General features: G+C 37.8%; 3 protein-coding genes across 4 annotated transcripts; 1 reads left to right on the plus strand and 2 right to left on the minus strand.

Annotated features, from left to right (window-relative positions):
- The first annotated feature begins 2729 nt into the window (after positions 1–2729).
- On the plus strand, positions 2730–13607 carry LOC109788865 (cyclic nucleotide-gated ion channel 17). Its single transcript, XM_020347701.3, has 7 exons — positions 2730–2938; positions 3170–3680; positions 4058–4270; positions 4440–4741; positions 10712–10823; positions 11433–11669; positions 12410–13607. Exons 1-7 carry the CDS (start codon positions 2910–2912, stop codon positions 13124–13126), a joined length of 2121 nt encoding a protein of 706 aa, XP_020203290.1. The 5' UTR covers positions 2730–2909; the 3' UTR covers positions 13127–13607.
- Positions 13608–13711: 104 nt separating this feature from the next.
- Positions 13712–18139, minus strand: SCY1 (SECY homolog 1). 2 transcript variants are annotated; one of them, XM_020347703.3, is made up of 8 exons: positions 17851–18139; positions 16979–17133; positions 16507–16892; positions 15963–16262; positions 15795–15884; positions 15537–15660; positions 14765–14928; positions 13712–14108 (listed from the first exon to the last, which is right to left on the minus strand). In XM_020347703.3, the coding sequence occupies exons 1-8, from the start codon at positions 18006–18008 to the stop codon at positions 13884–13886; spliced, it is 1602 nt and encodes a 533-aa protein (XP_020203292.1). In that variant the 5' UTR covers positions 18009–18139; the 3' UTR covers positions 13712–13883. The 2 variants fall into 2 exon arrangements, with proteins under 2 accessions (XP_020203292.1, XP_020203291.1); XM_020347702.3 differs by having other exon boundaries at positions 16979–17136; positions 17851–18137.
- A 27656-nt stretch (positions 18140–45795) lies between these two features.
- On the minus strand, positions 45796–46179 carry LOC145958612 (uncharacterized). The gene has a single exon (XM_083076114.1). The coding sequence runs from the start codon at positions 46177–46179 to the stop codon at positions 45796–45798; it is 384 nt and encodes a 127-aa protein (XP_082932240.1).
- Positions 46180–72089: the final 25910 nt, after the last annotated feature.

Below are 72089 nucleotides of genomic sequence, written 5' to 3' on the forward strand. Positions count from 1 at the left end.
ATCAAAGATTGGATTCCTCATGAAATTTTCAAGAGTATTATACATCACCCTCCTCCTATAAACAGTGCGGGATTAGATGTAATTTGTTAGGGTCCGGCTTCGGATGGTGTTTTTTCAATAAATTCGGCCTATGCAGTTGTGTCTCCAATCAACATGCCTACTCGACCATCGATTTTTCGAGCTATCTGGAAGTGATAAGGCCTAGAACGGATCAGGAGCTTCCTTTGGTGTGTTGCGCATGAAGGACTTTTCACAAATAAAACTAGGGCTGCTCGCGGATTTACTACCACGTTAACTTGCCCTTTAGCATGCAAGGTGTGGAGACCACTCTCCAAGTATTACGAGACTACAGTCTTTCTCGTGAAGTTCGAAAGAGGATTCTTGTAGGCGATTTAATTATGTAACCTACTGGAGGCAACATACAATCCTAGATGTTGCACCATCTCACAAGGTGAAGTACGTGGCCCTCTATATTTGTTGTGATGTTGGATTCTATTTGGCATAGAAGGAATTCTTTTCTAGCCATTCTCCTTTTGGCTTAGAAAATGAACCAATATACAACCCTCTCTCTAGTTCTTGGATTTGTCCTCCTGGGGTTTTTATTAATGTAAATTGTGACGCTGTAGTGTCCAATGGTAGAGAGAGTTCATGTGGAGGTGTGATCCGAAACTCTAAAGGTGGATTTATTGTTGATTTTACTAGAAGAATGGGTAGTTGCTCATTTATCCAATCAGAATTATGGGCCATTTTGCAAGGACTTCAGCTTATTGTGGATCGTCAACTAAGCATGCAAGTCATACTTGAATCAAACTCTTTAGAAGCAATTAATTTGTTGAAAGATGGATGTGCTAGGAATCATCCTTATGTTGATATAATTAAGCAAATTTTCCAATTATTCAATGTTTTTTCGAGTTTTTCAATTTCGCATATTTTTAGAAAGAGGAGGGTTATAATTACACCAGTGTAATTTTTACTAAGTATTACACCACTCAATAAATTTATATTAATTGTGTATTTTGTAAATCCAACCGTTAGATTGAAAGTTCATATCACTTTATACGTGTATATCAAATTTTGTTAAAATTGAACAACAACTTGAAGGTAATCAAAGTGTTCATATTTTAGTGTATTTTGAAATGAATATATTACGTCAATTTTGTTTTATAAAAATGAAGTATCAAATCATCTTAGATTAATATTAAATTTTGTATGTATGATCTAAGAGACATGAACTTTCAATCTAACGGTTAGATTTACAAAATTCACATTTAATATAAAGTTATTGAGCGGTGTAATACTTAGTAAAAGTTACACCGGTGTAATTATAACCCTTCTCTTTTAGAAAAGCCAATTCAGGGGCTGATTTGTTAGCCAAACATAGAGTTGTGTCAGGGGAGAATTTTATTGTTTATGACTTTCCCCCCTGTTTTCTCTTTTCCTTATGAGTTAATCACCTATACACTACTAGTGTAAAATTTGTTTATACTCACAACCAATTATATCTTTTAATTGTGCCATGTCACTGTTAAAAGTAAATGTGTTTATAGTGACATGACACAATTAAAAGATATAATTAGTTGTCAGTGTAAATTTTTTTTACACTGGCAGTATACAGTTGATTAACTCTTTCCTTATTAACCACTGATATAGTGGGGGTAATTTAAGTTTTGTCTTCTTTTTGGGCTTTTTAAGCCCCAAATATATATATATATATATATATATATATATATATATATATATATATATATATATAGGAGGGTTCAAACGATACCGGTGTAACTTTTACTAAGTGATACGCCGCTTAATAATTTTATATTAAATGTGAATTTTGAAAATCCAACTGTTAGATTGAAAGTTCATATCTCTTAGATCATATATGTCAAATTTTGTTAAAATTAAACAACAACTTAAAGGTAATCAAAGTGTTCATATTTTAGTATATTTTGAAATGTATATATTACGTCAATTTTGTTTTATGAGAATAAAGTATCAAATCATCTTAGATTAATATAAAATTTGATATATATGATCTAAGAAATATGAACTTTTCAATCTAATGGTTGTATTTTCAAAATTCACATTTAATATAAAGTTATTGAGCGGTGTAACACTTAGTAAAAGCTACATCGGTGTCGTTTGAATCCTCTTCATATATATATATATATATATATATATATATATATATATATATATATATATATATATATATATATATATATATATATATATATATATACACACTCAAATGAAAAATTGGTTGCTAAGAAACCGATTTTTCAAGAGATTTCAACAATTTGCAAATTTTTTTGAGTGATAAATTGGTTGGTGGTGAACCAACTTTATCATACACAATAAATTGATACATGTAGATAAATAAAATGAAAGATATGTTATTTAGGCAAATAAAAAATAAAAGCAATATATTATAAAAAAAAGTCATATTTCATTTGTCATGTATGATTTTTTTTTTTTTAAGAGAGTTGATAATAAATTACTTTTGAAATGTTATAAAAGAATACATATGAAATAGTAACAATTTTTTTTTCAAGATTAAAATTGAAAAAACAATGAATTAGAGAGACAAAAATTATATTTAAGAAAAAAAAATAATAAATATGCCCTCTTCGTGTATAGTTGGGGATAAACGCTGATTTCATGTTTCAACCAAATTCAGTGGAATGGGCCCACCACCAGGTTGGAGTATGAATATGATATTAGTGGCAACGACGACGTTTATCGTTGGTATTATTGATACGGACGTTAAAGCTCAAGTCAACAACTGTTGACTAATTTTCGTTTGTGGTCTGAGTTTGCGGTTTCAGTGAAAGATCCCGTTTCTGTTGGACCTCTGATTCTGATTCCATGTTAGGGTTTTAAAGGATCCATCCAATTCCAGCTTCCTCTTTCCCATGGAATTGAAAAAGGGAAAGCTTGTAAGGTATCTTTCTTCATTCATTATCACTCGTTCCAGCTTCAAGCTTCAAGCTTCCTCCATGAACTCCTTTATAATGCATGAATTTTCATTTCATTTGGTTTTTTCCCGGCACTATTCAAACTCGTTCATTTACTGTGTATGATTTTTTTGAACATTTTTTTTTTTCTGTTTGGAATTTGTTTTCATTTGGGAAAGTAGTGATGTATGTTCTAAGAATTTGACATTATGTTATAGGTTCTACTCGGATGGCAAAAAGCGTAAAGAATCACTGTGGGGAGCAACTGAGCCTAGCAATTTGGTACCATCAGGGAAAAAGAGAATTGCTGAAACATTTAGAATTGGAGGGTCCAAGGTATTCCCGGAGGACCACGAGCCGTGGCGTAAGAGAATACTTGACCCGGGTAGCGAGATTGTGTTGAAATGGAACCGGGTCTTCATAGTTTCATGCTTGGTGGCTCTTTTTGTTGATCCATTGTACTTTTATTTGCCTAGTGTGGTTGAAAATACAGGGTCTTCATGTGTGAGGACGGACCTAACATTGCGGATTGTTGTGACCTTTCTTCGCACTATTGCCGACGTTTTTTATCTGTTGCACCTCATAATTAAGTTCAGGACGGCATATGTGGCACCAAGCTCGCGGGTATTTGGCAGGGGTGAACTTGTCATGGACCCAAAGAAGATTGCAAGGAGATATGTCAGATCTGATTTCTTCATTGATTTTATTGCCACACTCCCTCTACCTCAGGTTTGTTCTTCTTGTGTGGCAAAATGGAGATATAAAGTTTATTGAGGAAAATATATAGCAGAAAATAATCCTCGGGAAAAATGTACAAGTTTCTCTAGTCACCGTAAATTTATAATTTTGTGATATTATACATTGATGTAATAGATAAAGCTATTTATGTTGGTTTTAGTCCCATATCCATCCGGGACTGACATCCATGACTATGATCATGAATCATAATTTTGTGCACGTCACTGAAAGGCTTATCATTTGATCTTCCATCAGTTGACCACTAGTAGGTGGCCCACAAAATGTAATAGCTTATCATTTAGAAGGCCTTTTGCCTGTGGAGGTTAGACATATAGATAATAGCTGATTGAACTTTTTTTTTTTTTCAGATGGTCATCTGGTTTATTATACCAGCAACAAGAAGCCCTCAAACCGATCACAAGAATAATGCACTTGCATTGATTGTTTTGCTCCAATATATTCCTAGATTATATTTGATTTTTCCATTAAGTTCTCAAATAATCAAAGCAACAGGTGTGGTTACGAAGACTGCTTGGGCAGGAGCTGCATATAATTTGCTGTTGTACATGTTAGCTAGCCATGTATGTAGTTTCAATTGGTTTTATGTTTCCATTCTTTAATTATGTGTAACACTCTCTCTCACACACACAAACATACCAACATTGTCTGTACTCCTTGAAGTTTGAGACTTGTTGGGGCTAAGTCTAATTTTCTTCTATAAGAATATATGTTTCTATTTTGTTGTTGCAGGTTTTAGGGGCAGCTTGGTATCTTCTTTCTGTGGACCGATACACTACTTGTTGGAAATCCTTTTGCAAAAAGGAAAGTAATCCTGAAAATTGCTTCATTTACCTAGACTGCAGTTCTTTGAATATTGAGCCGCGCAAGATATGGGCAAATGGTACAAGTGTGTTTAACAGCTGTGATCCCAGTAATGATGATATCAATTTCAAGTATGGAATATTTGAAAATGCAGTAAAGAAACATGTTGTGTCTTCAAACTTCATTCCAAAATACCTTTATTGTTTATGGTGGGGATTGCAGCAATTAAGGTATGATTTGGTATTTCCACGAGTACTGCAAATTAATTTTATAAGTGAAGCATTTAATTAGTTCATGTTTTGTTGAATTTGTCCACTTTCTGATTTAATTCATCTTAACAAGATAATGCTGACTGCAATGCATTCTTTAAAATTATAATGCTTAAAATGGAGGAAAAGAGACTGTAGATACTCCGAATAATATGAAATTATATTCATATGAGATTTGATAGATGTGTTGTATAATACAAATCTCTAAACAACTGTTTATAGTAATAGGTAATCAGGTACCTCTATGATATGGTTCTAGGCTGAATTGGTAAATGATATATATAATGGTGGATGAAGGGGTCCAGATACTGGATCAGCACCTAAAAGTGCATACAATTTGGAAAGTGTATTCTACAAGGAATAAGAATGGCCTTGGAATGATTGAATTAGCTGAAATTGCAGGTGGTTAGAAATTAGGGGAAATGGCATATGTGAGTAAAGGGATTTAGGAGTCTGTGAGTGTGGGAATGGGAGAGATGAACATTGTGGTTTTTTAGGCATATAGCTCGGTGTACAATATTTTTCTGAGTTACTCAGGCTCTGGTCTTTCTTTTGTCACAGTAAAAGCTCATTGAGCTCCCTTTCAAATCTAATAGACTCTTTAAACCTGAATTCTAGTCACACTACTAGTACAAATCAAGTCTTATGTATTAATATATTAAGGCCTTTTTAGCTTAACAGCTACTTTAAAGTTAAGCTCAAAGTAAGAGCTTTGAAAGTAAAGTAGCTGTTTGGAAGTTCTCCTTCAGGTTAAAAGCTCTTTCAAAGCTAAAGGTTACTTGGTAAATTTTTTTAAGAACTTCAATTTTATTTAAAAATACTCGCCAATGATGTCAAATTATATTTTAACTGAACAGTTTAGATCCCTTCTTTTTAGTCCCTATGGTTGTCTTATCCTCTTGTCTAACAATAACACTCCTCAAGAACAACCTTGTCCTCAAGGTTGAACTCAGGGAACTAGTCTCTCATGGTCGAGGCATCTTCCCATGTTGCTTCTTCATGAGGTTTGGTTTGCCACTGCACCAAGATCTGCTGCATTTGGGCTCCATACTTTGTTGTAATGCGGTGCTTTAGGACTCTCTCAGACTGACAACAAGCTGAACTGCCCTGAAGATATGCAGGTATCTCTGCTTTAATTGCATGATCCCCTACGACCTTAAGTTGGGATACATGGAAAACAGGGTGGATTATGGCGTTCTCTGGTAACTGCAATTGGAAAGTCACAACTCTTATTTGCTTAATAACAAAATATGGACCATAGTACCTAGCTGATAGCTTGGGGCGGAGAAGGTGGGGTCCTTGTCACTAACAATTGATGTTGTAGTTGAAAGAGAGGATTCTATTAATTTGTTTCACAATAATTACATTCTTCTCTTACCCTATTATAGAGATACATATGAAAATAAACAAAAATAAAGGAAATAAGGGAAGATTATAAAATAATATCAAATCTCCTAAGATACTTTTATTTACAATACTTCCTCTCAAGTTGGAAAATGAATATCAATCATTCCCAACTTGCTTATCAACTCTTGAAATCTACTATTAAGAAGTCCCTTAGTAAGTACATCTACCACTTGGAGTTCTGTAGTGATGTGAGCTGTAACAATAATACCACTGTCCAACTTTTCTTTGATGAAGTGTCTATCTATCTCAATATGCTTGGTCTTGTCATGTTGAACTGGATTGTGAGCAATGTTGATGGCTAACTTGTCACAAAACAACTTCATAGGTGGCTCTATTTTAATTCTAAGGTCATCAAGAATAATCTTCATCCATAGCCCTTCACATATTCCCTGTGCCAAGTCTTTGAATTCAGCTTATGCACTAGTTCGAGCAATTGCATTTGATTTCTTACTTGTCCAAGTCACCAAATTCGCCCCCCCACCCCCAAGAACATGCAGTATCTAGAAGTAGATCTCCTATCTATTATTGACCTTGCATAATCTGCATTAGTATAAATCTCCATAGACATGGTGTCTCTTCTTCTAAATAATAATCCCTCCCTAGAATCGACTTCAAGTACTTAAGGATCATGTCAACTACCTGCATATGCCTTTCTTGAGGGTCATGCATTAACTAACTAACTACACTCACAACATAAGCAATGTCTGGGCTAGTGTGTGATAGGTAAATTAGCTTTCCTCCAATTTCTAGTATTGAGACTTTTCTATCGGAAGACTTTTTTCACTTCCAACAAGCTGATCTCTTCCCTTATGACATTTAGAATTTTTAATGATTGGAGCAACCCTGAGGGAGAAGCCTGGTATTTGGTGCGCTGACATGTGTGACAAGCTACTGCAAAATTTGTTACTGGGTCTGTCATTCCAGACCAGAGAAGTGACTGTGTCATTCTGCAATATGTTCTATAAATGCTAGAGTGTCACCCCATAGGGTAGGAGTGGAATTCTTGTTGAAGTTTTGTAGGTTGAAGAGGTTGCCTACACGGCTACACCATCCTTCCTTTATAATGCAGTCTGCCATTTTCCAAAGTGTAGTGAGGGTGATTGGGTGAGAGTTAGGATCCAACTTCAGTTCTTCCATTATTTTGGCTAATATGGGTTCAACCCTTACTTCTTCATCTATGACAAAGATATCTTGCCAAAATGGTTTGGAAATCACTTATATTTCCTTTTCCTGTTATATTCTTGAGAGTGCATCAGCCACCGTATTTGAGGCCCCTACTTTATACACAAAATCAAACTCATAAGCCAATAGTTTGGCCAACCAATTCTGTTGGTTGAGTTGTAATCCCCTGTTTTAGTAGGTGCCTTATACTCTTATGGTATGTACATAAATAGTGAATTTATGCTAGGGGTGTAAGTGGGTTATGTTGGGCCGGATTTGGATGAATCTGTTACCCGACCTGATTAAATTAGGGATTGTGCATTTTTTTCTTGAAATCTAACCCAACCCAATCAAATGGGTTGGATTGGGTTGGGTCAACATAATTAAATTTATTTATTTTTGTCAATATTAAGATTTTTCATAATAAATGCAAATCATTTGATATTTTGTTGCAAATGTAATGTTTTCAACATATAAAAAAAAATAATGATACAAACTAAATTTCAAAATAAATTTGTTGATTTGCTATATTATTATCAACTCAAACATTAATATAAAATAAATATATTGTGTTGTTATAATGCTATCAACCCGAAAACACAAAACTTGGAACTGAGCAAGAGTGAAAGAGAGTATTGTCTTAAGCAAGTGATCATCCAAACATTAACTTATTATTATTATTATTATTATTATTATTATTATTATTATTTATTTTTATTATATATGACCGAGTCAGGTCAAGGGTTAAAAAACACATAATCCGTTACACTAATAAAATTTGATCCAAACTCATTGGATCGGTTTTGGTTAGTTCGGATTCGCGAGTTACCTATATTTGCTTACACTCCTAATTTCTACCCCAAAAGGTAAGGTCTCTGGTGTTGGATGACAAGCACTAATGCCATTAATTCCTTCTCATAAACAAACTTGGTGAGGGATGTATCAACTAAAGCCTTGCTGAAGAACACTATTGGCCTTCTATTCTGAGCCAACACTTCTCCTATATGTTTTCCTGACGCATCACATTCAATAGGAAAGGATCGAGTAATATTGGGCATGGCCAGTACTGGTGCAGAGGTGACTGCTTCCTGAAGTTGCCTAAACGCCTCTATACTGTCCTCCTTCCATTCAAAATTTGCCTTAAATAGATTAATTTAAGGACGAGCTATTTTCCCATCATTGCATATGAAGCACCTATACTATCTTGTGAAGCCCATAAAACCCCTCAAACCCTAGACAGATTTAGGAAGGGGCCATTGTAGTATGGCCTCAACCTTTTGAGGGTCATGGATACCCCATTTTAGAAATGATGTGTCTTAGGTAGCCTATCTCAGTTTTTCCAAAGCAACTCTTCTTCTTATGGCAAAGAAATCATGCTGCCTTAGAGTCTCCAACACCTGCCTCACATGATCCAAGTGCTCCTCCCAAGTCCTATTATTTACCAATGTCACCAAAAAAACACGACAACATGCCTTCTCAGAAAAGGCTTCAATGTCAAATTCATGGCACATTTGAAGGTTGATGGGGCTTTGGTTAGCCCAAACATCAGTACTAGAGATTCAGCGTCCCTGATGGGTTCTAAAAGCTATCTTAGGAATATTAGGTTCATTCATTCTAATCTGATGGTACCCTTCCTTTAAGTTTATCTTTGAAAAATCCATTCAATTCATCCAGAAGTTCTTCAATCACATGTATAGGAAATTTATCTGAATTGTATCTTTGTTCTGAGCCCAATAGTCCATAGAAAACCTCCAACTCCCATCCTTTTTTCTTTACTAGGATCGCTAGGCTGAGTAGGAGTTGTTATTGGGACTAATAACCCATGCGGCCAACATCTCTCTAACTTGCTTCTCAATTTCATTCTACTGCTGATTAGGGTAATAATGAGGCCTCAAATTGACGGGATCCACCACTACCTTGAGTGGAATTTGGTGATCCACCTTCCTGCAAGGAGGTAAACCCTTAGGTTCCTCAAAAACATGTATAAAATCCTCTAATAACTCTTGCAACTGCCTTTCCTGCTCTGTTGGCAGCTTCTTGTAGTCTCCTACCTCCTGTTCCATTATCCAAACCATGGATTTTGTCTTCACATTCTTTTCTGTCAGTTTCAACAAGGTTCTGGCCGAAATTAAGGACCTGGCTAGACTAAGATCCCCCTGGACCTTGATATTCTGTTTTTGGTGTACAAAGGTAATGCTTAAGGTTCCCCAGTGGGTGAAGTGCGTAGTTGTTGGGGTGTAAGGGCTATAGTAAACAAATTAGGGTTGGGAAAATTGTGCCAGTGGGCACAAATATTTATTTATTATTTTTTATCTCTTTTTGGTTTGGCTTGATGGGCCCAATTGAGATAACTTTTATTTTTACTTCTCTTTATTTTAAATTATTATAGTTCAAAGAAAATTTTTAAGTGACAAATTTAATATAAGGCTATAAGCACTTTGTTTCCTTTAATTCTTTGTTTTATGTTTTGTTCAAGTACTCTGAATTTTTATTTTTGAAAATAATTAATGCATAAGTTTTGAGTTATTTTTCTGTTTTTGAGGGGAGGATGAGAGAATAGATGAAATTCTTGAATCTCAAAAATAAAAAACAATGTAAATATCCATATGTTTGACTTGCACTCTGGGTTTGTCTATCTGGAACTGTCGTTTCCTTCATAATTCTAATCCTTCTCCCAGCCTAATTGATACCCCACTGGTGTACATCTAATTTACTTGATTTAGACTTAAAATGAATGAACTATGCCCATTTTACTATAAGCGTAACCACTTAAGAGTCCAGCACCTCTGCTCTAACTATAAGGCCAAATTTCTCCTTTGAAAATAACATACAAATTAGTTAAAGTTATCTCCCACAAAAGTTGTAGTTCTTTTTCCCACAATTCCTAGCATTTATAAAGAACATAAAAATCAAAGATCTTTAGTTTAATTTATTGCCAAGATACAATGTAAAAATGTAAAGCTGCTGTTAAAATGTAAATGTAATAAAGCCCAATTTGTCTTAGAAATTTAAATTAGTGCCATGACCAATATATTAAGATAAAAAATCTCATTAATTGGGTAATTTCAGAGGTAAATGAATTTGTCAAAACAGCAGTTATTATACAACCTTTTTGCTCAAAATCTTTTTTTTGAAGGAAAAATAATTAAAGTCAGATTTGCATCAAGTTGGTAAAGGGATGAAAGATGCTCCTATATGTAATGGATAACAATAAGAATACTATAATATAGGCACACTTTATGTAGACTGTAAAATTGCATGTGGCAGGGAGTTTGTAGTTATCTCTTAATTTTAATACTTGTTGCTGATAGATGATATTGTTTGTTGATGCTCGTTCTTTTAATACGTTTGGCTTTGTTTCAGTTCTTATGGACAGAACCTAGAAACTAGCACTTTTATAGGAGAAACATCATTTGCTATTGTCATTGCCATCTTGGGTCTTGTATTATTTTCCCATTTGATCGGGAACATGCAGGTATTTACATATAACTTGTTCAGTCTACTTTTATGTATAATTAAAATCTAAATTATCAAAAGTTTCGAATTTGAAACTGTGACTAGTGTCTATGGAACTTAATGATATATATATATATATATATATATATATATATATATATATATATATATATATATATATATATATATATATATATATATATATATATATATATATATATATCCTTTAATTCTTATTTCATTCGTTAGCTTTCCAATAGATTTCTTAGAAAAATATTTATGTCCTTGTATATCTTGTAAAACAAGTATTTTATTTCTTCTCTGATTAATTGATTTCCTGACATCATTCGTTGTAAATGATATTTCATTCTGAAGACACAACTTCATTAAATACCAACTTCAGATATAGAGTGAAATTTGAATTTTTTTTTTTAATTTTTAGGATTTTTGCCATCTTGATTTTTTCCAGGTTGTGTATGAGCTACGTAATCTCTTACACAACACAAGGCCAAATAAGCTATTAGACTTGTTTATTTAGAGTAATTAACAATATACTATACTAATATAATAGTGCCTAGTTTTTTTTGTTTTTTTTTTTTCCTGAACTGAAGTTGTTTCTTTGGTGTAGACATATTTGCAATCAATTACTATAAGGCTTGAGGAGTGGAGGCTTAAGCGAAGAGACACAGAGGAGTGGATGAGGCATCGCCAACTCCCTGAAGATTTGAAAAGTCGTGTTAGACGATTTGTTCAATATAAATGGCTTGCTACTCGTGGAGTTGATGAGGAAACTATTCTACGTGCATTGCCTGCTGATCTTCGCCGAGATATCCAACGCCATCTGTGCCTAGACCTTGTTAGACGAGTATGATTTCTGCTGACATTTTTAGGTTTAAGAGATTCTTCTTAATTCATAAGCTCATGATGGTTCACTTAAAAGTATGGTTATGGTATCTCTATAAATTCTCCCGTGCTCATGTCCACAATTTGGGGCATAACAGACTATTGTTTAATTGATTCTTCCAAGTTGAACACAGGATAGTATTTTATGATTACTTGTAATAAGAGCCCTGTGATATGTAAGTTTTCACAAAATGCTTTCAGTCTTGAAGATTTGATGCATTTAGTACCATCGAGTTCAAATTATCTTCACGTGTCTGAGTTGGCATTAGCATTTGTAGATTTCTTATTGTAGAATAAGTGGAGTGAACAGAAGCTAGGTTCGTGGTCAGAAAGGAATGTAGGCTCAACAATTGTCTCACGGGCCCAAAGTTTGGAGTTATGCACTAAGGAACAGAAGGAAAACCGAGAGGAATAATGAGCTGGCAGTGAGAAAGGGAAGGAGGGAGAGTTAGTTACTGAATAGTGGATGTGATTTTGGAATATAGGAGAGAAGAGGAGTGAGGAGGGGGTATCCTTGCGATTCATTTTGTTAGTTATGAGTAGGGAGCAGAGCAGAGACCATAATTATTTTTTTTCCATTCTTGCTATATTTCTTTCATTTCTGTTACTGTAGAGTGTGGAATTCGGTTTGTATCAGAAATGATAGCAAGTATACTACTTACTTTATTACAAGCATTTAACAAATTTCCTTTGTGTTTTTAGGTACCCTTTTTCTCACAAATGGATGATCAGCTTTTGGATGCAATATGTGAGCGGTTGGTATCGTCTCTGAGCACTCAAGGCACTTACATTGTTCGTGAGGGTGACCCTGTGACTGAAATGCTTTTTATCATCAGAGGTAGACTGGATAGTTGTACTACAAATGGTGGCCGGACTGGTTTCTTCAACTCGATCATATTGAGACCTGGAGATTTTTGTGGCGAGGAACTACTTTCTTGGGCTTTACTCCCAAAATCAACCATTAATTTGCCTTCTTCAACTAGGACAGTTAAAGCCCTAAGTGAGGTTGAAGCTTTTGCTCTTCGGGCTGAAGACCTCAAATTTGTAGCTAATCAATTTAGGCGCCTCCACAGTAAGAAGCTGCAGCACACCTTTCGATTTTATTCCCACCATTGGAGGACTTGGGCAGCCTGCTTTATACAGGCTGCTTGGCGCCGTTATAAGAAAAGGATGTCTGTGAAAGACCTCTGTTTGAGGGAATCCGTTCCTTTAGATGAAACAGTGGCTAGTGAGAGAGAACATGAGGACTATTCTGCTGCTTCAAATTCATCCCAAGTCAAATTGAACCTTGGGGCTACAATTCTTGCTTCTAGATTTGCTGCTAACACACGAAGAGGAGCTCTGAAGATTAAAGATGACTTGCCCCAGTTACAGAAGCCTGAAGAACCTGACTTCTCAACCGAAGCCGATGATGATTAGTAAAACTTATTCAGTGGCGTTTGGTTTCTCAGATTCAGTTGCAACCTACATTCTATTTTGGTATGGGTCATGATTATGTAGGTCACACAAATCCTTCTTATCCCTCTGCCATATGGCCATGCTGGTGGTTGTTGGTGTATTTTAACGAGTTCGATAAAAGGGGGAATTAAAATGTTATGCCGAGGGAATGGTGATGGTGGGTTTCTGATATATATTTTCAATCTTCATCTGGGTAGGTTGGTTGATTACTATTGTGCAAAGTATGCATCAAACCCACTTTGATGGTCCTAATAGATAAAGGGGGTGAAAAAAGGGGCAAACTGAGAATCGTTTTGTTTTTCTTGCATTATTAATTCTAGTCAGCCCTTAAATTCAACTCAGGAATATAGTTTGTATCCTCTTCTGTTCTAAGAAGTTTTCTTTATAACCTTGTACGCTATTATAACCAGTTTATTTGCAAATTGGTAGCTTGTCCACCCTATTCGATGCTAAGATAAACTGTTAGGCCCAGCTGGGACAGACCAAATCTTTGGCTGCCAACAATGCTAATTAATTGCAAGAAACAGAATATTTAACGAGGGAAAAGGCCAAAATCATCATCGTAATGCCTGAACCTGAACCGTTAAACTGGATGGATTTACAGACTTATCTTTTCAACAACAAATAAAGCAAGTCGCTGCTCTACAGCATTATTTACAGGCCGATATTAAATGTAGCTGCGTTTTTCTAGTTTTACAAACCGCCATTCCTTTAATGGTCAATATTTATCAAAGTCATAGAACTCTATGTTCTTGTACTTTTGGGATATAATCTCAGCTTGAACTTTTCTTGCTGTGTCTGTTGCGCAACCAACAAGAATAAGAATAGATGTTCCTGCAAATCCCCTGAATGCAGTCAAATGAGTAATCTGCTCAACAACAGCTGGACCACCAGCCAAGATAGCCAAAAATGTTGAACCCAGAACTGATATTCGACTAAGAACCTGCACCGAACATCAAGGGGTGTGAACAACGAATCCAACACTTGCAATTCAAAACAGGTCAGTCAACACTGAACATAAAAAAATTGCTCTAAGAAGCATTGGAAGAACCATGCTGTAAAGGATTAGACAGAGAACCTAGTGTTTCTCATAACTTTTACAGAGACAATATTGTGATTGATGGGTGCACATTTATTTACTACTTGCACAGGACCAACTGCCCAATAATTTGATACAACCATTTATTACCAATTAGCAGTATTATACTAAAAGATCATCGTTCACAGATGTCCGTAAAATTCTGTTGGAACAATAATTTGATTGCCATTTAACATAGCTGTTAAGAGTGGAAAAAATGAAAATAAAACAGCATATGACAGCTAGATGCAGATTAATAGGGTGACAAATAAAGAAGAAAGCCAATGGTTCACTGATTTTCAAGTTCAAAGATAAAATGTTGATTGAATTTTCAAGAGTCCTAAAACTAAATTCCATTCACTAGTAGGAGAGAGATCTCAATCCGTACAATTTTGAAATATGTTCAGCACAAACTTTAAAGATAATGGCTTACTATATTATATTTCTATATTTTGGGACAGAAGTCAGGATATAATCAAAAGGAAATCACGGAATAAGAAACTAGGAAAGGATGAAATTACTGTTTTGATAAATGTAGCTGTACTTCTGCCTGGTCTGACAAGTGGAATTGAAGCACCTTGACGTTTCAATTGTTCACTCACATCATCAGGGTCCAGTTGTAGGAAAGTGTAATAGTAGTTGAAGAAGGCTATCAAAAGTATGTTAAATGGAAGGTAGAAGGAACCTACAACAAATAGAAACAAAACTTTGAGGAATAAAGCATGATAGAATTTCATTTCAACAATATATTTTTTTCAAATACACAAGATGATGGAGCTAGTTTGAAGAGATTGAAGTTCTCCAAGTAGTTCCATGCTTGGACCGTGATGCTACTTGAGGTTGACACCTTAAGACCTCTGAATACTCCTTTGAAGGATCTTCAATGGAGGAGAAATCTTGTAGGTGATTCGGTCACTTCCTAAAGCTTGTGAAGGAAGCTTGAGGAACCAAAGCAAAGTTGAAATGCTTTGCTAGAAAACCTAGAAGAGAGAATTCTCATTCAGTTTTGGTATCTAGTTTTCTCTCAAAGTTCCTTCTCCTAGAAGCTTGGTTCCTCAAGCTTCTCCACTTCTTCAAGAGGTAACCGAACCTCTCTTAGGTGCTTCTCCACCATTGGAGAATCCTCCAAGGTGATTCCGCCACCTTCAAGGAGTTCAACCTCATGGAGCATTTCGGTCCTTGCATGGAAAGCTTGGAAGAATATCAATCCTCTCCAAGTGCTTCCATCACAAGATCAACATACTTCAGGCAGAAAAATCTTCATATAAATTTACTGCAAGAACAACCATATACCTCCTGGATTTAACGCCACTGCGGCCTTCTTTAGAGCAGCTAAACCAGTGAAGCGTGCTAAAGTACCAGGAAGAGCTAATGATGATGTAGAAAATATGATAGGCATTACTCCAGAACTATTTACCTGACAAAGAAGAAGACCTACATTCTCAAATTTCGAGGTATAATATTCATAAATAATCAATCGCATCAGACAATTAGATTAGACAACAATAACATAAAAGATAAAACTAGAAGTTGGTAAAATGAAAAGAGGACCTTAAAGGGAAGGTAAGCAGACTTTTCAAGCCCAGTGCTTCTGCTGGTGAATCTCGACGCATAGTTAAGGGGAATTTTTCTCTCTGCTTCCTGAATGCCACTGTTGGAGATCAACATCTCTTTGCTAGCTCAAATACATCTTTTCTTAACAATTAAAATGAGATTTACCTGAACATAGACAATACCAACTACCAACAGAAAGAAGGACACAATGATGGTAGCGAGTCCAATGTAGTTAGCATCTTTAAGAGCTTGCGCAAATGTCCTACCAAATGAAGCTGGCAAGTAGGAGATAATGTTTGTGAATATCAACAGAGAGGTGCCATTCCCAAGTTTTAGATCTGTAATTCGTTCACCGATGTACGTTGTAAACACAGAGCCAAGTGTCAATAATATAACAGAAGAAAGAACCCACTCTACAGAAAAGTCGTTGACATAGGGACGTAGGTAAAGAACTTGGCCAATTGCCTGTAATGGAAAAAGGAACAAAAAAATATAAAGGAAAAAACTCAATTAGTAATATACATTGCATAGGATGAGAGAACAGTTATTAAACAGCATGGATTTTCAGGCAAGAATCTCCTTCCAACAGTACAGTTTCATTTCTTTTTTATTGTTGCACAAAGTTAGTGAACCAAAACAATTTTTTTTTCTATTTTATAAAAGTAATATCACAAACAAAAGTTCACCACAAAATTCAACAATTGCTGACCTGTACAATGGCAAATCCAACTGAAGCATATCGAGTGTACTGCAGAATTTTCTTTCTTCCAGCTTCACCCTCTCTCTTTTGAAGATCTTGCAATTTGGGATATATTTGTGCAAGAAGCTGGAAAACGATCTGTGCATTGATGAAGGGAACAATACCAAGGGAGCATACCCCAAGTCTACCAATACCACCACCAGAAAACGAGTCCAAAGTGCTTAATAAACTATTCTGATCCAAATTTCCAACAAAAGCCTCCCTATTAACTCCACCTAGGGGTATGTACACTCCGAGCCGTGACAAGGCAAGAAACCCTAAAAGCTTGAGAAACTTCCCTGGCAGTGGACCTTTAAAAAAGTCACCAAAATCTATTGAACTATCCTCTATTGCAGCTGCCAAAACCAAAATACAAATCCAATTGAACAATACTCTTGCTATCATAATTTCAAGTTCAATAAGATAAAGCGAAGAATGACACCTGCTACCCCTTGCGAAGAGTTAGGTTTTCCCTTTTCTGTACTTGAAGCACTCTCAAATGTTTGTGTGAACAAGCACACCAGATTTTCCCAGGTTGAATTCAAATGAGAAGATAAATCTGAGTTAATACCTAAGGGATCAAAATTTACCACCTCACTGCTGCACAAAGTTTGAAAATGCAACTGAGAAACAAAATTATTACAACCGACAACAAAAGGGAAGAAAATTAAATGTTTGTAGATTTCATTCTAAAATTGATAGCAGAGACAATTGACCACTTTAGCAAACATTACACACTTTGCTACAAGGCAGCATATATATATATATGTGTGTGTGTGTGACCACTCTAATAAGAGTTAGATTAACGAAGCATTAGAGAACAAGGGATAAATTTCGTTCATGTTGTTAATAGTAAAAGCAATTAGTAATTTTGAACCAAACACAGATAATGACTAAATTGGATCTAAAAGGAAGACATTCAATTGTTCTCATTCCCATCGAATTTGTTTCAAAGGAATCAAGTTTGGGTGAAGGGACTGAAACTTGAGCACTTAGCACCAATATAAATAACAAAGAAAAGCAAGCAGCGTCAACACAAGGCCAGTCAATAGTTCCGTGTCTACAAATGAATCCTTTGAGTGTTTGCATACAAGAAATATGTTTACTTTTAGTAAAGAAATTCTTAAAAACGCTTTTAACTTGTATCTAAACATTCTCACAACAATGTTATACTAAGTTGTCTACAAATTAGTCCTTTGAGTGTTTGCATACAAGAAATATCTTTATTTTTAGTACAGAAATTCTGAAAGAAAAGAAAAAAACTTGTAACATGTTTTAAACAAATTCATAATGATATTATACTAAGATGTTTACCTAGTAGAAAGATGTCCAGAATTCCATGATTGAGTGGTTCTTGCCTTGACAGAGAAACTGGCTTGGCAAATGGATGTTTTGAGTGTTTTAAAAGAGGGTTTTGCGTTGAGACGATTAAGCCACAAACTGGAAGCTGCTTCCCTGACCGTTATCAACATTATTATCCGCAAACTCCCTTCAGTTGGCCACCAAGAGTAAGTAATGCAATCTCATCACAAAAATTAAAGATATCGTTTTTTTTTTTTTTTTTTAAATTTCTTCGACCCCCACTAAAAAAATAATAATAACTATGAAAAGACTTAACTACCCCTCAACCCTCGGTTCCCATCCCCTCTCACTGCCTCACTCCGCCGTCTCCCATTTTCACTTCCCTCTCCCTCCGTCCCAACAAACAAATACAAATACTCTTGCAAGTGATTCATGGTGATCAAATTAAAAGAAAAATTAGTTTTTCAAAAATTTTAATTTATTTTTTAAATAAAATTGTTCGATTTTGACTTTCTAAATTTTTAATTTAAAAATACACTATTTTTAATCTTTAAACTAGTTAAGTAGTTTAAGTAGAGATTTAGAAAAATTATAGGGTACTATATTTAAATATGTTTCTAATTTATATAAAATGAATGATTTTTAATTTTTAGTTTTTGTATTTTTTTGTTTTTAAATTTTTTATGATGTGTAAATATTTTTTTTAGTTTTTATAAAATATTTTTAATTTTATAAAATAAGTAAATTTTGGTTTTGATCCTTGTAAATTTTTATTTTTTTTTATTCGTTTAAAAATTTTTATCCTCCAAAATCTTAAATTGTTATTTTTAATTTCTAACAATAATTTTAAGATATATAAATAATATTTATTTTAAAGATTTATAAATTTTTTTGAGATGTCACATTAATATGTTATCACTAATAAATAACGATTAAAAATAATAATTCTAAATTTTAAAAAGATTAAAAATAAAAATTATTTTATAGGTACTAAAATCAAAATTTGTTCATTATGTAAGAACTAAAAACGTATTTAAACCAAAACACTGTCTAAACCAAAAGTTATAAAATTTTAAATTAAAAGGACAAAGATAAAACATTTTATTAAAGAAATTAAAATATCACTTAAAATATTTTAGAGGAACAAAAACATACTTTGTCTTATAAAAATTCTCCATTAGAAATATATTTAACACTATGAAGAGTTATCTTCCATAATTTGAATCATTTCTTTCATACAAAAATATTTATTTACTTAGTTTTAAAAATAAGTAAATTTTGGGTTCCTTAACGTTTGAACTAGCATTTCCTTTTAACAGAGAAGTTGTAGAACTTTCTATTATCTTTCCAAGGACACTAAAAACATCTAAATCCAATTTTAGGATCTTTAGATAAGGTCTACACAAGAGTTGATGTCAAAATAGGAAAAATTACAAAAATTAACTAGAATTTACAACTAAGACCAAAATGACTCACTAGAACAAATTAAAGCTAAAATATCACAATATGATGCTAACAAAAGTCAAATAAACCAAAAGCAATGCATAGAAGGATATACAAAAATTGATCTACCACATAAAGATCCTCCTGCATAGATTTTACACAAACTCACCGAAGAAAGCATGTAATGCGTAGACTCTACACACAAACCAACATTACACACCTCAACTAATGCAACGAATAACTTGATGATTTTTCCAAACTATAGAGTCCAGACATCTCCAAAATATACCAAGCCCTAAATAAATTTCATCATTGATAGTCGTGGTTTGGACTTAAGCATCTTATTATTTCACTACCATCAACATGATCTCATACATAATGTTATCATCAACACCATCTCAATCACATAGTATCATCTACATCATCTCATACACATATTATCATCATATGTTTTAGTTGGTTGGAAACATTGAGTGTCCAAAGAGGTTGGGATTTCCTTCGGGCCTAGAGTTATTGATGGATTTCATCCTTCACTCTTTGTTGGATAATATCTTTTGAATGACATGGCTAAGCCATTACAAGAACTTGTTAAACTATTAACCATAACATCAACAAAAGGAAAGGGAACTTTCATCATGATGTTCCAATATGCTAAGAAGAACAATGGCAAGAAATAGCCTAGTTCTTCTAACCTAAAATTGACAAGTGGGGTGACTAAGGATGCTTCCTATTTCAATTTTGGTAGGACCAAACAATGGAAGAGGAATTGCTCAATATATCTAGAAAAATGCATAAAGAATAAGGGAAGTGAGATTTATGCTTTAGATATTTATGTTATAGATGTCAATTTTTCTATCTTAGCATCCAAGGTATTGGGTACCAAATGTGGTTTTACATTAGGTGAAGGAGAATAGAAAATAGAGAAAGGGTGAAATGGACCTATGAGGACCTCTTATTTTTCCCTTTTGGGTTTGTCTATGGAACTAAAAAGATGTTATTATGTGTCTTCTGTTCTTACCGGAGATCGATCGTGAGAGACGATCTAATGGGAAAGATTGGTGAGCCTTCCTTGCTAGGTATGTCGGTTGATCTGAAGTGGGGGTGGTACCTACAAAAGAGACTCCGATGCTAAAGTTAGTTTTGGATGGTGTAGGCATCTCATATATGTAGTGCACGTACCTTAGTGCGAATTAGGGTTTATCTGGGCTTGAGGTTGGTTATGGCTCATTTAGATAGTGGGCCTTTATTTTGACCGATATCTCATAGCGCTCATCTGATGTCATGCGGGGCTTAACATCGAGTTCAAGCTCAGTGTTGGGCGCGGATAGTACACTAGCCCCCCGAGCTCTGAAGACCTCGGGTCGAAGAGTTAATTGTCGAGTATGTGGGGGTCGTGACCTTTCATTTTTGCCTCTTGGGCGAAGCGCCACGTGTCACGTAGCGTTGCCTCATTTCGCAAAAAGTCAAGGCGGCTTGTAATGAAGGGTGGCGGCTCGTAATGATGGGATGCACCCTGTCATTACGAGCTCCATTTAATGCCCTGTCGTTTTTGTCGTTTTCGCTTTTTTTTTTATTTTTTAAAACACTTGGCCTCTCTCTCCCTCGCACACTTGCACTTTCAACCATTTAGCTTCCCCTTTACGCTTAGTCCCTTCTTTGCACATTTCTCGTCTCCGTTTTCTTTCACTGTCGGCTTTTTCATTCATCGTTGCCGTTTTCGGTAATCAGGTCACCGTTCTTTGTCGTTGTCTTGTCGTTGTTGAAGGAGTACCAAGTACTTCTCCTTTTTTGTCTTCTCCTTCACTTTTCCCCTTTTCGAGTTTTCTTCATTTTCCATGGCCAGGAAGGGAGAGAGTGCTGCGCCTTCTGCACCTTCCAAAGGTAAGGGCAAGGCGCGTGACAAGGTGGCGGTCGGCGAAACGGTCGCTGCTGAAAAGAAAAAGAGTGGGAACAACCCTAAGGATTCTCACCCCACTATTTTCGTCCCGGGGTACGAATGGGTCAGGGGGGATGTTGGGGAGTTCGAGAGTCAATTTAAGGCATTTCTGGATGTCAACACCATGTGGAGAACGCTGAGAATTTGCAGTTCAAAAATTTCCAAGCTCATCCGGGTTGAGCCTTGCCAACCCAGTGAGTGTGTTTACATGGCGGGTACCCCGAATACCCCATTTTTCTACATGTATGAGTGTTTTTTTAGGGATCTCGGTGTTTGCTTGCCATTCATCGAGTTTGAGTGTACCTTCCTTGGGTTTGTCAATGTAGCCCCCTGCTAGTTGCACCCAAATAGTTGAGGTTTTTTAAGGGTGTTTCAAGTTTTTTGTTCAGCCCTAGGAATGGGTGTGTCTCTGCCTATTTTCTTGCACTTTTACCAACTGAAGTTGGGAGAGCCTCCCCTAGGTTGGGTGTCTCTCAGTAGGAGTAAGGCTGGAGGGTTGTTCTAGCTTTACTCCCAATCGTATAAAAATTTCAAAAAAGAGTTTTTCCAGATCCGACCTATGGTTGCTGATCCAAGGGAGGAGGTGGTTTTCCACAGTGAGGGGGAGCCGAGGTTCCCTTTCTTTTGGCAGCGAAGCTCGGTCAAGTTCAATGGGTCGAGCTGCCTTCAATTGTCGGATTCTGACAAGGATGACATCGTTAAACTGGTCGAGCTTCCACGCCCACTGGACAACAAACTCGTCCTGTCCCTTGCCAATTTGACTGATAAAGAAAGGGGTTTAGAGAGTGAGTTCTTCATTGTTTTCCCTTTGTCTCTTTTTTTGTTTGTTTCTTCTTGCGATGTTCTGATGTGTTATGTTGTTTTATGTTTGTAGGTCTGATGGGGAAAAGAAAGTGGTGTGAATTGAAGGCGAAATTCAACATCAAGGAGTTCGAGGTGTCCGAGCCTGGTTAGGAGGTTGCCCCGTTGGAGACTTGTCGTAAGAGGAAGAGGGCGCAAAAAGAGGTCGGCGAGGCTTCGGGTGCCCCTGTTCTTGAGGAGGTGACGTCTAAAGCCATCGATGCCACCCCATAGATTTGACTGAGAGTCCTCGAGCTGGGACTCCGTCGAGGGAGCCTGTGGTGGAGGCTACCTCGAAGGGACAGGTTCTTGCTTCACTCTTCCTTAGTATTGTCCTTCTTGTGTTGTTCTTATGCTTGTAACTTAGAAATTTATTTTGATTTTGTTGCAGGTGGGTCCGATGCCTTCTTCTGTCGAGGCTCGTAGGGAAGGCTCAAGTTTTGGGATGCCGAGATCGGCCCCTTCCGCCATCGTGCCTCCTCTTCTAGGTGCTCCGAGGGCGAGGTGCATCGTGCAACACTTTGATGTTAATCGTCTGATGTCAAGGCTGGATCACGTGAATGTATCGCCGGACGTGACATCGTTGTGGAGTTCGAGCATGACCACTAAGGCATTTTTTAAGGAGGACCCAACTTTTGTTGCTGATAAGGCAATGATAGAAAAGGTTGGTCCGGTTGAGGGCCTTAATTCTGCAGAGGTATTCATGCAGAGGTCCATCGCCATAGTGGACCACTGGAGGCGCAAGTGGCCAAGGCTTCAGGGTGAGCTGGAGAAGGCGAAGAAGAATGAAGCCGAGCTCCAAGCCCTGAGGAGAGATCTTTCAAAGACACAAAAGTCTTTAGAGATTGCCTTAAAGGCCAACGAGGCATACGCCGCCGAGGTTGGTAGCTTGCAAGAGGTTGCCAAGGTTTGCAAAGCCGAGGCAGAGATTGCACGAAGCCGGGTTCTATCCTTGGAGGAGGAAAACACGGCGTTGAAGGCTGACTTGTGAGAAGCCGCGGAGAAGCGTCTTTGCGACGAGGTGCTTTTAGCTGGTAGGGAGTGTAGACCCCTAAAATTGTCCGGGTCGGAAATAAGACTCGAAGACTCTCGAAGACCAAAAGAAAGTCAGCCGGAAGGACTCCTGGAAGACCCTAGGATGATTATTCGTAGGTTTAGAAGTCTTAGAGTAGCTTAAAATAAAGATGTGGAAGGATTGAAGCCCAATACGGCCTCCCAGAAGTTCAGTACGGCCGTACTGGACAATTTGAACTACAATACGGCCGTACTGAAGCCAATACGGCCATACTGAAGTTTTTGAACTTCAGTACGGCCGTACTGAAACCAATACGGCCGTACTGAAGTTTTTGAAACTTCAGTACGGCCGTACTGAATTCAATACGGCCGTACTGTAGTTCTAATCTTCAGTACGGGCCGTATTGATGTCAGAGGCCGTACTGCGCCTCACTCCTATATATAGGACGTCATTTGGACGTCATTACACACTTTTCCACACTTCTTGGACTCTCTTCTTGAGTATTCTGGGGTTTTTGAGCAGTGTTCTGCCCTAGAATTCTCTCCGAGAGCCGATCCGACGAAGTTCTTGATTTCTGAGCATTTAGCTTGAGAATTCGAACTAGTCGAAGGGAAATCTTTTTGATTTCCATAGTAAAGATTAATTTTTAGGGAAGGAGCGGGCGAGCGTGTAGTGGGAGGGAGCGCCAAAAAGCCTCCTAACATTTGAATATATAAAAGCACGCTTCAAAGGTTTCTTCTTCAAAATCCTTCCTTTTACTGCTTTCTGATTGTTGCATCGCATGTTTAATTTATTCATCATGTAGATATCTTATTCATAGCCGTTTATAATAAATAGGGGTAATTTAGTAATTTTACACTGTTATTTATGAAATAATCCGTCATAGGGAACCCGAAAGGGGCGTTGTGGGGTGCTAACACCTTCCCCGCACGTAACCGACTCCCTTACCCGACTCTGGTTGTAATGGCCAAAGTTGATTTATGAAATCAATTGCCTTATATCTTTTTCCAATGTTTTGAGTAAAACATTGGTGGCGACTCCAAGAACCCTTCTTTTTGCGAAAACCACTAATCCATGGAGGGTCCCGCTTGGGATTAACATGGATTGGTGAATCATTTAATAAAATTGTTAGTTCGATGAGGTCTCAGTTTGAGAATAAGTCGTTCTAACAATCCATCATTTTTCAAAACTATAAAAAGAGTCCAACCATCGTCGCGAATGCCAAGGTCCGTTTCGGCGGGTGGCGACAGGGAGGAGGAAATTGGTTCCTTGAAAATGGATCTCGATGTGATGACCTCCGAAAAGAGAATTTTGGAGGGGAGGATCAACGAGACCGAGCCAGCCGTTGTGGTGGAGCATCGTCGAGGCTTCGCCAAGGCGGTTCGCCAAGCTAGGCTTCTGGCAGGGGAGGTCGACCTTTCTACGATGCACATTGAGAAGTATGTGCGAGATGGGCAATTGGTTAATGAGGACGACCTGTCCGAGAGTGCCAGCGAGGATACTGCTGTTTGAGCCTCTATTTTTCTTGTTGTTTTTGTAATAGACTTAGTTATGATTTGCTTGCGTTGAGTAGCATGTTGAACTCATTATTTTGTGAATTAATTTGCTATATATATGTATGTTGCTTTTCTCACTGTTGTTTGAAAACGAGTTTAAGTGTTTGAGGTTCAAACTTGACCTTTTCGTCGTGGCCCGTATTTGGCTTTAAGGTTCAAATTTGACCATTAACATAATTTGCGCAGAGGTTTGAATTCGACCTTGATTTGGTATGAATCGTGCCAAGGTTCACATTCGACCTTTGTTTAATGTAATTCGTGCCAAGGTTCGAATTTGACCTTGGCTTGATATAATTCGTGCCAAGGTTTGAATTCGACCTTGGCTTGATGTAATTCGTGCCATGGTTCGAATTCGACCTTGGCTTGGTGTAAATCGTGCCAGACAACGTGAAATTGAGGAAATATGAGTAAAGTGAGTCATTTTTATTGATGTTGTGGGTGTGCCTTGTTAAAAACCCTACCAGGCAAAACCCATTTTTCTATTTTTTGGGACAAAAGACTAGGTAGGAAAAAGAGTGCAAGAACCCGTTTATACAATTCAGCTAAAATAAAAATTGAGATGAGTGGCATTCCAAGTTCTCGGGATGGTCTTCTCGTTGAGTTCCTCTAGTCGGTATGCTCTATTTTCTAAGTCTTCGGTAACTCGGAACGGGCCATCCCAATTAGGTGCGAGTTTCCCTTCTGATGGGTCTCTCGTTGCTTTGCCTTGCAGTCTCCACACTAGGTCACCGACCTGGAAAGAACGAGGTCGGACTCGCGTGTTGTACCTTCTGGAAGCTTGAAGTTTACAAGCTTCTTCTTAAATCTGAGCCTCCTCTCTAAGTTCTTCTAATAGGTTGAGGTTGGTCGCCGTCTCTTGAGTGTTTTGCTCACTATCAAAGGTGTGACGCCGATGGGACGTCTCGCCTACCTCTACTGGGATCATGGCGTCGGCCCCGTAGGTTAGCTTGTAAGGAGTTTCTTGACTCGTGGATTGGGGGCTGCAATGGTATGCCCAGAGAATGCTGGGGAGCTTGTCCACCCAATGTCCTTTGGCATTTCCTAGTCTCTTTTTGAGTTCCCAGAGTATGACCTTGTTTGCAGCTTCGGCTTGGCCGTTAGTTTGTGTTAGAAAAGAATGGCACAATCCAAGAGGGGGGTGAATTGGATTCTATGACACTTTAAAAATTTCAGAGTATTTAGGATCTTTATTTCACTTAAACTTTTCTAAGACTGAATTTTCAATGAAGCTTCTTTATAGACTTGTTATAGAAGAATGAATTCTATATGCTTTCTTGATTACAAAAATAATGAGGTTCAAATGTAATGCTTTAATTCAGTTTAAACCACCAATTATCACACACACATGCTAATCAAGAATCATCTTCTTTAATGTACAATCAAGATATTACTCAAAGTAAAAGATAAAGGTAGAAGAGGATTGCACAAGTCTTTTATCCTGGTTCAGCCACTCCACATGTGACCTACATCCAGTCCTCAATCAGAACCTGATCAAGATTTGTTCCACTATCTCAATGAAGAAGGTTTACAAGCACACCACACATGCATATACTTCCACATTCAAGATTGCTATTGAGTGTTCTAAGTCCAGCATGTATATGTTATCAATTCTTTTTCCTATGAATCTGATTTCTTTAGTCTTTTTATCACATATCAAGCAACATGTATTATCAAATTCAATTTTAAAACCTTTGTCACTTAGTTGACTTATACTCAGCAAATTATGTTTCAATCCATCAACAAGCAATACATTCTCAATCAATGTTTGAGAGGAGGAATTACCAACATTGCCATGACCAAGTATTCTCCCTTTGTTGTTGTCACCATAGGTAACATACCCTTCATTCTTCAATTTCAGACTTGAGAATTTTGAAGGATCTCCAGTCATATGCCTTGAGCAGCCACTATCAAGATACCATATAGTAAGTTCTTGGCCCTCAAGCATTCCTACAACAAAGATTCAGAGAAAAATTTAGGTACCCATGTGAAGGGTCCTTGTAGGTTAGTTCTCAGCCTTTGGCCTTTTTTAATCCAAACTATCTCTCCATTTGGAACTCCATATTTTCTAGAGTAGCAGTTCCTTATTGTGTGACCTCTTTTACAACAATAGAAACAAGTTGTTTGTCTAGAGAAATTGATTTTAAATTTTCTGAAATCTTGGTTTTTCTTAAAAGCCTCTTTCTTTGACTTAAATGGCATATTCATGCTTTGATTAAAACCAAGTCCACTCCTATCAAAAGTGTTTCTTTGTTTTCCCAAAAGAATGTTTAAATTTGCGTTTCCATTTGTGAACTTTGCAAGAGTGGATTTTAAATCAGCATTCTCTTTTTTCAAAAGTCTTGCAATTTTCACAAACATCTTTTGAGGAGGTGGAGTTTTCACAATGAGCTTCACTAAAGTTGAAAATAGTTTGAAGATTTTCATGCTCATGTTTTAAATCCTCAAGATCTTGTTCAACTTTAATTAAAGCATTTTCATACCATTTCAACTTGTTTTTAAGCTTTGAATTCAAGGCATCCAATTTCATAGCCTCCTTATGAATTTGTATAAAAGCTTCTTGGAGTTGGTCATAGTCCGGATTAGATTCAAGGTCAAAGTCACTTACAATTGTGTCTTGGTCAGTTCCAGCCATCAAACACAAATTGTTCTCTTCATATTCGGATTCATCAGTTGTTGTGCTTGAGTCATTATCTTCCCAAGTAATGTAGGCTCTCTTCCCTTTTCCATTTCTCTTGCTTTTCTCCTCCTCTTGTTGCTTCTTCAAGAGGTTTGGACACTCAGCTTTCATGTGTCCCGGTTTTCCACATTCAAAGCAATTGAAGGAGGATGTGCTTGCTTCCTCTTTCTTGTTTTTCTTTCTATTGAATTTGTAGGGGGAATTTTTCTTTCTCCTTATGAATTTTCTGAACTTCTTCACCAGCAAATTGAAGTTCTCAGTTTCGGAATCATCGGAGCTTGATTCTTCACACACCTCTTTCCTTTGGCAGATTTCAAAGCCTTCAATGACACTCCTTTGCCCTTCTTGTCCTGCTGTTCATTTTCTTCAAATTTGTGCAGCTTTTGCTCATGCTCTCTTAGCTTCCCAAAGAGAGTAGCAAGTGTCAAGGAGGTCAAATCCTTTGATTCTTCTATGGCTGTCACCTTTGCTTGTCATGATCTGTCTAAGCATTGCAGCACTTTCAAATTCTCTTCTTTCTCAAATTTCCTGCCAAGGTCAACAAGGTGATTTATCAAGTGTGTAGATCTCTTTTGAAATCAGAAATAGATTCACCATTGTTCATTCTAAACAGCTCATATTCTCTAATGAGAGTATGCTTTCTAGATCTCTTTACATCACTTGTTCCTTCATGAGTGACTTGCAAAGTATCCCACATTTCTTTAGCAGATTTGCATTATGATATTCTAAAAAGTTCATCAATAGACAATGCAGATGTAATGATGTTTTTGGCTCTTTTGTCATGTTGGGCTCTTTTCTTTTCCTCATCACTCCACTCACTCCAATGTGTTTCTTTAATCTCATCACCATCTTTATTCATAGGGATATAGGGTCTACTTTCTATTGCATCCCATACAGCAATATCAATAGCTTCAATGAAAATTCTCATCCTAATTTTCCAGTAGACATAGTTTTCACCATTGAAAACAGGAGGTCTATGAATAGACACACCCTCACCATAGGGTAGGTTGTTATTGGCCATTTTTGAAATCTTGAATAACTCTCAAGAACCTTGCTCTAGATACCAATTGTTAAAAAAGAATGGCACAATCCAAGAGGGGGGGGGGGGTGAATTGAATTCTATGACACTTTAAAAATTTCAGAGTATTTAGGATATTTATTTCACTTAAACTTTTCTAAGACTGAATTTTCAATGAAACTACTTTATAGACTTGTTATAGAAGAATGAATTCTATATGCTTTCTTGATTACAAAAATAATGAGGTTCAAATGTAATGCTTTAATTCAGTTTAAACCACCAATATTCACACACACATGCTAATCAAGAATCATCTTCTTTAATATACAATCAAGATATTACTCAAAGTAAAAGATAAAGGTAGAAGAGGATTGCACAAGTCTTTTATCCTGGTTCAGCCACTCCATATGTGACCTACATCCAGTCCTCAATCAGAACCTGATCAAGATTTGTTCCACTATCTCAATGAAGAAGGTTTACAAGCACACCACACATGCATATACTTCCACATTCAAGATTTCTATTGAGTGTTCTAAGTCAAGCATGTATATGTTATCAATTCTTTTTCCTATGAATCTGATTTCTTTAGTCTTTTTATCACATATCAAGCAACATGTATTATCAAATTCAATTTTAAAACCTTTGTCACTTAGTTGACTTATACTCAGCAAATTATGTTTCAATCCATCAACAAGCAATACATTCTCAATCAATGTTTGAGAGGAGGAATTACCAACATTGCCATGACCAAGTATTCTCCCTTTGTTGTTGTCACCATAGGTAACATACCCTTCATTCTTCAATTTCAGACTTGAGAATTTTGAAGGATCTCCAGCCATATGCCTTGAGCAGCCACTATCAAGATACCATATAGTATGTTCTTGGCCCTCAAGCATTCCTACAACAAAGATTCAGAGAAAAAATTTAGGTACCCATGTGAAGGGTCCTTGTAGGTTAGTTCTCAGCCTTTGGCCTTTTTTTGATCCAAACCATCTCTCCATTTGGAACTCCATATTTCCTAGAGTAGCAGTTCCTTATTGTGTGACCTCTTTTACAACAATAGAAACAAGTTGTTTGTCTAGAGAAATTGATTTTAAATTTTCTGAAATCTTGGTTTTTCTTAAAAGCCTCTTTCTTTGACTTAAATGACATATTCATGCTTTGATTAAAACCAAGTTCACTCCTATCAAAAGTGTTTCTTTGTTTTCCCAAAAGAATGTTTAAATTTGCATTTCCATTTGTGAACTTTGCAAGAGTGGATTTTAAATCAGCATTCTCTTTTTCAAAAGTCTTGCAATTTTCACAAACATCTTTTGAGGAGGTGGAGTTTTCACAATGAGCTTCACTAAAGTTGAAAATAATTTGAAGATTTTCATGCTCATGTTTTAAATCCTCAAGATCTTGTTCAGCTTTAATTAAAGCATTTTCATACCATTTCAACTTGTTTTTAAGCTTTGAATTCTGATAGAAAAGAATGGCACGATCCAAGAGAGGGGGGTGAATTGGATTCAATGACCCTTTAAAAATTTATCAGAGTATTCTGGATCTTAATTTCAATCAAAACTTTTCTATGACAGAATTTCCAAATGAAGCTCTTCTAAAGACTTGTTACAAAAATATGAATGCAATATGCTCACTTGATTACAACATAATGAGGTTCAACAATAATGTTCAATTACAGATTTAAACCATCAAGATTCACATACACTTGTTAATCAAGTTTTATCTTCTTTAATATTCAATTAAGCAATTACTCAAAGTAAGAGATAAGGTAGAAGAAGATTGCACAAGTCTTTTATACTGGTTCAGCCACTCCACATGTGACCTACATCCAGTCCTTAATCAACACCTGATTAAGATTTGTTCCACTATCTTTAATCAAGAAGGTTTACAAGCAAACACACATGCATATACTTCTATACTAAAGATAACCACTTTCTTGACCCCAAGAAAGCACCCCTTGTAGAACCCACTACAAGAAACTTTATTACTTGAGAAACCCTTCTCAAGATTTTCCACAAAGATTCAGAAAGAATAAAAGGAACGAATTCACCTGGAATTCTTAAACAAATCTTTATCTTCCCCTTTCAAGAATATGATGATGATGATCTTCTATCAAAGCTTTTCACAAACGTTTTCACTCTTGGATTTCACAAAGAAAACTCTCCAAGATGTCACAAAGACTCACAAAAATGTTTTTCACAAATTGTTTATCAGTTCTAACTCATGTCTGAAGTTTCTCAAAGTTCAAACTATTTATGAAAGTTTCAGACACAAATAATCGATTATTTTAAAGAATAATCGATTATTTTGTTCTTCAGATTTTCTGGAAATCAACCAAGAACAATATAATCGATTATTTAGCTGGATAATCGATTATTTAGCTGGATAATCGATTATTCCAGAGAGTTGTTCCTGGGATAATCGATTATTTCGGCAAATAATCGATTATTACAGCAAGGCATTCCACTTAGCCTATTTGCTGAAATAATCGATTATATTTAACAATAATCGATTATTTTGAGTTAGTTCTTAAAACTTCATTTTAAGACTCAAAATAACTTTCCAATGTTTTTAACTCATCATCATATACTCTCTACTTGGTTTAGGTAAGATTTGATTATGCACAAAGCATACTAAGCACACAAAATATAGAAACACATTCACAACAATTTATATCCTAAGTTCTATTACATAGCTCCAACTCATAGCATTTTCTTGACTCTTCTTTGACTTTGTTTTTGTGCTCCAAGTTGTTGTTCTCATGTTGTGATCATCAAAACTCTTTAAGCTCTCCTAAGCTCAACAATCTCCCCCTTTTTAATGATGACAACCCATGGTTCATATTGAATCAACCCAATGCTATTGTGCTTAAAAAGCCATTGTGCCTTTAAATCATTTCAACCTGCACAATACACACACACAAGCACATTACCTGCAAAAACAACAACTAAACACACACCATACCATACACCATACCATTTCTCCCCCTTTGGCATTATCAAAAACAAAGTAAGCCAAGTTTAACAAATATAAGCATTGGTTCAGCAAGTCAAACCAAGTCATTTGTGCATTATACAACCACAATTCAGACCAAATTTAACCAAGCAAATATGTCCACCATATCAAAAACAGAGTATGCCAATTAGAACCAAAAATAACCACACTAATCAACATATATGCTCACAAAAACAGAGCATTTTGCATCAGCATCCCAAATCACACTTTGGAATCAAAAATCAAGCCAACACATTAGCAAACCAAACTTCAAATTCATCAAACTTAAATTGTTCAACAACAAAAAGCAATAAAATTGTTCAGGAATTAAAATCATTACAACCAAATTGAACTTAAATTGTTCCAAACTAGAATTAAAAACTAATCAAAGAAACAAAACAAAAATCAATCCTCATCGTCTGGAATACCAAGCTGGGTCTTGATCAGTCTCACTTCATAATCCAAATCATCAAATCTGTCAAGAATTCCAGAAAACAAGGATTCATGTCTCCGAGACATTTCCATCATTGCATCCATTTTGTTGATCATGATTTGCTCAAACTGTGAGAACAGCTTCAGTTCCGGTTCACCTTCCCTAGGCTCAGCTTCCACCTGTGGTGGCTGATCCTCATCATGAGAAGGAACTCCATCCTCATCAGTTGCTGGCTCCGGTGTAGGAGGTACATCTCCTTTAAAAACCCACTTGTATTCTTGCTTCAGCATCCCCATATGATGCAAAGAAGACTTCTCAATCTTATTTGAAGCATGCAACACAATCTTTCTTTCACCTGTCAGATCTACACCAACATTTTCAAAAATTTTGGATAGCAAAAGAGCATATGGAATTGGACCGTCTTCCTTTCTCCTTGCTTTCCATATGCAGTCATTCACAACCGATACCCAATCGATTTTAATTTTCTTCTTAATGACATGCATCAGCAAAATATCGTCCCGTGACATTTGAGCATGGTTGTGCAACCTCGGTTTCAACATCCAGGCAATTATAAAGGAAATTAAGCGAGAGTTCTTTTTCATACCTCCCGCCAAGAATTTCTCATAGTTGGTGTTTGACGGAACCCTTTGACAGTCCCGAAATGTGGTCAGTTCTTCAAAATCTCCAAAGTTGAATGGATGGGGTTTCTCTGCTCCAGTCTCGCTCAGACCCGCAGCCGCCTTCAGAGTTGGTCCGTCCAACTTAATCAGTTTGCCCTTCACCACAGATTGCATAACTCCTTCGTTAGTTGAGACAAAGCAGAGAAATAACCTGATTAGCTCAGGATAATAGGGACCATCCATTTCCAAGAATGCCTTCAGTTCCTGGTGCTCTAGAAGGGTTGGAAAGCTAAACCCCTCGTTCTTGAACCAATCAAGCTTCAAGGTCTTCGGAGGAATGATTCTCCGACCGGCGTACCACTCAAAGTAGTATTCTTGAGCTTTCTCATCCGCAAACCACTTCGTAATCAGCTGCCCAGAGGGAAGAGGACGTTTGCTCCCCCTCACTTCAAGCTTTCTTGGTCTTTTGGATGAAGATGCCATGGATGGGTCTTGAAGAATATGAAGAAGAAGAGAGATTTGAGAGAATTTGAGAGGGTTAGGGTTTTGAGAGTTTGAGAGAAAATGAGAGAATGAGAGGTTATGAGTAGTGTTTTGATGCCCTAGCACGTTCTGGGTATAAGGGTAATGGGTAGTTTTAAGGGTTGGCGCGTAGATAACGGTTTTAGGAAATTTCAAAAAAACCGCCCAGATAATCGATTATTTATGCAAATAATCGATTATTTGCATCAGAAAAATCACCTAAAAACCAAATCTGATATGAATAATCGATTATTTTAAGGATAATCGATTATTACAGAAGGTTGTTTTTCCTTATTCATCCTAGATAATCGATTATTTACAGAATAATCGATTATTCCAGTGGCCTTTCAGATTCCACTACTCAGATAATCGATTATTTCCCAAGATAATCGATCATTACAGTGACTCTTGAGTTCCTTCTTGCCAGATAATCGATTATTACCCAAATAATCGATTATTTCAGAGACTCTTAAAATTCTTCATGTTCCAGGATAATCGATTATTACCCAAGATAATCGATTATTTCCATGAATTACTTAAGATAATCGATTATATCTTAAGATAATCGATTATTCCAGAGAAATTTTGCTTCTCTGAAATTTTAACTTCTCAAATTTCACCAAGTCTTTTTGTCACTTTTAAATTCATTCTTCCACACATATTTTACTTCCATTCTCTCAGCATAATCAATTCAAACTTGACTCATTGATTATCCCTAACTCAATTCTCAATTGGTTGAATCTTTCCCTTGGTAGAGGTTTTGTAAAAATATCAGCTAATTGCTTGCTTGTTTCCACAAACTCTACAACACAATCATTCCTTTGAACATGATCTCTCAAAAAGTGGTGTCTTATTTCAATATGTTTTGTTCTTGAGTGCAACACAGGATTCTTGGTTAAATTTATTGCACTAGTATTGTCACACCTCAAAGGAATTTTGTTCAACTCAACTCCATAGTCTCTTAACTGTTGTTTCATCCAAAGAATTTGAGCACAACAACTTCCAACAGCTATATATTCAGCCTCAGCTGTACTCAAAGCAACACAAGCTTGCTTTTTGCTATGCCATGAAACAAGTGCACTGCCTAGCAAGTGACAAGTTCCACTTGTGCTCTTTCTATCTAGTATACACCCAGCATAGTCTGAATCTGAGTAGCCAATCAGACTTAGTGAGACTCCCTTTGGATACCACAAACCAACATTAGTTGTACCTTTCAAATACTTAAGGATTCTCTTCACACTTTTCATATGAGATTCTTTAGGATTAGCTTGGAATCTTGCACATAGGCACACAACAAACATTATGTCAGGCCTACTTGCTGTCAAGTACAAGAGTGATCCTATGATGCCTCTATATTTTGAGTTATCAACAGCAATCCCTTTCTCATCTAAGTCAAGATTGCAAATGTTTGATATTGGTGTGGCAGCCTCCTTACACCCTTCCATACCAAACTTTTTCAACAGTTCATTGCAATACTTGCTTTGACTTATGAAAATTCCATCTTGCATTTGTTTAATTTGTAATCCCAAAAAGAAAGTTAGCTCTCCCATCATTGACATTTCAAATTCTCCTTGCATGGTTTTAGCAAATTCTTTACAAAGAGAGGTACTTGTAGATCCAAACACAATATCATCCACATATATTTGTACATACATTGTGTCTTTTCCAAACTTCTTGACAAACAATGTATTATCCACTTTTCCTCTTTCATAATTATTCTCAATCAGAAATTTGCTCAGCTTGTCATACCAAGATCTAGGAGCTTGCTTCAAGCCATAGAGTGCCTTTTTGAGCTTGTACACATGATTAGGATTCTTGTAGTCCACAAAGCCAAGTGGCTATTCCACATATACTTCCTCTTGTATAAACCCATTGAAGAAAGCACTTTTCACATCCATTTGATAAAGCTTGAAATTCTTTATAGAGGAATAAGCAAGAAGTAATCTAATGGCTTCTATCCTTGCTACAGGGGCAAAAGTCTCATCATAGTCAATTCCCTCTTCTTGATTATACCCCTTAGCCACTAGTCTTGCCTTATTTCTAAGAATTATACCAGATTCATCAAGCTTATTTCTGAAAACCCACTTGGTTCCAATAATTGGATAGTCTTTTGGTAATGGCACTAAATCCCACACTTCATTTCTTTCAAACTGATTTAGTTCCTCTTGCATGGCCATTAACCAATGCTCATCTTTAAGTGCTTCATCAATGTTCTTAGGTTCAACTTGTGACACAAATGCCATGGTGTTGCAAATATTTTTAATTGCACTCCTAGTTGAAACACCCTTACCAATGCTTCCAATTATGTTGTCCATTGATAAGTCTCTTGTGGTTATCCATTCCTTAGGCAATTGTTCACATGTTTCCTTTGCTTTCTCAAGTGATACACTCTCCTTAGGCGCTTCATTAGGTTCATTCTCCAATAGGGATTGATCAAGCAACTCATTTAAATCTTCAATTTCAGTTTGCCTAGTCTCTTGCTTATTTGACTCATCAAATACCACATGGACAGATTCTTCTACAACTAGAGTTCTCTTATTATAAATTCTATAAGCCTTACTATTTGTAGAGTATCCTAAAAATATTGCTTCATCAGCCTTTGCATCAAACTTCCCAAGTTGCTCTTTTCCATTGTTCAGCACATAGCACTTACATCCAAACACTCTAAAATAGGAAATGTTAGGCTTCTTTCCTTTATAGATTTCATAGGGTGTTTTCTTTAATATGGGCCGAATCAGAACTTTGTTTAACACATGACAAGCAGTGTTAATAGCATCAGCCCAAAAATATTTTGGCAAGTTTGTTTCATTCAACATTGTTCTAGCAAGTTCTTCTAAGGACCTATTCTTTCACTCAACAATCCCATTTTGTTGAGGTGTCCTAGGTGCTGAGAAATTATGGTTTATACCATGTTCCTCACAGAATTTTTGAAACAACATGTTTTGAAACTCACCTCCATGGTCACTTCTTATAGAGGTGATGTTTGAGCACTTCTCATTTTGAACAAGTTTGGCAAATTTTCTAAAGGCATTAAAAACATCATTTTTTGTTTGCAAGAAACATGACCCATGTGTATCTAGAATAGTCATCAACAATTACTAAGCCATAGTAGTTTCCGCCTAAGCTCATGGTTCTTGAAGGACCAAACAAATCCATGTGAATTAATTACAAAGGTCTAGATGTGGAAATCTGATTTTTGCTTTTAAAGCTAGCCTTCACTTGCTTGCCTTTTTGACAAGCATCACATAGTTTGTCTTTTCCGAACTTGAGTTTAGGTAGACCAACCACTAATTCTTTCTTACTCAATTTATTCAAATGGTCCATATGAATATGTGCAGCTCTCCTATGCCAAAGCCATATGTTTTCTTCTTGAGTTATTAGCCACTTAGTGTTTGACATTGTTATAGAGTGTTCTAAGTCAAGCATGTATATATTGTCAATTATTTTACCAATGAATCTGATTTCTTTACTCTTTTTATCACATATCAAGCAACATGTATCATCAAATTCAATTTTAAAGCCTTTATCACTCAATTGACTAATACTCAGCAAATTATGTTTCAAGCCATCAACAAGCAAAACATTTTCAATCAATGTTTGAGAGGAGGGATTACCAACATTGCCATGGCCAAGAATTTTTCCCTTATTATTGTCACCATAGGTAACATACCCTTCATTCTTCAATTTCAGATTTGTGAATTTTGAAGGATCCCCAGTCATATGCCTTGAGCAGCCACTATCAAGATACCAAAGTAGATTTTTGGCCCTCAAGCATTCCTACAACAAAAATTCAGAGGAAAATTTAGGTACCCATGTGGAGGGTCCTTGTAGGTTAGTTCTCAGCCTTTGACTCTTGTCAACCCAAACCATCTCTCCATTTGGAACTCCATATTTTCTAGAATAGTAGTTCCTAATTGTATGGCCTTTTTTGCAGCAATAAAAACAAGTTGTTTGTCTAGAAAAGTTGCTTTTGAATTTTCTAAAGTTTTGACTTTTCACAAAAGCTACTTTCTTTGACTTAAATGGCATGCTCATACTTTGGTTGAAACCAAGTCCACTCCTATCAAAAGTGTTTCTTTGTTTTCCCAAAAGAATGTTCAAGTTTTCATTTCCATTAGTGAACCTTGCAAGTGTAGATTTTAAATCAGCAATTTCTTTTTCAAAAATTTTGCAATCTTCACAACCATCTTTTGAGGAGTGAGCTTCACTAAAGTTAAACATAGTTTGAAGATTTTCATGCTCATGCTTCAAATCTTCAAGCTCTTGTTCAGCTTCAATTAAAGCATTTTCATACCATTTCAGCTTGTTTTTCAACTTTGAGTTTAAGGCACCTAATTTGACAGCTTCTTCATGAATTTGTATAAAAGCTTCTTGAAGCTGATCATAATCCGGATTGGATTCAAGGTCAGAGTCACTTACAATTATGTCATGGTCAGTTCCAGCCATCAAGCACAGGTTGTTCTCTTCACATTCAGATTCATCACTTGATGTGCTTGAGTCATTATCTTCCCAAGCAATGTAGGCTCTCTTCCCTTTTCCATTTTTCTTAAATTTCTTCTCCTCTTGTTGCTTCTTCAAGAGATTTGGACACTCTGCTTTCATGTGTCCCGGTTTTCCACATTCAAAGCAATTAAAGGAGGATGTGCTTGCTTCCTCTTTCTTGTTTCTCTTTTTGTTGAATTTATAGGGAGAATTCTTCTTTCTTCTCATGAACTTTCTGAACTTATTTACCAGCAGATTGAAGTTCTCGGTTTCGGAATCATCGGAGCTTGTTTCTTCACACACCTCTTTACCTTTGGCAGATTTCAAGGCTTTCAATGACACTCCTTTGCCTTTCTTATCTTGCTGCTCATGTTCATCAAATATGTGCAGCTTTTCCTCATGCTCCCTCAACTTCCCAAAGAGAGTAGCTAATGTCAAGGAGGTCAAATCCTTTGATTCTTCAATGGCTGTTACCTTTGCTTTCCATGTTCTGTCCAAGCATTGCAGCACTTTTAAATTCAGCTCTTCCTTCTCAAATTTTCTGCCAAGGTCAACAAGGTGATTTATCAAGTGTGTAAATCTCTTTTGAAAATCAAAAATAGATTCACCATTTTGCATTCCAAACAGCTCATATTCTCTAATGAGAGTATGCTTTCTTGATCTCTTTACATCACTTGTTCCTTCATGAGTGACTTGGAAAGTATCCCACATTTCTTTAGCAGATAAACATTGTGAAATTCTGAAAAATTCATCAATAGACAATGCAGATGTTATGATGTTTTTGGCTCTTTTATCATGTTGGGCTCTTTTCTTTTCCTCATCACTCCACTCACTCCAATGTTTTTCCTTAAGCTCACCATCATCATCTTTTTTCATAGGAATATAGGGTCCATTTTCTATAGCATCCCATACAGCAATATCAATAGCTTCAATGAAAATTCTCATCCTAATTTTCTAATAGACATAGTTTTCACCATTGAAAACAGGAGGTCTATGAATTAACACACCCTCACCATAGGGTAAGTTGTTGTTGGCCATTTTTGAAATCTTGAATAACTCTCAAGAACCTTGCTCTAGATACCAATTGATAGAAAAGAATGGCACAATCCAAGAGGGGGCGTGAATTGGATTCAATGACCCTTTAAAAATTTATCAGAGTATTTTGGATCTTAATTTCAATCAAAACTTTTCAATGACAGAATTTCCAAATGAAGCTCTTCTAAAGACTTGTTACAAAAATATGAATGCAATATGCTCACTTGATTACAACATAATGAGGTTCAACAATAATGTTCAATTACAGATTTAAACCATCAAGATTAACATACACTTGTTAATCAAGTTTTATCTTCTTTAATATTCAATTAAGCAATTACTCAAAGTAAGAGATAAGGTAGAAGAAGATTGCACAAGTCTTTTATGCTGGTTCAGCCACTCCACATGTGACCTACATCCAATCCTTAATCAACACCTGATTAAGATTTGTTCCACTATCTTTAATCAAGAAGGTTTACAAGCAAACACACATGCATATACTTCTATACTAAAGATAACCACTTTCTTGACCCTAAGAAAGCACCCCTTGTAAAACCCACTACAAGAAACCTTATTACTTGAGAAACCCTTCTCAAGATTTTCCACAAAGATTCACAAAGAATAAAAGGAACGAATTCACCTGGAATTCTTGAACAAATCTTTATCTTCCCCTTTCAAGAATATGATGATGATGATCTTCTATCAAAGCTTTTCACAAACGTTTTCACTCTTGGATTTCACAAAGAAAACTCTCCAAGATGTCACAAGTACTCACAAAAACGTTTTTCACAAATTGTTTATCAATTCTAACTGATGTCTGAAGTTTCTCAAAGTTCAAACTATTTATAAAAGTTTCAGACACAGATAATCGATTATTTTAAAGAATAATCGATTATTTTGTTCTTCAGATTTTCTGGAAATCAACCAAGAACAATATAATCAATTATTTAGCTGGATAATCGATTATTCCAGAGAGTTGTTCCTGGGATAATCGATTATTTCGGCAAATAATCGATTATTACAGCAAGGCATTCCACTTAGCCTATTTGCTGAAATAATCGATTATATTTAACAATAATCGATTATTTTGAGTTAGTTCTTAAAACTTCATTTTAAGACTCAAAATAACTTTCCAATGTTTTTAACTCATCATCATATACTCTTTACTTGGTTTAGATAAGATTTGATTATGCACAAAGCATACTAAGCACACAAAATATAGAAACACATTCACAACAATTTATATCCTAAGTTCTATTACATAGCTCCAACTCATAGCATTTTATTGACTCTTCTTTGACTTTGTTTTTGTGCTCCAAGTTGTTGTTCTCATGTTGTGATCATCAAAACTCTTTAAGCTCTCCTAAGCTCAACAAATTCAAGGCATCCAATTTCACAGCCTCCTTATGAATTTGTATAAAAGCTTCTTGGAGTTGGTCATAGTCTGGATTAGATTCAAGGTCAGAGTCACTTACAATTGTGTCTTGGTCAGTTCCAGCCATCAAACACAAATTGTTGTCTTCACATTCGGATTCATCACTTGTTGTGCTTGAGTCATTATCTTCCCAAGCAATGTAGGCTCTCTTCCCTTTTCCATTTCTCTTGCTTTTCTTCTCCTCTTGTTGCTTCTTCAAGAGGTTTGGACACTCAGCTTTCATGTGTCCCGGTTTTCCACATTCAAAGCAATTGAAGGAGGATGTGCTTGCTTCCTCTTTCTTGTTTTTCTTTCTATTGAATTTGTAGGGGGAATTTTTCTTTCTCCTTATGAATTTTCTGAACTTCTTCACCAGAAAATTGAAGTTCTGAGTTTCAGAATCATCGGAGCTTGATTCTTCACACACCTCTTTCCTTTGGCAGATTTCAAAGCCTTCAATGACACTCATTTGCCCTTCTTGTCCTGCTGTTCATTTTCTTCAAATATGTGCAGCTTTTGCTCATGCTCTCTTAGCTTCCCAAAGAGAGTAGCAAGTGTCAAAGAGGTCAAATCCTTTGATTCTTCTATGGCTGTCACCTTTGCTTGCCATGATCTGTCTAAGCATTGCAACACTTTCAAATTCTCTTCTTTCTCAAATTTCCTGCCAAGGTCAACAAGGTGATTTATCAAGTGTGTAGATCTCTTTTGAAAATCAGAAATAGATTCACCCTTGTTCATTCTAAACAGCTCATATTCTCTAATGAGAGTATGCTTTCTAGATCTCTTTACATCACTTGTTCCTTCATGAGTGACTTGCAAAGTATCCCACATTTCTTTAGCAGATTTTCATTTATGATATTCTAAAAAATTCATCAATAGACAATGCAGATGTAATGATGTTTTTGGCTCTTTTGTCATGTTGGGCTCTTTTCTTTTCCTTATCACTCCACTCACTCCAATGTTTTTCTTTAATCTCATCACCATCTTTTTTCATAGGGATATAGGGTCCATTTTCTATTGCATCCCATACAACAATATCAATAGCTTCAATGAAAATTCTCATCCTAATTTTCCAGTAGACATAGTTTTCACCATTGAAAACAGGAGGTTTATGAATAGACACACCCTCACCATAGGGTAGGTTGTTATTGGCCATTTTTGAAATCTTGAATAACTCTCAAGAACCTTGCTCTAGATACCAATTGTTAAAAAAGAATGGCAGAATCCAAGAGGGGGGGGGGGGTGAATTGAATTCTATGACACTTTAAAAATTTCAGAGTATTTAGGATCTTTATTTCACTTAAACTTTTCTAAGACTGAATTTTCAATGAAGCTTCTTTATAGACTTGTTATAGAAGAATGAATTCTATATGCTTTCTTGATTACAAAAATAATGAAGTTCAAATGTAATGCTTTAATTCAGTTTAAACCACCAATATTCACACACACATGCTAATCAAGAATCATCTTCTTTAATGTACAATCAAGATATTACTCAAAGTAAAAGATAAAGGTAGAAGAGGATTGCACAAGTCTTTTATCCTGGTTCAGCCACTCCACATGTGACCTACATCCAGTCCTCAATCAGAACCTGATCAAGATTTGTTCCACTATCTCAATGAAGAAGGTTTACAAGCACACCACACATGCATATACTTCCACATTCAAGATTTCTATTGAGTGTTCTAAGTCAAGCATGTATATGTGATCAATTCTTTTTCCTATGAATCTGATTTCTTTAGTCTTTTTATCACATATCAAGCAACATGTATTATCAAATTCAATTTTAAAACCTTTGTCACTTAGTTGACTTATACTCAGCAAATTATGTTTCAATCCATCAACAAGCAATACATTCTCAATCAATGTTTGAGAGGAGGAATTACCAACATTGCCATGACCAAGTATTCTCCCTTTGTTGTTGTCACCATAGGTAACATACCCTTCATTCTTCAATTTCAGACTTGAGAATTTTGAAGGATCTCCAGTCATATGCCTTGAGGAGCCACTATCAAGATACCATATAGTAAGTTCTTGGCCCTCAAGCATTCCTACAACAAAGATTCAGAGAAAAAATTTAGGTACCCATGTGAAGGGTCCTTGTAGGTTAGTTCTCAGCCTTTGGGCTTTTTTAATCCAAACCATCTCTCCATTTGGAACTCTATATTTCCTAGAGTAACAGTTCCTTATTGTGTGACCTCTTTTACAACAATAGAAACAAGTTGTTTGTCTAGAGAAATTGATTTTAAATTTTCTGAAATCTTGGTTTTTCTTAAAAGCCTTTTTCTTTGACTTAAATGGCATATTCATGCTTTGATTAAAACCAAGTCCACTCCTATCAAAAGTGTTTCATTGTTTTCCCAAAAGAATGTTTAAATTTGCATTTCCATTTGTGAACTTTGCAAGAGTTGATTTTAAATCAGCATTCTCTTTTTCAAAAGTCTTGCAATTTTCACAAACATCTTTTGAGGAGGTGGAGTTTTCACAATGAGCTTCACTAAAGTTGAAAATAGTTTGAAGATTTTCATGCTCATGTTTTAAATCCTCAAGATCTTGTTCAGCTTTAATTAAAGCATTTTCATACCATTTCAACTTGTTTTAAAGCTTTGAATTCAAGGCATCCAATTTGACAGCCTCCTTATGAATTTGTATAAAAGCTTCTTGGAGTTGGTCATAGTCCGGATTAGATTCAAGGTCAAAGTCACTTACAATTGTGTCTTGGTCAGTTCCAGCCATCAAACACAAATTGTTCTCTTCACATTCGGATTCATCACTTGTTGTGCTTGAGTCATTATCTTCCCAAGCAATGTAGGCTCTCTTCCCTTTTCCATTTCTCTTGCTTTTCTTCTCCTCTTGTTGCTTCTTCAAGAGGTTTGGAAACCCAGCCTTCATGTGTCCCGGTTTTCCACATTCAAAGCAATTGAAGGAGGATGTGCTTGCTTCCTCTTTCTTGTTTTTCTTTCTATTGAATTTGTAGGGGGAATTTTTCTTTCTCCTTATGAATTTTCTGAACTTCTTCACCAGAAAATTGAAGTTCTCAATTTCAGAATCATCGGAGCTTGATTCTTCACACACCTCTTTCCTTTGGCAGATTTCAAAGCCTTCAATGACACTCCTTTGCCCTTCTTGTCCTGCTGTTCATTTTCTTCAAATATGTGCAACTTTTGCTCATGCTCTCTTAGCTTCCCAAAGAGAGTAGCAAGTGTCAAGGAGGTCAAATCCTTTGATTCTTCTATGGCTGTCACCTTTGCTTGCCATGATCTGTCTAAGCATTGCGGCACTTTCAAATTCTCTTCTTTCTCAAATTTCCTGCCAAGGTCAACAAGGTGATTTATCAAGTGTGTAAATCTCTTTTGAAAATCAGAAATAGATTCACCATTGTTCATTCTAAACAGCTCATATTCTCTAATGAGAGTATGCTTTCTAGATCTCTTTACATCACTTGTTCCTTCATGAGTGACTTGCAAAGTATCCCACATTTCTTTAGCAGATTTGTATTATGATATTCTAAAAATTTCATCAATAGACAATGCAAATGTAATGATGTTTTTGGCTCTTTTGTCATGTTGGGCTCTTTTCTTTTCCTCATCACTCCACTCACTCCAATGTTTTTCTTTAATCTCATCACCATCTTTTTTCATAGGGATATAGGGTCCATTTTTTATTGCATCCCATACAGCAATATCAATAGCTTCAATGAAAATTCTCATCCTAATTTTCCAGTAGACATAGTTTTCACCATTGAAAACAGGAGGTTTATGAATAGACACACCCTCACCATAGGGTAGGTTGTTATTGGCCATTTTTGAAATCTTGAATAACTCTCAAGAACCTTGCTCTAGATACCAATTGTTAAAAAAGAATGGCACAATCCAAGAGGGGGGGGGGGGTGAATTGAATTCTATGACACTTTAAAAATTTCAGAGTATTTAGGATCTTTATTTCACTTAAACTTTTTTAAGACTGAATTTTCAATGAAGCTTCTTTATAGACTTGTTATAGAAGAATGAATTCTATATGCTTTCTTGATTACAAAAATAATGAGGTTCAAATGTAATGCTTTAATTCAGTTTAAACCACCAATATTCACACACACATGTTAATCAAGAATCATCTTCTTTAATGTACAATCAAGATATTACTCAAAGTAAAAGATAAAAGTAGAAGAAGATTGCACAAGTCTTTTATCCTGGTTCAGCCACTCCACATGTGACCTACATCCAGTCCTCAATCAGAACCTGATCAAGATTTGTTCCACTATCTCAATGAAGAAGGTTTACAAGCACACCACACATGCATATACTTCCACATTCAAGATAACCACTTTCTTGACCCCAAGAAAGCACCCCTTGTAGAAACCCACTACAAGAATCCTTACCACTTGAGAAACCATTCTCAAGATTTTACAAGTATTCACAAAGAATTAAGGAACGAATTCACCTGGAATTCAGAAGCAAATCTTAATCTTCCCCTTTCAAGAATGTAATGATGATAATGATCCTTTCTCAAAGTTTTTCACAAACATTTTTCTTCTTCTTGGATTCACAAAGAAAACTCTCCAAGATTGTCATAAAGACTCCACAAAAACGCTTTTCTAATTTTGATTCTCAGTTCTAACTCTGTTCTGAAGTTTCAAAAAAATTCAAACTATTTATAAAAGTTTTAGACCCAGATAATCGATTATTTTAAAGAATAATCGATTTTGTTCTTCAGGTTTTCTGGAAACCAACCAAGAACAATATAATCGATTATTTTGCTGGATAACCGATTATTCCAGAGAGTTATTTCTAGGATAATCGATTATTTTGCAAATAATCGATTATTGCAACAAGGCATCCCATTTTTCCTGTTGCTGGAATTGATTATATTTAATGATAATCGATTATTTTGAGTTAGTTTTCAAAACTTCGTTTTAAGTCTCAAAATAACTTTTTAGTCCCTTTAACTCATCATCATACACTCTCTAATCAGTTTAGATATAGATTTAGCTTATGCACACAACACACAAAACAAATAAAATCATTCAAAACAATTTATATATTAATCCCTATTACATAGCACTTTCTTTGACTTTGTTTTTGTCTTCTAAGTTGTTGTTGTTTGTTGTTGTCCTTGACACACATTTTGTGATCATCAAAACTCTTTTAAGCTTCAGAGATAATCTTGATCTCATCAAGTTCAGGCTCCCCTAAGCTCAACAGTTTGTGGATGTTCCACCGAGGTGGGGAGGTGCTTGATACCGAGCTCTCGGAGGAAGCTCTCGAAGCTTTGCGCGATGAACTACCTACTGTTATTTGTGATGAGGGAGTGTGGGATACCAAACCGGAAAATGATGTTCTTCTAGGTGAATTTTTGCACGTTCTCGGCGGTGATTTTCGCAAGTGGGTAGGCTTCGATCCACTTGGTGAAGTAGTTGACTGCCACAAGGAGAAATTTGAGTTGACCTTTTGCGGGAGGAAACGGTCTGAGGATGTCCATTCCCCACTAGGCAAAGGGTCGGGTGATGTCATTTGGTGGAGGATCTTCGGTGGCTACCGATACGCATTTCTGAATTGCTGGCATTCCTTGCATCGTTGCACGTAGTCTTGGTAGTCAGATTTTAGTGTGGGCCATTAATACCCAGCTCAGATTACTTTGATCGCCATTGTGCGTGCGTTGGAGTGCATGCCGTAGATGCCCCTGTGGATTTCCTCGATGACATAGGTAGCTTGGGCCTTGGTCAAGCATTTTAACAGAGGGGTCGAGATGCTTCTTTTGAAAAGTTCACCTACCAAAATGATGAACATGGTTGACCTTACCCTCAATTTCCGAGCTTCATCTTTATCTTCGGGCAATGTTCCTTCCTACAAATAGTTCCAAACTTCGGTCATCCACTCCTTATCTTCAACGTTGTTGACGTTGACGACCTTGGCGTCCAAGCTGGGGGAGTTGATGGTCTCTTGAATAATGGTCTGATGCTGTCCAGGGCGCTATGTGCTAACGAGTTTAGATAGAAGATTGGCCTTGACATTTTGTTCTCGGGGCACGTGGTGTATGGTAAACTCCTCAAAAGATGAGGTCCATTGGGACACGGTGTGATAGTACCTTTGTAGTAGGGTGTCCTTCGAGTCACTGTTGCAACTTACCCTTTGTGCTCCGATGTCACGTGCCAACCTCAATCCTGCTAGTAATGCTTTGTACTCGACTTGGTTGTTAGTGATTGGGAATCCAAACTTGAGGGATTGCTCAATGATGACCTGGTTGGGGCCTTCGAGTATGATTCCTGCGCCTCCTCCTTTGGCGTTGGAGGACCTGTCAACGTGTAGGGTCCAGGTTGGACATTCCGGTGATGGGGCCAGAGTGAGCTCAGCCATGAAGTCTGCTAGGCATTGAGCTTTTAGGAGTCCTCGGGATTCATATTGAATGCCAAACTCTGACAACTCTACTGACCATGCACTACAAGAAAAAGTTAAATTTCCCACGGACAAAAATCCGTCGGAAATTTCCCACAGATTTAGATCCGTTGGAAATTTCTGACGGAATTTCCGACGGATTTAAATCCGTCTGAAATTTTCGACGAAATTTCCAACGGATTTAAATCCGTCTGAAATTTCTGAGAGAATTTCCCACGAATTTAAATCCGTCTGAAATTTCTGAACAGAATTTCCCACGGATTTAAATCCGTATGAAATTATTAAATAAAATTTAAGCCAATTATTTTTCAAATGCAACCAATCCTAATCGCATTGATACACACAACAATGTACTATATAATATTTTCATTATTATATGGGTGTTTTCAAAATATAAATAAGATAAATATAAATCAAAGTGTGTGAGGTATGACTTATATTATATTACCTATATATTATATGTTTAGGTTATTATAAATTATAAACTAATTAGCATAAATGTGTTTTTTTTTTACTTATCTTGAAAAATACCAATACATGACGTCCAAATTTAAGAATACCATATCTTTTCTTTAATTATTAAAAATCACTCATCTCTTTGAAAATAATGTTATTAATTAAATAAGTGGAAAAAAGTTAAATTATGTTCTGCAAATATCATATATATGTATCTTCATTTATTTCTAAATTACATCCAATACTATGCATGTCATTTTCATGAAAACTTTCATTGGTCTTCAATTTTGAAAATAAGATTTTTTTCAATTCATTTTCAAAATTATTACTTAAATTTAATATATTTTTTAAATCACAGTGTGCATGATATTTAAAATAAATTTCAAAAAAGTTGAAATAATGAAATAAGAGATCAAATCTCATTTAAATAATGATATTTTTATTAATAAATTATTTTCTCTTATTAGTATATAAATAGTATTATCTTTATGTGCCACTTAAATAAATAAATAAGAAAATTAATACTCACTTAAAAATTTGAGAAGAGATATACGTATGATGTTATTGAGAAAAACTTCAAGTAGGGGTTAATGGAATTTTTTCTAGATTAAATATTCTTTATTTAAAACTTAAAACATTAAAGTTAAAATAGTTACACTAAATAATTATTTTTGTTCCTAATAACTGATTGATTTAAAAATCTCTCTTTAAGTTGTAGTAATTTCTTAAATTTACATTTTATTGATTTTTGAATTTTATATTTAAGTAAATCAGTAAAATACAAAGTAATGAGTATAAATATGAGTATTTAAAACTTCAATGAATCTATATATAGAAAGTAGAGATAAAGACAGAGAAAATGAATGGAAGAAAAATAGTTAAATATATAATTGTTTGATTATCTATAGTAATAGATAAAGGGAAATATACGTCATCTTGTAACTGATTTTGTCTAAAAAATAATAGATAATCATACCCTTAACTGATTTTTATTTTATATATTCTAATTTTATTTGTAATAATATGATTATATATTTAAATAGTTTAATTTTAATAATTTTTTAAGTATATTTTTGTCTTTTCACTTAAAATATTTGAATTTCTATATTTTAATTTGAATTATTTTTTAAGTATATTTTTGTCTTTTTGTCTTAAATTTTTGAATTCCTATATTTTAATTTTAATAATTTTTTATTTCTATTATTTATTAATTATTTTATTTTTTAATGTTTTATAACATTATTAAAATTTTATAATTTAATTTATAATTTTATCTTACTTTTTATTTTATAAATATAATTTGGATTATTCATTTTATAATTAAATTAATTTTTTAAAATTTTTTATGAGTTTACATTCTAAGAATGTATTAAAACCCCTCAATCTTTGATTATTAGATAGCAACAACATGGATATTTTGATTATTAGACATTATGTTATAATTCTAGTGATCGTACTATATGTTATTTTTAAATTTGAACTCCTAAACTTTATTTGTTATGTATGACATTTTATTTTGTATGAATGAACTTGTTTTGATTTACATAATTATAATTGATTTAATATTTTTAAATAGGATAATTATTTAATACAATTTTGAATTAAAAAACAAATTCACAGAATTTTCCACGGATTTCCCACGGATTTATCCGTGGGTAATTTCCCACGGATTTATCAGTGGGTAATTTCCCACGGATTTATCCGTGGGTAATTTTCCACGGATTTATCCGTGGGTAACTACCAACAGACAAATCCGTCGGAAATTACCCATGGATTAGTCCGTGGGAAATTACCCACGGATAAATCCATGGGAAATTCTCTGAAATTTTTTTTTAATTCAAAATTGTATTAAATAATTATCCTATTTAAAGATATTAAATCAATTATAATTATGTAAATCAAAACAAGTTCATTCATAAAGATTGAGAGGTTTCAATACATTTTTATAATGTAAACTCATAATTTTTTTTAAAAAAAATTAATTATAAAATGAATAATCCAAATTATATTTATAAAATAAAAAGTCAGACAAAATTAGAGAGATTAAAATTATAAAATTTTAATAATGTTATAAAACATTAAAAAAGAAAATAATTAATAAATAATAGAAATAAAAATTTATTAAAATTACAATATAGAAATTCAAAAATTTAAGACAAAAAGAAAAAAATATACTTAAAAAGTAATTCAAATTAAAATATAGAAATTCAAATATTTTAAGTGAAAAGAAAAAAATATACTTAAAAAATTATTAAAATTTAAATATTTAAATATATAATCATATTATTACAAATAAAATTAGAATATATAAAAGAAAAATCAGTTAAGGGTATGATTATATATTATTTTTTATACAAAATCAGTTACAAGATGACATATGACTTTATATTAAATGTGAATTTTATAAATTTAACCGTTAAATTAAAAATCTTTTACTCTTAAATCATATATACAAAATGTTATATTAATCGAAGATGATTTCTTATAAAACAAAATTAAATCAGTTAGAAAATTTATATTTTTGATGAGAAAATTTTTGTAGGAAAAGCTATATTATTGATGAAGTATTTAAGACAAATTTATATTTGTCGAAAAATGTAAGAATTGGTTTTAAATTTGATATGAAAATATTATAATATTATTATATAAGATTTTAAGTTAGTATTTTATTAATGATTGATAATTAAAAAATTAAACAAGGATAAATAAATTTTTTGAATTTTATATGTTTGATTTAAGATAACTTACAAAATAACTCTTGGTAAAGTTATTTCGCTCAATAACTCATGGTGTGTGTTGAATTTTATCGATCCAATTAATTGTTAAATTAAAAGTTATTAAATTTTACTAATAATTAATATAAAAAATTAATTAGTTTTGAAATAAATTATTTGCTAATTAAAAATATAATTGAAATATTAATTATTTTAAATTATTTAACTAGAATCTTATTGACAATTTACTATATGATCTTAATATTTTTGTATAACTAATATCTGGTTTTAAATTTGATATGAGAATATTATATATAATTAGATAAGATTTTAAGTTAGTATTTTATTAATAGTTGATAATTAGAAAAAAAAACAAGGATAAATACATTTTTTGAATTTTATATGTTTGTTTTAAGGTAAATAAATATATTAAATTAATTAATAATTTATTTAAAATATTAAAATTTAATTTATAAGTATGTAATAAATAAATCTTTATAATTTTATAAATTATATTATCATTATAAGTTATAAAATTAAATAATTTAAATTATAATTTTAAGTAAAAATAAGTAGATATTACTTATAAAAGTAAGTAGATATAGATAAATAATAATTAAATATATTATTATTATTATTTGTAATATAAAATTATTATATATTATTATTATAGTACAAATATGAGATTGTATATTTGAGGATGACTTAAATGAATTAATTTGTACAAGTTATACTGACAACATACATATACATTTCGGTAGCTTACTCATCAGAACTTCACAGTTAAGCGTGTTTGAGTTGGAGTAGTACTGGGATGGGTGACCTTTTGGGAAGTTTCCCAGGAATTGCACAAGTAAGGATAAAACACGTTAAACAATGAAATATCGTGAAATAGAACCCTTGAGAGGCCAAATATGAGGGTTGTTACATTAATAAATTTATTAAAATTAAAAAAAAATTATAATTTTCGACGAAAAATTCCCTCAGGGTAATTTCTAATAGATAAATCCGTGGGAAATTTCCCATGGATATATCCGTGGGTAATGATAAATTCGTGGGAAAATTCGTCGAAAAGTTACCCACGGATAAAAATCCGTCGGTAAATATTTCAGACGAGCAATTTACCGACGGATTAGTGTCCGTCGATAATCCGTCGGAAATGCACTATTACCCACGGATTTTTGGCATTTCCCACGGATTTTGGCCGTCTGTAATAGCGAATTTTCTTGTAGTGATGAGATCATGCGTCCTGCCAGCTTTAGCTTTCTTAATATCTACCTGATCGGGTAATCGGTCTTGACGACGACTTGGTGGCTCAAGAAGTAGGGAGGTGACCAATGCTAAGGCTAGCTTCTCAATCGGTTGGTACCTCCTTTCTGTGTCTTGGAGAACTCGACTGATGTAGTATATGGGAGTTTGGTTCTTGTTGCGCTCTTGCACTATTTCCGCGATGATTCCACTTTCGCCGATTGCCAAGTACAAGAGAAGGTCGGAATGATGATCCGGCCTCTGTAGGATTGGTCGGGTGGCGAGGAAAATTTTGAAGCTTTTGAAAGCTTCTTCACATTGGTCGGTCCACTCAAAATTCTTTGACTTGCATAGTAAGGTAAAGATGGGTCCTGCTTTCTCCGCCAACCTGGGAATGAAACGAGAAAGAGAGACTAACCTTCCTGCCAAGCGTTGGACATCCTTGACAGTTTGGGGGCTCTACATCAGTATAATGGCATTGCATTTCTCCGGGTTGGCTTCGATTCCCCTGTTGGTGATCATAAAGCCAAGAAATTTACCTCCCTGGATGCCAAAAATGCATTTTTCCAGGTTTAGGCACATGTTGTACTTCTGAATTTGGTTGAACACCTCTACCAAGTCGATGGCGTGAGCCTCGGCTGACGGTGTTTTGACACCATGTCATCTACGTACACCTCCATGTGTCTCTCGATTTGGTGCTGGAAAACTTTATCCATCAATCGCTGGTAAGTGGCTACCGCGTTCTTGAGGCCGAAAGGCATCACGTAGTAGTAGAAGTTGGCTTGATCGGTGATGAAGGCGGTGTGTTGTTCATCCGATGGGTACATTATGTTCTGGTTGTACCTTGAGTACGCGTCTAAGAAGCTGAGGAGGGCGTGGCTGGAGGCTCCGTCGACTAGCCTATCAATGCTCGGTAGAGGGTACGCATCTTTCGGGCATGCCTTATTCAGGTCGGTGTAATCGACACACATGCGCCACTTGCCCAAGTGTTTCTTGACGAGTACTATGTTGGCTAGCCAAGTAGTGTATCTGACTTCTCAGATAAAGCCTGCTCTCAACAATTTTTGCGTTTCAGCCACAATGGCTTCTCGTCTTTCTCCTCTGACTTTGCATTTTCTTTGAGCCACTAGTTTGGCCTCTTTATGGATCGCCAACCTGTGACATATGAAATGAGGGTTTATACCTGGCATGTTGGCACTGGACCACGTGAAGAGGTCAAAATTCTTGGAGATTTCGGCTACGAGCTGCTATCGCAGTTCCAGGTTTAACTATTGGCTAATTTTTGTGCATTGACCGGGAAGTTTTCTGATCTGGAGATCATCTAAACCATTAATTGGGCTCGGTCTAATGTCGTGAGATTCTGCCCTTAGGTCTATGTCAGTGATCTCGGCCTAGGTTATGTGAGCCACGGTGGGAGATTGACCCCGACGTTGCTCCTTTGTTGGTGTCGATGCTTTGAGACTTTCGGCATAGCATTTCCGAGCTGTTCTCTGGTTTGCCTTGATAGAGATTATTTGGCCATTACCGCCTGGGAACCTCATTGTTAAATGGGGAGTGGATACCACCGCTTCGAGCTAGTTTAGCATCGGTCTCCCTATGATGATGTTGTACGAGGTATTGGCGTCGACTAGTAAGTATCTCATCATGATCCTCTTTGAGTTGCACGGCGGTCCAAAGGTACTCAACAGGTCTATATATCCACGAGTATGTACTCGTTCCCCTACAAAATTGACTAGGGGTTTCGTGTAAGGTTGAATGAGAGTATGGGGAATGTCTAACCTTAGGAAAGTTGGCCAATACAAGACATCGACCGAGGAGCCTTGATCGATTAATGTCTTGTGGGCCTCCCAGTTGGAAACTTCGACCGCGATGACCATGGGGTCGTCTTGGTTGGGACAGACACCAACGTAGTCGTCGTCTGTGAAACTGATGGGCGGTGTGTTGCTTTTGGGAGTCGAGGCTTTTGCGTGGACGTTGTTGATGTTTCACAAGTGTCTCTTGCGCGATGAGCTGCTTGAGCCACCTTCTGTAAATCTGCCTGCAATTATATTGATGACCCCCCGCAAGGGAGTCGTACCTGTGTCATGGCTTACCTCGGCCTGCACTGCACCACCAATGTTTTGCTTAGATCCGGATGGTTGGTTTGTTTGAGTGCTGGAGCCTCGACCTTGTCCTCATCCTCGTCCATGGTAGCCTCCTCTATTAGATTGGGATCGTTGGACGTATTGTCCGAGGTGTCCTCGTTGGATGAGTTCCTCGATGCGGTCTCTAAGTGTGCGGCATTCCTCGGTTGTATGACCATAGTTTCTATGGTATCAGCAATGTTTGGATTTGTCTGCACTATTGGGGCTGTGCCTGGGCGGAGGCAGGTAATGAGGTCGGTATTACTGGCTTCCTCCAGTATGTGTACTCGAGGTGCATTCAAAGGGGTGTAGAAGTCGTACTTCTCGCCTTTGTTCGGCCCTCAACGAGCGTTGCTACTTCAACAAGGAGTGGAAAGGGCCCCCCTATCATAGGCGGCCGAAGGCAATGCCTGTTTAACCAAGTCTTTTTGAATTGACTGTCGTTGGAGACCCGCATCTTTTCTTTGTGGCCATGGTCTTGCTTCCCCTGTCATTTCCCACGAACCTGGTCACGGAATGTCGTGTGCTCTTCCATCTGAATGTACCCGGCAGCTCAAGCACAGAGTTCGTCCATGTCTGGGAGAGGTCGTCGACAAAGGCTATCGACGAAAGGACCTGGCTTGAGTGCCATGAGCATGGCGTGTAGGATGACCTCGGGGTCCAGGTTACGAATTTGGACGGAGATGTTGGCAAATTGCTCCATGAATTTCCTCAATGGTTCGTTGTTGCCCTACCTAAGGCTGGCTAGGGCAGCGGACGTGATGTGATGTGGTCGACTCGTTGCGTACTGTGCCATGAATCGCCTCACCAGAGTGTCGAAGCTATTGACCGATCCAACTAGAAATTGAGTATACTAGGCGAGTGTCGATCCCTTGAGCGAGGTTGGAAAAAGCCTACACAAAATAACATCATTATTAGTGTATTGGTTCACCTGTGTGACGTATAGATCAACGTGCTTATCTGGGTTGGTAGTGCCATCGTAGCAGTCGATGTTGAGGGGCTTCCATCCAAAAAGGAAAGGTGACTCCATGATGCTGTCGACAAAAGGGTGACAGCGAATGCTCGCCCTGTTTCCTGGATCTTGGGCTGGTGCGCTTCTGACTTCATAGTCTGATTGATACATCGGTATGTGTGACCAATGTGCGGTAGACCTATGGGTCGATGCCTTGGGTGCAGTCGGTGGCGAGGAAACCGAGTGCCCTAGTTCTTCGTTTTGGTTGCTTTGTTGAGGGGGCTGATCTGGGGAGAACTGAGGAAGCTGGTGTCGCCACCCGCCGAAACGGACCTTGGCATTCGCGAAGATGGTCGGACTCTTTTTAAGTTTTGAAAAATGATGGATTGTTAGAACGACTTATTCTCAAACTGAGACCTCATCGAACTAACAATTTTATTAAATAATTCACCAATCCATGTTAATCCCAAGCGGGACCCTCCATGGATTAGTGGTTTTCACAAGTAGTAGGGTTCTTGGAGTCGCCACCAATGTTTTACTCAAAACATTGGAAAAAGGGATAAGGCAATTGATTTCACAAATCAACTTTGGCCATTACAACCAGAGTCGGGTAAGGGAGTCGGTTACGTGTGAGGAAGGTGTTAGCACCCCACAACGCCCCTTTCGGGTTCCCTATGACGGATTATTTCATAAATAACAGTGTAAAATTACTAAATTACCCCTATTTATTATAAACGGCTATGAATAAGATATCTACATGATGAATAAATTAAACATGCGATGCAACAATCAGAAAGCAGTAAAAGGAAGGATTTTGAAGAAGAAACCTTTGAAGCGTGCTTTTATATATTCAAATGTTAGGAGGCTTTTTGGCGCTCCCTCCCACTACACGCTCGCTCCTTCACTAAAAATTAATCTTTACTATGGAAATCAAAAAGATTTCCCTTCGACTAGTTCGAATTCTCAAGCTAAATGCTCAGAACTCAAGAACTTCGTCGGATCGGCTCTCGGAGAGATTCCTAGGGCAGAACACTGCTCAAAAACCCCAGAATACTCAAGAAGAGAGTCCAAGAAGTGTGCAAAAGTGTGGAATGACGTCCAAATGACTTCCTATATATAGGAGTGAGGCACAGTACGTCCTCTGACATCAATACGGCCCGTACTGAAGATTTGAACTACAGTACGACCGTATTGAATTCAGTACGGCCGTACTGAAGTTTCAAAAACTTCAGTACGGCCGTATTGGTTTGAGTACGGCCGTACTGAAGTTCAAAAACTTCAGTATGGCCGTATTGGTTTCAGTACGGCCGTATTGTAGTTCAAATTGTTCAGTACGGCCGTACTGAACTTCTAGGAGGCCGTATTGAGCTTCAATCCTCCCACATCTTTATTTTAAGCTACTCTAAGACTTCTAAACCTACGAATAATCATCCTAGGGTCTTCCAGGGTCTTCCAGGAGTCCTTCCGGCTGACTTTCCTTCGGTCTTTGAGAGTCTTCGAGTCTTATTTCTGACCCGGACAATTTTAGGGGTCTACAGCTGCCCCCCCTTTACTTAGTCAAACGGCTTTTTGGTGTACCAGTTGCGAAGTAAAGGAGTTGACCCAATTGTCCGGGGAGTAGGCCATCCTTCTGACTTGTAGTGTCTTCCGGTGGAAAATTGTTGAGTAGCCTCTCCAGGTTGAGTATTAGTCGTCGCCTCTCCAGGCTCGTGCATACCTCGGTGCTTCTGACAACCTCGGTAGCTGAGTACCCGCCTCTCCAGGCTTAGCTTCGCTCGTCGCTCGAGCCGGAAGCTGCATACCTCCGTGTTTGTGACGACGGGGTAGCGTGAGTACCCGCCTCTCCAGGCTTAGCTTCGCTCGTCGCTCGAGCCAGAAGCTGCATACCTCCGTGTTTGTGACGACGGGGTAGCGTGAGTACCGCCTCTCCAGGCTTAGCTTCGCTCGTCCTTCGAGCCGGAAGCTGCATACCTCCGTTTTTGTGACGACGGGGTAGCGTGAGTACCGCCTCTCCAGGCTTAGCTTCGCTCGTCGCTCGAGCCAGAAGCTGCATACCTCCGTGTTTGTGACGACGGGGTAGCGTGAGTGCCGCCTCTCCAGGCTTAGCTTCGCTCGTCCTTCGAGCCGGAAGCTACATACCTCCATGTTTGTGACGACGGGGGTAGCGTGAGTACCGCCTCTCCAGGCTTAGCTTCGCTCGTCCTTCGAGCTGGAAGCTGCATACCTCCGTGTTTGTGACGACGGGGTAGCGTGAGTACCCGCCTCTCCAGGCTTAGCTTCGCTCGTCCTTCGAGCCGGAAGCTGCATACCTCCGTGTTTGTGACGACGGGGTAGCGTGAGTATCTCCTCTCCAGGGATTTGTGATGATTTTGTCTCCACAGTCCACGATGCTGCTTCGACGGTTGTTTTTTGATTTTGGTGCCGCTGAGGGCTAGATAACGCAGGGATCCGTCTAAGGGATGTGCAGTTACTCATAGGTTCTTGTGTCCCAACTTTTCATTGCGTAGTTGGTGTCCATTGGGGAATTTCTGATTCCTTGGGGATGCAGACACAAAGATGCTCGTTCTGATGTGAGCGATGCCTTATGATTGGCTGACGTCCTTTCGATGTTGGTGGAGTATCCCGGTTATCTTTATTCGGGTGACTCTGTGTAGGCTGTTATCCACTGGGGGATTCTGTCGTATGATTTTGTCTCCACAGTTCACGATGCTGCTTCGACGGTTGTTTTTAATTTTGATGCTGCTGAGGGCTGGATAACGCAGGGATCCGTCTAGGGGATTTGCAGTTACTCATAGGTTCTTGTGTCCCAACTTTCCATTGTGTAGTTGGTGCCCACTGAGAAATTCTGTTTCCTTGGGGGTGCAGACACAAAGATGCTCCTTTTGAGGTGAGCGATGCCTTATGATTGGCTGTCGTCCTTTCGACGTTGGTGGAGTATCCCGGTTATCCTTATTCGGGTGACTCTTTCGATTTTCTTGTTTTATTGCCTCTGTGTAGGCTGTTATCCACTGGGGGATTCTGTCGTATGATTTTGTCTCCACAGTCCACGATGCTGCTTCGACGATTGTTTTTTATTTTGATGCCGCTGAGGGCTGGATAACGCAGGGATCCGTCTAGGGGATGTGCAGTTACTCATAGGTTCTTGTGTCCCAACTTTCCATTGTGTAGTTGGTGCCCACTGGGAAATTCTGTTTCCTTGGGGGTGCAGACACAAAGATGCTCCTTTTGAGGTGAGCGATGCCTTATGATTGGCTGTCGTCCTTTCGACGTTGGTGGAGTATCCCGGTTATCCTTATTCGGGTGACTCTTTTGATTTTCTTGGTTTTGTTGCCTCTGCGTAGGCTGTTATCCGCTGGGGGATTCTGTCGTTAATTTTGATTAGCCTCTTCTGTTAGGCGGATCATCTTGACGTTCAATGATTGGCTGAATGCCGAATTCCGCTTGGGGAATGATTATTGATCTTTTTTGATTTTCTCTTTTTGAAGGAGTGCCTCTGAGTAGGCGAATGATCTTGATGTTCAGTGTTCGGCTGAGTGCCGGATTCCGCTTGGGGAATGGTTATTGATCTTTTTGATTTTTCTCTTTTTGAAGGGGTGCCTCTGAGTAGGCGAATGATCTTGATGTTCGGTGTTCGGCTGAGTGCCGGATTCCGCTTGGGGAATGGTTATTGATGTTTTTGATTTTTTGCTTTTTGAAGGGGTGCCTCTGAGTAGGCGAATGGGGATTGAAGATCTTATGTATCCCAGAGTATTATTTAGAAAGCCTCTTCAGGCTTAGCTTCACTCGTCGCTCGAGTTGGACAGCTATCTTCCACTGAGGAAGTCTGAGTCCTTTGACTCGGATATTTCGTTTGGATGATCATTGCTTCCATTGGGGGATCTTACTGATCTTGCTTTGATAGCTCTTACTGGGAATTTGGTCCAAGAGTGTGAGCTGAGAAGTCTCTGGGGAGTATTATTTCAGCAAGCCTCTCTAGGCTCAGTTATTCTGTACGATTTATTGATTTTCTGTTCAGCCCAAGAGTGCAAGCTGAGATGTCTCTTGGGGAGTATTATTTCGGCAAGCCTCTCCAGGCTCAGTTATTCTGTACGATTGGGGAGTATTATTTCGGCAAGCCTCTCCAGGATCAGTTATTCTGTACGATTGGGGAGTATTATTTCGGCAAGCCTCTCCAGGCTTAGTTATTCTGTACGATTGGGGAGTATTATTTCGGCAAGCCTCTCCAGGCTCAGTTATTCTGTATGATGAGGGAGTATTATTTCGGTAAGCCTCTCCAGGCTCAGTTATTCTGTATGATGAGGGAGTATTATTTTGGCAAGCCTCTCCAGGCTCAGTTATTCTGTACGTTGGGGGAGTATTATTTCGGCAAGCCTCTCCAGGCTCAGTTATTCTGTACAATTTGTTGGGTTTTCTGTATTTTGCCTTTTTTTGTTGATTTTTGGCTTTTTCTGTATTTTTGCCTTTTTTGTCGATTTTTCAGCTTTTTCTGTTGGCTGCCGTCATACACAAGCAATTTTTCCTATTTTTCTATTTTATGCGATTGCCTCATGATAAGGTCTTTAAATGTGAAACTAAAGGCCAATACGGCTGTATCCATTTCAGTACGCCTGTATTGAGTTAAAAATTTGTTCATAACCCTAATTTTAGTACGGGCGTACTGAACATGGTACGGGCGCATTGTTTTTTCTGTAACCGAGGAATGATGCGTGTTATATCGAGATTGGTGTCATCAACCAAGTGATCCTTCCCTTCCTTTAGAAGACATGTCAACCCTCCTATTGACCACTATATCTCCATGTTTCCACTAGATTATTCTAAAATCGTTTGGGACAAGAGAGAAAAGAAAGGAAAGATATTTTTTGTTCAGAAGTTTGTGTTTTAGAGAGGATTATTATTATTTTGAAAATGGTTTTTGTAAGAATGGTTGGCCAAGGTAGGCTTATGTGTTTAGGCTTGTTTGATTAAACACTTATGAAGTTAAGAAAATCTTGTTATTGACGTTGTGATTTTGACAACTTAGATAGCTTCCCTTGAACCTTTTTTGAATTCGGCTCATGGTACCATCATGGATTTCTTTTGCTTTTTTGATTGTCCTTATTTTTTGCCTAAAACACCCTTTTGTGGCGTCTCAGCGGACCTTTGTTTTTGTTTATTTTTGCAACCCTAATTTTTGCCTAGGTCACCCTTTTGTGGGATTCCTCTTCAGTCTGGCGTGGATGGAGCCGGTGATCAGCTTGTGGCAAATCCGGAGCGCAGTCGGGAGCCGGGTACCCTTTACTCCAGCGTGATAATCCATCTAACCCGTGACCTCTCTCCACATCTCGGTCGGGGTCAGATTATCAGGGCACTCACAGACGGCGTCCCGATATTCCAACTGATCGGCTCGCCGAAAGAAACTAGCCCGGACGTTGAATTCATCCAGTGTCAGGGAGCGGTATCCTCCCTTCATCCAGAAGTCTACAGAGTAGACCGTTGCGTCGTAGCTGTTCTTCGACTCTGTGACACCGACGGTAGCCAAAAATTCCTTTGTCGCGGTCGGATAGATCTTAGGGTGGGGATCAAGGAGGAACCCCCATCCTATGGCATCGATGTAGCCTCTGACCTCATCTTCCCATTCCATTGCCCGAAGGATGCTGAAGTCGAGCACCCTCGACGGCTGGAAGACGAATGACTCGAGGAAATCTGATGGAGGACCATCCATGGTACTTCATGTGAAACCCATCACATGGTCCAATGCTATGACTAATTTTGAGTAGTGTAGGATTTATTTGGTTTATTCCAATTTTACCCTTGTATTTTGGGGTATTTTAGTCATAGGATTTATTTCTTTGTATTTCCCATTTTTGCCCTTGTATTTTGGGGTAATTTAGATGCTTAGGATTTTAATTGGGCTAGGGTGCATCCATTAAGGAGGTGACGCACACTTAGTGGTGTTGTTTGGTCATTTTTTTGGTGTTAGGTAGGCTTAGGCCCAATTGGAGGGCCAAGGATGCATGGACTTATCATGCACCTTGTTGTAGCCAACCTAAACCCTTAAAGATGCCAAACTTGGCCACCAAGTAGCATCTAGGGTTGCATTTGGCATTTCATTTAGGGTGCATTTCTCCCTAGTGAAATTCGGCCACTCACCCTAAATGCAACCCTAAATGCAAGCCTTCCTATATATTCCCCTAGTCTAGCTCCTTGTAGACACTTTGGATATTAATGATATTGAGTGTGCATTTTGCCTCATTGTCATTCTCCTTAGTCTCTAGGAACTCCACGGCCTCCTCCCCTTCTCCTCCTCCTTCCACCACCGTGAGTGAGTGAGTTTGGCCTACCTTGGGTGGCCTTCACCAACCTTAGTGAAGTGAGCTAGCCAAAAGGAGCAACACCCCACCAAACACCTCCCATACACCTTGTGCGCCACCTCCATCACCCTAAACACCAACCTTTTCCTTAGCACTAGGTTGCCTTTGGCTAACCTCCTCCCATCTCCACCATAAAAGCAAAACCCTAAATAGGTTTCATCCTACACTTGGATGAAACAACCTTGAGCAAACCCTCTTCACCTTCACCTTTGTGCTTCCGCCACCATCTCCTTCATTTTTCATCATCTTTTGGAGTCTCCCTTGTTGAACCAAGATCAAGGGCGTGCATGGAACTAAGCCACCTTCCATCAATCCAACCTCTCTTGGTGCCGCGCGGTCATTTCAAGTTGCGCAGGGACCCTCTGCCTCTTCCTTGAAGACTCGGCCATTTTTTCGGAATCGGAGGGATCTCAAACACACTCACAGATAAAGTATGCAGAGGAATGAAGATGTTGTGATGAATGAGAGGAGGAGGGACGTATTTATAGAAAAAATTAGGTCAGTACGGCCCGTACTGAATTCAGTACGGCCGTACTGATCTTACTGTTGATGTACAAAAGAATGGGCCAATACGGGCCGTATTGAATTCAATACGCCCGTATTGGTGTGGACGTTATGGCCAATACGGCCGTATTCATTTCAGTACGCCCGTATTGAGTTGAAAATTTGTTCATAACCCTAATTTTAGTACGGGCGTACTGAACATGGTACGGGCGCATTGTTTTTTCTGAAGTTCATTTTTTTTTTTTCAATAAACAGAGAATAAGTGATCTTCCAGTACACCTATCATCTGTATGCATGTATGCGGTATGATGCACCTAATTCTATTTGATTTATTTTTCAAAAGAATTAACCGATGCGTTTCTTTGCTTGGAGTTTTGCCATTCCTGTAGACGGGCTGTGCGCTGCCGATTTCTGTAACCGAGGAATGATGCGTGTTATATCGAGATTGGTGTCATCAACCCAGTGATCCTTCCCTTCCTTTAGAAGACGTATCAACCTTCCTATTGACCACTATATCTCCATGTTTCCACTAGATTATTCTAAAATCGTTTGGGACAAGAGAAAAGAAAGGAAAGATATTTTTGTTCAAAAGTTTGTGTTTTAGAGGGGATTATTATTGTTTTGAAAACGGTTTTTGTAAGAATGGCTGGCCAAGGTAGGCTCATGCGTTTAGGCTTGTTTGATTAAACACTTATGAAGTTAAGAAAGTCTTGTTATTGACGTTGTGATTCGACAACTTAGATAGTTTCCCTTGAACCTTTCTTTTTGAATTCAGCTCATGGTACCATCATGGATTTCTTTTGCTTTTTGATTGTCCTTATTTTTGCCTAAAACACCCCTTTGTGGCCTCTCAGCGGACCTTTGTTTTTGTTCATTTTTGCAACCCTAATTTTTTGCCTTTTTTGTCGATTTCGGCTTTTTCGGCTTTTTCTGTACAGAAATTAAAGTGCTAAAGAATTTTGAACTCGAAAGTGGAAAATTTCATTAATCAAACGGAATGAAATTTGTACAATGATGATAAAAAGAGTGGGGCACAGCCCGATCAATCAAAATAAACAAAAAGCAGGAAAACACAGCAAATGGCCGGTCTTCATTCCTCTACCGGCGGATCCTGTGGAGGGTCTGGGAAGCGACGATGCAGCCAGACTGACAGGTTGTCAAAATCCTGTCTCAGGGCGTCAATGTTGTGCTACGCATTGTCGAATCGAGCGTCGATGCTCTGCTGCAACGCGTCGAAACGAGCATCAAAGTAGGCCCTGTCTTGCTGCGAGGTGTCGGCCTCTGTCTGCGGGTCCCCTTCACCCGGGAGCTCGATGTTCTCGAAAAGCTCACTGAAGGTGTCGTGGGTGGTCGCGCGTACATATTGCCTCCCTGCCTTAGCAATGATCTTCATATTGAGCAGGGTGGCAGCATTGATAGGCTTGGGCGCTAACTCCCCCGCATCTATGCCATCAGGGCACCCCCAAGTCTCGGCGAGTCGTGAAAGAAACGTAGAGACCAAAATGTATCCTCACCGAGCGTCGCTGCCCTCTCTTGCCCCCAGATTCTTTATATGCTCGAGAAAAAAGAATCCGGGGTTTGCCTTCTGCCTGGTGGCCATGCAGTAAAGAGCTAGCAGATCCTGCCGCATTACTGACTCTAGACTCTTCAGTCTGGCGTGGATGGAGCCGGTGATCAGCTTGTGGCAAATCCGAAGCGCAGTCGGGAGCCGGGTACCCTTTACTCCAGCGTGATAATCCATCTAACCCGTGACCTCTCTCCACATCTCGGTCGGGGTCAGATTATCAGGGCACTCACAGACGGCGTCCCGATATTCCAACTGATCGGCTCGCCGAAAGAAACTAGCCCGGACGTTGAATTCATCCAGTGTCAGGGAGCGGTATCCTCCCTTCATCCAGAAGTCTACAGAGTAGACCGTTGCGTCGTAGCTGTTCTTCGACTCTGTGACACCGACGGTAGCCAAAAATTCCTTTGTCGCGGTCGGATAGATCTTAGGGTGGGGATCAAGGAGGAACCCCCATCCTATGGCATCGATGTAGCCTCTGACCTCATCTTCCCATTCCATTGCCCGAAGGATGCTGAAGTCGAGCACCCTCGACGGCTGGAAGACGAATGACTCGAGGAAATCCAACCTCTCTTGGTGTCGCGCGGTCATTTCAAGTTGCACAGGGACCCTCTGCCTCTTCCTTGAAGACTCGGCCATTTTTTCGGAATCGGAGGGATCTCAAACACACTCATAGATAAAGTATGCAGAGGAATGAAGATGTTGTGATGAATGAGAGGAGGACGGACGTATTTATAGAAAAAATTAGGTCAGTACGGCCCGTACTGAATTCAGTACGGCCGTACTGATCTTACTGTTGATGTACAAAAGAATGGGCCAATACGGGCCGTATTGAATTCAATACGCCCATATTGGTGTGGACGTTATGGCCAATACGGCCGTATTCATTTCAGTACGCCCGTATTGAGTTGAAAATTTGTTCATAACCCTAATTTTAGTACAGGCGTACTGAACATGGTACGGGCGCATTGTTTTTTCTGAAGTTCATTTTTTTTTTTTCAATAAACAGAGAATAAGTGATCTTCCAGTACACCTATCATCTGTATGCATGTATGCGGTATGATGCACCTAATTCTATTTGATTTATTTTTCAAAAGAATTAACCGATGCGTTTCTTTGCTTGGATTTTTGCCATTCCTGTAGACGGGCTGTGCGCTGCCGATTTCTGTAACCGAGGAATGATGCGTGTTATATCGAGATTGGTGTCATCAACCCAGTGATCCTTCCCTTCCTTTAGAAGACGTATCAACCTTCCTATTGACCACTATATCTCCATGTTTCCACTAGATTATTCTAAAATCGTTTGGGACAAGAGAAAAGAAAGGAAAGATATTTTTGTTCAAAAGTTTGTGTTTTAGAGGGGATTATTATTGTTTTGAAAACGGTTTTTGTAAGAATGGCTGGACAAGGTAGGCTCATGTGTTTAGGCTTGTTTGATTAAACACTTATGAAGTTAAGAAAGTCTTGTTATTGACGTTGTGATTCGACAACTTAGATAGTTTCCCTTGAACCTTTCTTTTTGAATTCAGCTCATGGTACCATCATGGATTTCTTTTGCTTTTTGATTGTCCTTATTTTTGCCTAAAACACCCCTTTGTGGCCTCTCAGCGGACCTTTGTTTTTGTTCATTTTTGCAACCCTAATTTTTGCCTAGGTCACCCTTTCGTGGGATTCCTAGCGGGTTCTTTGCTCTTATTTTTGCGCAGCCCCCTTTTTGGGTTTCCTGCCGAGCTTTTTTTGTTTTTAGGATTTTGTCCTTAAAGGATTTCTTTTTTATCCATGATGGCACTTGTCGAGGCCAAGGAAAGGTGCTCCAAGTTGTCACACACACTTCCACATAAAAATGATGCGGGTTTATTGTTATTAAGACAATTTTAACCTCATTCATGCTTATTCAAACAGGGTTAAAAATAATGTGGTCTAGAAATTTATTGCAAGCCAGAAAAGAAGCAATAAGAACTAATAAAGAACGATTTTATTATAATTCTAGCGGAAACATGTGCCCTATCGAGGCTCGGGGGTCGGGCTGTCCCCGAGGAGTGATCTCTAACAGTCATCAGGTCTATACATCCCTATCGGAAGAAGAAGAGCACTTGATGACGACGACCGGCCTTGACGCTTGTGAACCGACCTTCCTAAAGATCTGGCTTAAAGAACGTCGAGAAGGATCTTGGTTCCTCTTCGTCCTTTGATCTTTATTAGGGTTGTATCCTAACCCTTGTTTCCCTGGATTATCCTTAATAATGGGTAGCTCGGGAATTCCTTGGGAATCCTTGCCAAGTCCTTGTCCAGGCAAGTATCCGTTCTTGGTGAGCATGTAGGCTACCTTCTTCATTTCTCGGGAAAACGTTTCGACATTGGCAATCTCCAATGCTTGGAAGGCGGTCTCTAGAGCTTCCTCTGCTGCATCCACGTAAGGTATGGCAGATGGCTTGCTGATGAGTATGTCATCTTCGGCTTGTACGGTCACCAGCTTTGTCACCCACTATGAATTTGACTTTCTGGTGGAGCGTAGAGGGAACAGCTTTCGCATCATGAATCCAAGGTCGGCCGAGGAGACAGCTGTACGCGGGAGTAATGTCCATCACTTGAAATTCGACATTAAAGATGGTGGGTCCAATTTGGATTGGAAGATTGATTTCTCCCACCACTTCTCTTTTAGAACCGTCGAAAGCTCGGGCGATCATGTTGCTCGGGCGCATTTGGATTCCCTTGATTGCCACTTGATCAAACGTTCTTTTTGGCATCACATTCAAGGAAGATCCATTATCCACCAAGACTTTAGCGATGTGATATTCCTTGCACTTTACAGAGATGTGCAAGGGCTTGTTGTGATTCGGTCCCTCAGCGGGGATTTCTTCATCGGTGAAAGTGAGGTGATCATTAGCCGTGATGTGACTAACAATCCCCTCAAACTTGTCTTGGGAGATAGTGTGCGACACGTACGCCTCGTTCAAGACTTTCAACAGAGCTTGCCGATGCGGTTCGGAGCTTAGGATCAACGACAATAGAGTAATCTTTGCTGGCGTCCTATGAAGTTGATCCACGATGGAGTACTCGCTCTGTCGGATATATTTTAACAGCTCGTCAGTCTCCTCCTCGGATTCTTTATTTTCCTCGGTTTTCTCTTTTTCTTTTTCCTTTCCTTTATTCTTGGGAGCTTTATCATGAAGATCTTCGGGAGTGTAGATCCTGCCACTCCTAGTCATGCCCCCAAGTCCAGCGATGTTAGAGATATCGCTGTCGGCAGAAGAATGGATGTCGTATATCCATGGCACAACTTTATTCGATTCGTAGGGAAAAGGTCTTGGAGCAGTGATCTTCAACGGTGTCGGACCTTCCCCTTTATTCGTCTTGATTACCAACAACGGAGTTGATGTGCGTTCGCTTGGCGCGGTTGTTGGCTTACACTTAATAACAAACGGCGTGCGATCCATTCTGAACATACGCATCGATTAATCCTTTCTTTTTATTAATGTTATTAATGAATTACTAGGAGAGATGTATGCAAATGAATGACTATGAAATGCAAAGGCAATTGAAAGATTTCATAGATCTCAAAAATTCGATTTATTAATCAAAGAAAGTGTACAACTCATTATACAATGCTTCGAAGCAAATTTTTACAAAATGAGAAAAGCCGATAGAAACCCACAGGCGGGTTCATGTTTCTTCTCCATTCAACTTCAGCTTCCTCTACATGACGGGCCATTGCTTCGGCTTGCGTATGGACCGCTTGGCTCATATTATCACTAATCTTTTGAGCGTCCTTCGCCTTTTGAATATAGTAGTTTATCATGGCTTGCAGCTCATTAAGCTCGTCTTCGGCTCGATCCTTCTCCTCTCGGAGCTTAGCCATATGTGCTAATCCTTCCCTTTCCTTCTTGCGAAAATCGGAAAGGCTTGCGGTTTGTTGTTGAGCAACTTCCCGCCATTGCTGCGCATCGGATCGAGTCAAGAGTAGATCATCTTGCATATCCTTGATCAACTGTGCCTGCCTTGCGTACTCGGCTTCAAGGCGTGCTATCTTTGCGTCGACATCTCGGAGTTGACTACTCGGTTCGACCTTTGGCATTTTGGATGCCCGAATAGCCTTCTCATTAAGGTTAGCACACTCGTCCTTGAGCCGCTCTATCTCATGGTCTTTTTTCTTGCACTGCCTTTGTAGACCGTCAATGGCGAAACTGGATTCTTCGCTTTTCTCCTCAAGAACTCTCATCTGAGCTCCCATGATTTCCAGCTTCTTGGTCAAGGCATCGACTTGTTTTTGCAGCAACCTCCTCGTGACTGCGGTTGCGCAAGAGGTGGATGGTTGGGGCACTCCCCTCTCGCTCCTCCAAGTCTCGTAGTCGGTGGAGACGGATACCCGAGGCTTTCCAAGCTCTCGATCTCCCTCGTAGATTGGTCTCTCCCATGTTCTAACGACAGCGTGCATGTCCCTTTGATGCTCGGAATCAAAGGAGAAACACAATCCTCCAAGCTCCTCTTTAGTAGGAACAATCTGAGTCCTCATAAGTTGCCTCATAGCCAATCTAGGTGAATAAGCTATGCAACCTCTGAGGCCCATCAAAGGTACGCTTGGGTAACTGCCGCATCTCATCAATACGTTGCTCGGACGGAACCAAGGACAAACCCATGTGAAGTGCTCGATGCTCCACTGTTCCATCTCTTCCTTCCATTCGGAAGCATAACAGCGGCATACGGGGATCTTCGAAAAGCTCTTCAACGGATCGGGGAAAGTCCCCATGTGACTAGAGGCGTAGAAGTGTGTGATGCTCCACACATATAACAAGGAGGTGCAGCATCGGATAATCTTCCCTTGCTTCTGCTGAGATATGTTGACAAAAAGCAAGGTGTCGGCAAGAATGGCAGGCACGGGACTCTTCATGTGCACGTCCCATGCGAAGAAAGCATCCATAGCGGCATGGTCCACTGTGTTAGCGTGAAAGGGGAATAGGACTGTCCCAAACACGGCTAACGCTAGAGTCTTGTTGAAAGCTTACCAATCTCCCTCACCAGCTAAGGAAGAAAGGTGATCCTCAATCATAGCGAGCTTCCAACCTTTGATACTGCCGTTCCCCACTAAGGCAGATGATCGTGATGGTAGTTTGACTTGAGTAGCGACCCTCTCCACGACCACATAATTACCATGAAAAACATAGACTCCTGCTGATTTGGGCCATCGTAGCATGAGCTCGTACTCCTCGAGAGTAGGAACTAAGTCAAACTGGGGGAACTCGAAGCAATGCAGATCGAGACTCCAAAAGTGAACCAATGCTCTCAGAAAGGCCGGATCCACACATATCTTCATCAAATCGAGGACTCGTCCATATGATTTCTCGAACTCAACACGAGCCTCATGTGGCATCAAAGAACAGAGGTGGTCCAACCTCTCGGCACGGTATAACAAGAAGTCCACTTTCTTCAACTGCCCTTGCACTCCCCTAGATCCCTCCATGATCTTCGATAAGAATGCATGATATGAGATGATGGCGTTGAATATGCATGCATTGTGTTTATTCAACTAAGCATTATCATGTTTTCAGGATGCTCCTAAGATGATGCATGATATTGCTTGGTTTGGATAAATAACTTTTTTTTTTTGGGTATTTTGTTTTTTGTATTTTTTTGGGTGAAAAGGGAAACTACCTACATGAATGTGATGAGGGTAGATGTTAACACCATGTAATGGAAGATTCTTATTCCTATTTATTCTTATTCTAAAAGGGGAATGTTGTATGTTTAAAGAATGCAATGTATGCTCAAACAATGTCACATAAACAATGCACAAACAATTCACTCATCCACGAACAGTCACGAGCGAATCACAAGGTAAGGGTATCCTGCAGACAAGTGCATATTCAAGGAGGTTCTAATTGTTCTCACCGGTCTAAGGCCCCCAAGGTGCCCCCATTATAGGGACCCAATCCCTTTCGTCGTAAGTCGATGGAAAGCTCCAACGCACTGTCGGACTTGAGTTCATGGTTTTCACCTTGAGTGATGCTTTCCGACAACGGTCTACGGGCACCTATAGACCCATTCGACAACCGACCGTACTAGCATCCACTCCCTATGGCTTTCCACTCATGCCCCCGGGTATAGAGGGAACTGTTGTGTGCAAAGGTTCGTGTGCAGTTTATATTTCAAACAATTGCGAAAATTTAAACACCCAACAGTTATTAAAGCCAATTAGGTAAAACATATTATCATACAACCGAGGGGTAATGAAGTAATTTTAAACTATCATTTTAGAAATAATCCATCACTAAATGGGACTGACTCTCGAGGCTTCCCCAGTGGAGTCGCCATCTGTCGCCACCCGCCGAAACGGACATTGGCATTCGCGACGATGGTTGGACTCTTTTTTTTGTTTTGAAAAATGATGGATTGTTAGAACGACTTATTCTCAAAGTGAGACCTCATCGAACTAACAATTTTGTTAAATGATTCTCACCAATCCGTGTTAATCCCAAACGGGACCCTCCATGGATTAGTAGTTTTCGCAAAAAGGGGTTCTTGGAGTCGCCACCAATGTTTTACTCAAAACATTGGAAAAAGACATAAGGCAATTGATTTTCGCAAATCAACTTTGGCCATTACAACCAGAGTTGGGTAAGGGAGTCGATTACGTGTGGGGAAGGTGTTAGCACCCCACAACGCCCCTTTCGGGTTCCTTATGACGGATTATTTCATAAATAATAGCGTAAAATTACTAAACTACCCCTATTTATTAGAACGATTATAAGTAAACTATCTACATGATGAAAGCTTTAAACGTGCAATGCAACAATCAAAAAGCGATAAATGAAAGCGGTAAAAGAAAGGATTTGGAAAGAAACCTTCGAAGCGGGCTTTTATATATTCAAAAAGGAGTTAGGAGGCTTTTTGGCGCTTCTTCCCACTACACGTTCGCTCGCTCCTTTCCCTAAAAATAAATATTAACTATGGAAATCAAAGAGATTTCCCTTCGACTTGTTCGAGTCTCAAGCTAAAGGCTCGTGAACTCAAGAACTTAGTCGGATCAGCTCTCGGAGAGATTTCTAGGGCAGAGAATAGCTCAAAAACCCAAAAATACTCAGCCAGAGGGTGGAGAAATGCTCCAAATGTGTGTAAGGACGAGCCAATGACGTCCTATTTATAGGATTGAGGCGCAGTACGACCTAAGGAGTCTATACGGCCCGTACTGAGTTTTTGAACTACAGTACGGCCGTACTGAATTCAGTACGGCCGTACTGAAGTTCAAAAACTTCAGTACGGCCGTATTGATTTCATTATGGCCGTATTGTAGTTCAAATGGCTCAGTACGGCCGTACTGAACCTCTAGGAGGGCGTATTGAGCTCCAATCCTCACACACCCTTATTCTAAGCTACTCTAAGACTTCTAGACCTACAAAGAATCATCCTGGGTCTTCCAGGAGTCCTTCCGGCTGACTTTCCTTCGGTCTTCGAGAGTCTTTGAGTCTTATTTCCGAGCCGGACAATTTTAGGGGTCTACAAGCCTTACCAAGTCCAAAAATAATTCCAAAACTACCAAAAAATATGTCTAGGGCTTTTTCCTAATCCTAATAAAATACCCTAGCTATAAAATAAAATCCTATAATCTAAGGCACCCCATAATACAAGGGTAAAATGGGAAATACAAGTAAAATAAATCCTATGTCTAAGATACCCAAAATACAAGGGTAAAAATAGGAAAATTAAAGACAATGGAAAAAATAGGCATAAATGCTATGCTAATAAAAACTTACAAGCTACGACCCAAAAGTAGGCTCACTCCTCCTATGGTTTTTTCAACACTAACCTATTCCTCTTGCCTCCTTCAATATATCACCTCTTGGTCTTCTTGGCCTTAGTGTTATTCCATCATTCCTCCCTCTTGAAAAGGATTTGACCTCAAATCAAGAGGTTCTTTATGGTGGGCATCATGACCAACAAAAACATAAAAATAAACATTAAGGCAATAGTATATGATAGAAATGGAAAGTGTATCCTAAGAGGAGGTCCACTAAAATGCTAAAGATATTGTCTAAACTAAAAGGACTAGACTCTCTAATGCTAAGGATGGGATCCTCCCCATGGTGAAGTCTAGGTGTATAACTAAAACCTAAAAAGGTAAAAAGAATAAAACTATAGTACACTAATGCATCAGTCCTAAGAACTAAAATATCTTGTTGGAGGTACCCAATGTAGTGACCTAGGTATGTATTAGAAAATAAAGAAAACTTAACTAAAAAATTACCTAAACAACTTTGTATTGCATTATTTGTTAGATACATATGAGAAAAAGGTGTTAAGAGGAGTCTAGAAAACTCATATAATCTAAGTTTGTCTTGTTGGGAAGTAACCAAGTTAAGTTCAAATAAGTTTGAACTTCCTTCAAGATCAAAAGTAGAAGATACAACACCATGAGATGTATCCAACAAACCATACAAACCAAAAGTTGGGGGTTTTATGAAGAGAACTAAAGTAGAAAGAGTTTTAAAGAAGGAAGGCTTATCTTCCTTGGGCACCACGAAGGAAGTAGCATAAGAAGTGAGACTAAGTGAAGTCCAATTCTTCTTCACTAATTCTTGAAGTTGAGAGTCTTTTTCTTTGGAAAATATTTGTTTTTGAATCTCCACTTCATGACTATTGGTAACATGAGAGAAAGTGTTAAGGTCTTGATGAACAAAGATAGTCTTTTTCAAATCATTTTCAATGGTAAAGTGACTTTCTTTAAGCATAAGCCCTTTGGAAGAAATATTATTCTTTTTACTCTTCTCTAAGAGTATTGTTTGTTTTTCTTTTTCTAACCACTCTTCAACTCTCTTTATACTTTTCTTCTTGTTTTCTTTCTTTATTTTTTATCTTTTTTTTCTTTTTTCCTTTCTTCTAAGTTTTTCCTCTCCTTTTGTATTTTCCTCCTCATGCACACTCTTAGGGCTTTTAACCTCTTCAGCTTTTGATACCTAGTTGGAACATCCCTAGGTTTGGATCCACTGGTTTCTCTCCCTTCAACTGATTTTGCAAGTAATTGTTTTATTTCCTCATTATTTCTTGCATTTTCTTTTTCCCTTTTTCTAATTTCTTCCTCTCTTTTTATATTTCTTCCTCTTTTTTTCTCAAATACTCTTTTAACTTTCTAAGTTCATCTCTAACACTAGACCTAGTACTATGATAATTATGACCATGTACACTAGAATGATCACTCATCTTTGTTCAAGAAAAGGTTTTCACAAATTTGTTTCAAAAAGGTTGGCAAAAAGGTTTTCACAAAGACTGAGTGATAAAATGGTTTTCACAAATTTTTGTTAAAGGTGCAAGATTGGTATAAAAAGGCCTAAGTGTACAAATTGAACTATCAAAGGGAGGTGGACTACAAGGAATCACTTAAAAACCAAGCCTTTTCAAGTAAGAATCACTAAGCCTTTTCACACTTTTCTCACAAAAACAATTTTCACAAGAATTAAGTGTGTGGTGTGGACAGCCCCTTAGTAGGCAAATTGTAGCCTTCTAAATGAAACAAATAAGAATAGAGAACCTAAACAATTATACTACTAAAGCTATAAAACATGCAAAGGAAAGTAACTTAAAGCATATGCTAGTCGGATTCCCTAGGGTGGGAGCTTGAAGTGACCTTGGTGGTATTCAAGCCACTCCCACAAGAACTACTTCGAGTTAACCTAAAATGAAGAGGTTTAAAAAAAATGGTCAATTACAAACCAAGATGAATGAAAACAAATGCCAAAACACAAGAGGCCAAAGAAAGGAAAACAATTGGAAAAGGAAATAATTTCAAGTCTTCAAGTCTTCAATTCTCCACCCTTTCACAGTGAACACCCAAGGTTAGCCTTTCAATGTTGTTTGCACTCTTTGATTTGGTGTGATCCTCCAAAGCTCCTTGAACTCAAATCGGACAGGCCCTCCACTAAATCTACCAAGAAAGTGTGTGGTGTTTAGAAGCTTTCCTCACCTAGGTCA

The sequence above is a fragment of the Cajanus cajan genome, chromosome 6 (genome assembly GCF_000230855.2).
Source record: "Cajanus cajan strain Asha chromosome 6, NIPB_CcT2T_4, whole genome shotgun sequence".
NCBI classification, from domain to species: Eukaryota; Viridiplantae; Streptophyta; class Magnoliopsida; order Fabales; family Fabaceae; genus Cajanus; species Cajanus cajan.

Bases quoted from the DNA above. Each gene is read 5' to 3' on its own strand.
- LOC109788865 (XM_020347701.3), top strand. From the start codon at position 2,910: ATGGAATTGAAAAAGGGAAAGCTTGTAAG. The intron at 2,939-3,169 runs GTATCTTTCTTC...ATTATGTTATAG, and splicing joins AAAAAGGGAAAGCTTGTAAG to GTTCTACTCGGATGGCAAAA. The intron at 11,670-12,409 runs GTATGATTTCTG...TTGTGTTTTTAG, and splicing joins GCCTAGACCTTGTTAGACGA to GTACCCTTTTTCTCACAAAT.
- SCY1 (XM_020347702.3), bottom strand. From the start codon at position 18,008: ATGTTGATAACGGTCAGGGAAGCAGCTTCCAGTTTGTGGCTTAATCGT. The intron at 15,885-15,962 runs GTAAATCTCATT...AGTGGCATTCAG, and splicing joins TTGGTATTGTCTATGTTCAG to GAAGCAGAGAGAAAAATTCC. The intron at 15,661-15,794 runs GTCCTCTTTTCA...CTTCTTTGTCAG, and splicing joins CTGCTTACCTTCCCTTTAAG to GTAAATAGTTCTGGAGTAAT.
- LOC145958612 (XM_083076114.1), bottom strand. From the start codon at position 46,179: ATGGCTGAGCTCACTCTGGCCCCATCACCGGAATGTCCAACCTGGACC.